General features: G+C 42.7%; 7 protein-coding genes across 9 annotated transcripts; 5 read left to right on the forward strand and 2 right to left on the reverse strand.

Annotated features, from left to right (window-relative positions):
* Positions 1–12565: 12565 nt before the first annotated feature.
* Positions 12566–21160, forward strand: gnl2 (guanine nucleotide binding protein-like 2 (nucleolar)). The gene is made up of 16 exons (XM_053432144.1): positions 12566–12776; positions 14155–14239; positions 14365–14459; positions 14819–14958; positions 16307–16491; positions 16603–16669; positions 16752–16910; positions 17014–17127; positions 17798–17926; positions 18695–18799; positions 18903–19061; positions 19208–19315; positions 19417–19907; positions 20100–20170; positions 20401–20480; positions 20630–21160. Exons 1-16 carry the CDS (start codon positions 12713–12715, stop codon positions 20771–20773), a joined length of 2196 nt encoding a protein of 731 aa, XP_053288119.1. The 5' UTR covers positions 12566–12712; the 3' UTR covers positions 20774–21160.
* On the forward strand, positions 21154–25075 carry LOC128449221 (nucleolar GTP-binding protein 2). The gene is made up of 8 exons (XM_053432286.1): positions 21154–21174; positions 22016–22120; positions 22224–22382; positions 22529–22636; positions 22738–23228; positions 23421–23491; positions 23722–23801; positions 23951–25075. The coding sequence occupies exons 1-8, from the start codon at positions 21154–21156 to the stop codon at positions 24092–24094; spliced, it is 1179 nt and encodes a 392-aa protein (XP_053288261.1). The 3' UTR covers positions 24095–25075.
* On the reverse strand, positions 24504–26562 carry dnali1 (dynein, axonemal, light intermediate chain 1). Its single transcript, XM_053432287.1, has 6 exons — positions 26296–26562; positions 25644–25774; positions 25404–25573; positions 25077–25255; positions 24648–24812; positions 24504–24539 (listed from the first exon to the last, which is right to left on the reverse strand). The coding sequence occupies exons 1-6, from the start codon at positions 26374–26376 to the stop codon at positions 24504–24506; spliced, it is 762 nt and encodes a 253-aa protein (XP_053288262.1). The 5' UTR covers positions 26377–26562.
* Positions 26563–27695: 1133 nt separating this feature from the next.
* LOC128449854 (axonemal dynein light intermediate polypeptide 1) lies at positions 27696–29972 on the reverse strand. Its single transcript, XM_053433189.1, has 7 exons — positions 29892–29972; positions 29180–29182; positions 28946–29076; positions 28701–28870; positions 28380–28558; positions 27961–28125; positions 27696–27849 (listed from the first exon to the last, which is right to left on the reverse strand). The coding sequence occupies exons 1-7, from the start codon at positions 29970–29972 to the stop codon at positions 27817–27819; spliced, it is 762 nt and encodes a 253-aa protein (XP_053289164.1). The 3' UTR covers positions 27696–27816.
* Positions 29973–31986: 2014 nt separating this feature from the next.
* Positions 31987–35155, forward strand: snip1 (Smad nuclear interacting protein). The gene is made up of 4 exons (XM_053433190.1): positions 31987–32287; positions 32503–32605; positions 33546–34123; positions 34273–35155. Exons 1-4 carry the CDS (start codon positions 32124–32126, stop codon positions 34532–34534), a joined length of 1107 nt encoding a protein of 368 aa, XP_053289165.1. The 5' UTR covers positions 31987–32123; the 3' UTR covers positions 34535–35155.
* Positions 35156–36877: 1722 nt separating this feature from the next.
* On the forward strand, positions 36878–54502 carry si:ch211-1i11.3 (mitogen-activated protein kinase kinase kinase 5). Of its 3 annotated transcripts, XM_053433113.1 has the most exons (29): positions 36880–37350; positions 37454–37593; positions 38135–38322; positions 38469–38637; positions 38866–38972; positions 39133–39303; positions 39474–39586; positions 40143–40302; positions 40513–40663; positions 40907–41011; positions 41301–41350; positions 42280–42375; positions 42853–42937; positions 43256–43389; positions 44422–44549; positions 45010–45146; positions 45247–45352; positions 45446–45603; positions 45997–46195; positions 46373–46541; positions 46847–47012; positions 47570–47755; positions 47846–47951; positions 48371–48614; positions 48803–48915; positions 50176–50273; positions 50369–50445; positions 50960–51081; positions 53958–54502. In XM_053433113.1, exons 1-28 carry the CDS (start codon positions 37002–37004, stop codon positions 51054–51056), a joined length of 4002 nt encoding a protein of 1333 aa, XP_053289088.1. In that variant the 5' UTR covers positions 36880–37001; the 3' UTR covers positions 51057–51081; positions 53958–54502. The 3 variants fall into 3 exon arrangements, with proteins under 3 accessions (XP_053289085.1, XP_053289088.1, XP_053289087.1); XM_053433110.1 differs by lacking the exon at positions 50960–51081 and having other exon boundaries at positions 36878–37350; XM_053433112.1 differs by lacking the exon at positions 53958–54502 and having other exon boundaries at positions 50960–51515.
* A 25-nt stretch (positions 54503–54527) lies between these two features.
* Positions 54528–56057, forward strand: LOC128449806 (eukaryotic translation initiation factor 4 gamma 1). Its single transcript, XM_053433114.1, has 2 exons — positions 54528–55220; positions 55386–56057. The coding sequence occupies exons 1-2, from the start codon at positions 55005–55007 to the stop codon at positions 55890–55892; spliced, it is 723 nt and encodes a 240-aa protein (XP_053289089.1). The 5' UTR covers positions 54528–55004; the 3' UTR covers positions 55893–56057.
* The last annotated feature ends 4891 nt before the right edge of the window (positions 56058–60948 follow it).

Consider the following 60948-nt stretch of genomic DNA (forward strand, 5'->3'; position numbering starts at 1 on the left):
GGACATAAACGAAATCCCAGACTTGCACACAGAAGAACAACAAATAGGACACTGAGCTTGGTCTCTCGCAAAATGCATCCCAGCTGTCTCAAATGGAACCAGTATTCTGCTGCTAAAGACAACATTTAATATCCTGTAATGTGGGTTTGATAGACTGCGAAAGCATTCTTACATGTCACATGTGCAGACCCTTGACCCGGTGCTTCCTTTAGCATACATGTGTGCTGATGTTATCTGTTGGGTGGTCAGCACGGGTCAGTGAATTCCACTTCTTGCTCTGGTCACTAGAATCTCCTCTCTGGACAAAACCGTTCGGGACAGCTGTGAAATTGGAGTGTTTTAATGAATCGTTGAAAGAGGACACCTCGTTATTGTTGAATTGAAAAAATTGAAATGTATGTGCTTGCTAGGGGTTAGGGGAAGTTGGGTACTGACTTTTTGTGATTCCATTCCTTCCAAAAAAAAAAAAATTGTATGATATTACACATAAAGAAAATCATATTTCTCCTTGTGATATTAAATGTTTTTTCTTTATCAAATGGTAATAAGGCCTGGTAGACGTAACCATAAAGTTTTAAATAATGTTGGGCATTGGATCAGCAGTATTTTTTTCTTATTTGAAACTATGGTTTAGGTTTTGATATAAAAATGTTGTAATAATAAATGCAGAAGATTACACCCAGAGAATGTGATTTTATTTTTTACAGAAGTTGTAACATCAAGGCTGCATTATAGAACAAAACCATAAAGGCGTGCAAGCAGTGGTGAGAAAGGAAACAATTTCCACAGATTCTCCAGTTCCACATTCCTGCAGTGCAAAGAGGTGTAGTTCACACATCCTATCTGCTCGCTCAATTTAAATATTGTTGCTGTGTTTTAAGTGCTTCTTAATTTTTCATGGCCCTTCCAGCTGATCCCTTCCAGATGTGATTCCAGTGGGAGGTGAGTGAGGACGCAGGGGCAAACACACTCTGCCCTTTACAGGCATTGGGTACAAAGCTCATCCTTTTCTAATATAATAACCAATTCTGCTCAAGAACATATTCAAACACACAAAAGGACCCATAAGCACAGAGGCGAGGGAATGGAACTCATGTCCAGTACTTTTTTCTTTTAACCTTAAGGAATCACAGATAAACAGAATGGATGGAAAAAGGAAATTGATTCCCACAGCGACCAACAGACCACAAACTCTGCTGCTGGGCCAATCACTGTCAGAACGAATGTAGACATGTCTTATCTTAATCCATCACAGAAAACCTCCAGGCAACTTGCTGCAATGTTCAAATCCCTTTTCCTTTAAATGGTCCTGGAACGAATGGATAGTGGGATGATCAGCTCAGAGTATTGAGGAGGTCCTGGCCACAAGCACATGGAAATATCCTCACTCACAACCACAGGTTTATTTCAATACAGCATGAAAATGGATTGATATGGTGCATTCTTAACCAGCAAAGAATTTGAGGTTTGGTCAAAAATAAGTTGCTCTTCTGTCAGAATGTATGAACGAGTCAAATAGATTAAAGAATACAAATGGACAACTTCCCATGATCCTTTTCTCAGTTTTCATGTTTGCATTCTTCCGGCTCAGCTGTGATGGAGTTTCTGGAAAACAAAGCGAAGGGAGTTTTCAAAAAAGAATATTTCTTGCAAATAACAAAAACAGTATTTACAAGAATATGGTACAGATATAAAATCTCTGAAAGCTGTTCTCATGTCCTGCCTGCACTGAAAATCAGATCAATGTTGAGTTTCATGAAATGCATGAGATGGTCTGTTGTATGTTAACAGTAATTTTGGGGCTTCAGTATCTCTGCACATCAGGAATTAGTCGGTCAAATATTCATTGAAAAGGTTTTGGCCAAATAACATGAGGATAATATGAGAAGAGAGACAGATAAAGAGGAAATGCTTAATGCAGAAACATTTAGCCAATAACCTAAGAGTGTAAAGGGATGTAAAGCCACTTTGTGAAGCTTAGAAATAACAATGTAGGAGAGTATATAATATTTATGTGACTTCTCTCCTTAAACATTTCGATCTGTGACCTGATATTCTCCAAGATGAATGATGCAGTAGATAAACAGCTTTAATTACCAGATACTGCCTATACATGTCTTCACAAAAGTTGTAGTTATATTTGCCTGCAAACATATTGTGTAACCACACAGAAGAAATGCAGTCAACGTGTCAATACTGCTTCCAGCATTAAGCGACTGGAGTGTTAAATAATCTCACATCCATCGACACCGAACTTAATGATGCACAAATAACGGACTGTTTTTGAAAGTAGGTGAGGCGTGAGAGAGCCCATAAATAGGCGACCAGGCCCAGGAACTGGAGGAGTTTCAATTTAACACAACCCCAGAACAACACAGAAGCAGGCTGAAGTGTCTCCGAATACAGAGCGAGAGGAAAGGCACATCGAACTTAGTTACACCAAAAAATCGGTGCAAAATTTACGAGACTCTGCACAGCAAGGAAGTCACAGGGTAATGCCAAGTCGGCTGTTCTTGCCCAGATAGAAAACACCATTAGATCGTTTGAGTCAATTCATCAAAAAAACTGGGGATTTAGGGCGAGTTTGTCTAAGTTACAGGCCTTATCATGAGACCAGAGAGTGTTGTGGTTGGCTTGGGATGCCTCAGCGCCAAGACCGCAGCCACTGGCAGGCCGCTCCTTTCTTGTCAGGTCAGGTCAAACCCAAACCTTCGGAGAGGAAGGGCAGGCCAGTAAAAGAACCAAGGTCAAAAGTGCTCTTGAGAAATATGGCACTAATGAGCAGGCCAACGCCATGGAAGCAGGTTTTTTTAGTTTTTACATCCTACAGACACATCAAACCCACTTGACAAAGGCCGAGTCAGGTAGTTAACGGACACCAATCTTTAAAGAGCAGAACCTAATTTCCTCTGCTCGGTCGACGCGGGGAGTAGAGTCAAGCACAAAGACGAGCGTGGAGAAGGGAGGAGGAGGGGGGCTGGAGGGCACAGGGGCTACATGGGAACTAATAATCCCCTCACAAAGGTCTGCACGTCTGGGTTCCGATCCGCACCACAGAAACTCTCTATGGTGTGGAACATTCCTTCAGACCCAGGTTTAGTTCCTCCTGGAGACAGACGCAGGTTGGCTCTTTATCCAAACACCCCTGTCGAAGCCAATATCTCAGGTCTCATGTGGCTCGTGGCAGGAGGCCGGCAGACTCACCGCTTATCATGTTCAGACCAATTTTAGACGACTATTGTGAGGAGTGACCAAGACAGTCAATTAATTCACCGGACGTTTTCGCAACATGTGTAAGGCGAGAATTAATCTGCGCCTGAGGACCGTCGCTGAAGGACAAATTTGTTAATCTGTCTCGGTGCCAACAAAGTTTTTTGAAACATTTTTATCCACAGTTTTAAATCATCCAAAACCTTGAAAAGCCAACACTCACAAAAGGTCGACCGTTTGGGACTCATTCAAGTGATACATTTTTAATTCATAAAAAAGGAAGACAACACCCCTTTAATAAGATGTGGGCAGTGCACCTCCCTGAGCTCCCGCCCTGGAGTGGGAGCCGGTATAACCGCACTTATTTTCAAATGCTGATCATAACTCATCTTTCCCAGGATTTGACCATTCTTCAATTTTGACGCCAGGGGTTTAGACTTTTGACGACTGTTGAACGGCGCTGGAAACTTTTGTAATCAGCATTTTGCACACATCTGCCTTTTAACTCCATACTCCAGGTTTGGGCATTGCTGTGGCTGGAGCCAACGTCTGAAATGCATTCGGCTCGGGACCACCGTGGTCCTCCACCACACTGATGTTCACTGCAGGTGATTCTGTTGGTGGAAAAGACCCCCACTGCAAAATTTCCTCTGTGGTAGGTGAGCTGCACTTCCTGTGACCTGGAAATGTCAACTCCTGCCTCACACATCCAAGCCCCTAAACCTCCTCTAAGCTCCTACCTCACTTTTTGGGGTTGGCTCAAAGTTGGCTCATAAAGTGTTATCATCATTTAGTAGAATCAAAATTCACTTCACTAAATGCACAGAACACATTGTCTTCTGATAGGCCTCAATGTCTCTGTGTCATTTAGACTTTATTTAGCCTTATGTTTGGTCTCCTATTTGTCATCCAGCCTTCGTCACATGCTCACAAATATATGTCTCAGCAGATAAGGAGGAGGTCAAAGACTGCTGTGTCTGTTTCAAGGTGCTGGGAAGGAATTAAATCATCTCCAATGATCGTTGTCACCTGATCAGCTAAAATAAAATCCTCCAGAGAAAAGCTCACTTAGGTGGGATCATAAAAAAAACATAGAATTATAGTGTGGGCTAAATGGATGGTCTTGTATTTTTCCATGAACAACAGGTTAGCACGAGGATGACATTGCTTTGGTAAACATGTCTCAGAGCTATGTAAAATGGTGCCATTGAAGTGTTGTTGCTTTCTCTTGTCTTGTCTGGATCCAGCACGTTAGCTACCGGAGACATAGGACGCTTTCGCCTTTAAAGGTAACATTTGAACCGCGGTGACATTGTTGAGTTTGCCAGGGACACTCTGTTGGGAAACAATCAGATCCAAGCAAGAAATATGGGACACAGATCATTAACGGCCTGAACCGATGGAAACAAACATCTCCATGTCTGTTGCCGTTGATTATCTTGAAGATGTCCGCTTGTGTCCAGTAACACAAACCTAATTTGCTATCTGCCACAGAGTCATGAACGAACGCAACGGAAACATAAACAAAGTCAGTTTATCTAGACTTTTTCCTGGATGCACCTTTTTTGATTAATTAGCTTTTAACTACTCGTTAGTGTCTTTGGTCTAAAAATTTAGATTACAATTGTCGTGTGTGCGTAGCAACAACCCAAGCAAGAAAACAATACGATGAATTAGACACGTTGCTTTGACAGTCGAGTATGGCCTTAATAAAACAAAAACTTTTCACAGTCATGTAAAAGCTATGTATACCAATGGCATGTGTACAAAATATGGCCCATATGCATGCAATATCCATTTGGGTGAAGTCATATTTTCAGACCACTGGAAACATTTTTTGAATTCAATTTCTGTCTATCTTTAATTCCAATCTGCAGCTCGTAGACAAAGACCTCGGCCACTTACTGCTCCCAGTCCCATCCTGGGATTCAGCACCAAATGTATCCTGTCTTTTCTCATGCACTGAGCACACATTCGGGTATGTTTGTCATTGGGTAGAAAAGAAGGGGTAATATGTCCGCCAAACCACACTACTGGCCCATAGATAGGAATTTAAGAGCTAAATGGTCCAACATTTTACTCTAGTTACGTCCCTCTGTGATTTGCAGTATTTCTCCCTGTTTCTTCACTCTCGCAGCATTTAATGCACTTGGGTGAAATAGCTGTGAGTGTGGAGTGCAGAGAAATTTAAAATGCAATTATTCTTGCAATCATCCTTTCTGAAGTGCAGTTATAAATGTCGCTAGCAGTTTAATGACTATGTACTGAAATGATCAATGCTTAAAATGTGAAAAAATTCGATCCAGAAAAGCTGACATTCTTACTAATATGAAGGGAAACATTTTTTGATGACTACATTAGATATTTGAGCTCCGGGACTTGAGTTTGATATATGGGTTCTCTGTACCAGGCCCTAACAAATTAATCCAGCTTCCATGGGGGTCCAGGAAGACCCACCAGGATGATGAGGCCAAAGAGGTCAATTGTTTAACGATGGCAATCTGCCCCATTCAGCCCCAGTCTACTTAGATTATGTTAGAGTACGGCCGTGGAGCAGTGAGGCCAAGCTTTCCATGCTGAGGTCTCAAGATGTGTCTTTGAACTGTATCCTCTTCACCCCAATCACACATCTTTATATGTTTGAATGTGACACTTAATGCTTAGAAAAATCTCATTGGAAGCGAAGGAGGTTCCTCGCTCAAAGAGCCAGTGTTCTCACGAAGATCAGGAGGGGCACAGCACTTTTGCTTCTTTTTTCCCAGAGCCTCTTATGCCTCTACAGGCCAAGTCCACTGCCAAGAGAAGTTCCAGGTGGTCTCCAGGCTTTCTTTGATCCCCACCAACCAGGGTCTCTTGGACAGATCAGTCAGTGTAATCACTTGTGTTTCAGAGCACGCAGGGGAAACAGTAGTGCTCCATTTCCTTTTCATGGCATGACCTCAGCAGTGGCAACCATAGTTTTGAAGTGACACAGACCTCTGTCCAAATAGGCTCCTCTGTTGTCCCTATCTAACTGAAAGGGCAGTAGATAAACATTGGAGACAAGCTGCCTCGGTGAGCCACAGAAAAACAAGCAGAGAGAGGAGAGAGGGTCGGTGGTGCCCACCTCCGGGGAACACTATTTCGATTCAAGTGGAGAAAATTGTTGGCAAGGAGCTCTGTGGCACACGGCCCACCTAAAACTTGCCATGCACTGCTTATTTGTAGCTGACCCTTTAAGTTTACATCACGGCCGTGGCCATCACAGTCCAGTTACTGACACTCAAAGTGCTGTCAACGTCCAATCCATATTCGCACGAACACCCTGTGCTGGCGAGGTTAGCCCGGTGCTGCGGACCAGATGCACAGGCATGATGCAAAGAAAGGCCTGGACTCCATGGCAGCTCATCTTTGGACTGTGGATCAAGAGGAGTGTGTTTGTCTTGGATGAGCTAGAGACGGACCTGCTGCCAGCTTCTTCTTTGAGCAAGTGCTCAGGCAGCAACCAAATGGGGTCGGTACACCAAGACGGGGGGGTGGGGGAGCAACCGTACATTTCATTTAGTTTCCACATCAGGTTTCTGAGACACTCTTAACACATATTTCTTAAGCAAATTGAATTGTTTTATTAAACAATTTGGGATTCTTGGAAAAAACGACATGATCGGTTCAGGTGCTGAGAAAGATAAGCTTCAACTTTTCTTTTAAGTGTGGCAGAGCCCTTCGTTGATGCTGTGTTGCATCTGTTTGGTCAGTCATGTGCTGTGGTTTACCATTATAGAGGCCCTTAACATTGTTCCATTAAAATCCCATTAAATCGTGGTTATTTAGACCTTTTAGGCCTATTTCCATGTAATAGTTCCCACATGTTTCTCGGGAGATATCAATCTTATCAGGCCAAAACACTAGCCGAAAGTGAAATAAATTGTTTCAGGTAACCAAACGACTTCTTGTAAAACCCCATATTTCCATAAACCACGTTCAGTTATTACCTTCACCTGGACGCCTGGCAGTGGGATGCATTCTTGCCTTCCCCCTCTGAAGTAACGTCAGAGGTGGTTCAGCGCTGTGTGTCAGTGATTACGCGGCTATTATGCCTGAACTTTCACCAAGTGAAAAAATGTTCGTGTTAGGATTTGTAAACTTATTTCTGCGTTCAGGTTCTCGGTGACGTCGGAATATAGTAAATATTTTGGCCTATGATTTATATTACACCCCGAGCTGAAGGTCACTGATTACACAAGTGGAAACCGACCTGTGAGCCAAGTTCAGCGAGTGTACAGTCTGTTCGAAGCACACTGAGAAATACATTTTAACCTTATTGTGGCTTATCTCTACCAAAAATGGTGGTTTACATGCCACAGATTAGCACTCATAAACACCATTCATTAGACGACACGGAGAACACCTCCCAAAGGCCCATGCCAACAGATTATGATATGATTGATGTGGTGTGAAACTTGTGGCCGCGACGAGCCGTGAACTAAGTAAGTGGAGGATTTCGGTTTTGTGAAAGTAAACACAGAGGATATTACGCATTAGTGAAACATACTCTGTTGAAAAACAAAGTATTCTATCACTTCACCTCCAGCTGGGTTTTTCCAACACTGGTTTTTTATTTGTATCATGATTAATGCTTCACACTTCTCATTATTCCTTCTCCTGCCCCTGTGTAATGTGAAATCTGTCCAATCCCCTTTGGAGAGTGTCAATAGTATCTCTATATATAAATGAGGTGTGAGTGCTATCTGGAGACAGGAGCTTCTACCTAGAGTGCTTTGCTCTCTTTGGTGCCTTGAGATGGAGGAGAGTGGCGTAATGGACAGAAGAGTCCAAATCTGTAATCAAGACCATAAATTCTATTCATTCTTTAATGTCATCACAACCTAAATATAGATACATCTATGGATATACATCAACTTAATAGTTCATGCTACATAGTGTTTGCCAAGAATTCACTTTTTCTTTCTAAAAACACCTAATCTGGTCAAATTGATTCAAAATGAAAAATCTATACTTTCAGATTAAGTTTAGTAATTTTCTTGGTCTCCAGAGGATTAATCCTGACTATGGGGATTCCGTTTTTTTATTTTAGAAAGAGGTCTTGATTGGGGATATTGGATGGATTGCCATGAAATTGTGTTTGCCCAACAGCTTTGAAACACTACAATGATGTCATTGTCGCAAGATTATGACGTACAACTACAATAGCAACGGGATGTGGAAAATCCCACTATACTTCAAATGTTTATTTTAAATTTAGTGTTATTAGGTTTAGGTAATAAACACGGTGAATGACCACCTTTAATGATGGTGTATATTGCTTGGCTGAATCGGTTGTAGACAATCTTTCGTGATGCATTGTGGGAAACAATGAGTGCACTACACAGCCAGTGCAGCTAGCATGACCGTGAACTGTCTTGTTTCCAGTTAAAATGGAGGTGAAATCAGGCTGTGATGTTTCTTTGCATTATCACATGTTTATTGCAGTAGTGCCCCCTTTTGCTAAATACAGAAGAACATGATGAAATGCCTCTTGACATTCTTTAGCACATCAGTACCCCTCCAGTAAAGCTATGAAATACTCTCAAGGGAAATGTTGGGTTTCCATTGCAGCCTCTCTCAACAGTGAAGCTAAAAGGAGGAGCAACTTTCAGGACTTTGTCGATTTTTCTCTTTTTGTTTAGTCCACCGGAGGCTGCGCTCCGTCATCTCGCTGCTGTTCCAGATTTGACTCAAAGCAGAGACTCGCCATGTGAGCCAGGCTGAAATATTATCCACAAATGCACACGTTCACATGACGGCTGTGGGGAGCTTCAGTGCACCAGCGCTAAGTGGTGAAGCAGCATCTGTCTCACTAACCCCATTTAGCATATTCCCATTTTACTGCGTGTTGTAGATTTAAACTTGAGTACCTTCACCCACATCTGGTGTTTCTCACTGCACGAAGAAGGGATGTGGGGTTGTGAAAAAGTTAAGGAACCTGCATATTATGGCCTTGCTGAGCAACGGCTAGGAAGTAAAAGCTTAATTGTCTTGTTTATGATGAAACTTTATACTTTGGGGTATTTTATGAAACACTTTTATGTGTTAGTGTTGTAAACTTATTAGAGTTTCAGTGTTTGCCATTAAATAAATCTTTAAACACAATGTTTGTTTCTTTGGATTTTATTCTCCTCCCCTAATTCTCCTAATACATGTTGAATTGTTTTACTCAAGTCTGTTACCCCTTGTCAAAAATACAATATGTCTCCTTTGATGCTTTCTATATCATCAATCACTTTGTAAGAATGTTTATATATTCTTCCTATTTTTTGCAAAAAAAAATTCAGCCAGCAAACATCTCATAATTTACTTCATTTTGGAATGAACATTTTTAGTCGAAAACATAAAATCTGTACAACACATGGGACCAAGGTATCAATCTGTGCAATGTTCTGTTATAATCTTATTAAACACACGTGTTCCTCGTGCTGACGTGCCACTCCTTATAACTCCTCAGCTGTCAGTCACAATCCAGACTGGGCTGATCTGCCTGAAAGATGGACGCGGTGACGTGAGTGGCTGGCGTTCATGGACAGAAATAAACAAGTTAAACCTGCCATGCTCCACGGCTAGAAGACCAAGAGAGGAGGGAAATCTTCACATCGTCTGTCAAGCTTTCTCACTCCAGCACCTTTATGGGAGGCCAGAGGACACGGAGCTCCGCTCTTTTCAACCTTTTCCCAGTTATACGAGTCTATAAAATGTAGTGCACAGCAGAATTGTGTGTTGTAATATAAACCTTCTCCTTAAATCTGCTATTTATTGTAGTTGTTTAATTGAGAGCTGCTTTATATGTCTTTTTTTATGTGGTTTTAATAAAAGAACAGAGTACCTCACTGCTAGTACACAAAGTTTGGTTCAGAATTGTCATATAATGTTATTCAAATCACTTTATTTTATTCTTCCTGGAAAGCACATCATTCACTTTTTCTTTTTGAATAGGCTGGAAACGAGTCCTGTCCTGTCAAGATTAATTGGGCAAAAATAAAACAATCCTCACATAACTCTGTCTCTCTCTCCAGCTGCTGAGGGCATCCATCATAGGCTGTGGTCGTTCTGTCATGGACGGTCGATGGGTGGTCAGTCCTTGTCCTGTTGCATTCCCACATGCAAATTCGGATTAATGCTTGCCCAATCGTTTCATTAATACGCACTCTCATGCAAATCGAGGTCACGTGAAGTGCAGCCAACCTGTTTGGTTTTTTAGCGGCTGTAAAATGCACAGCCGCTGATTACAGATGTGAAGACAGACCGAATAAACCTACGGTCATTGCATGGCAGAATGACAGAGACTATATACTGCAAACTTTGATTAGTCTCTCCTCTAATTGAAGAAGTTAACTGGTGGTGGGTTTTTTCTTTTTATGAGAGGAAGCTAAATTTCCTCAGGCCAAGAAAAAGTCAACTTCCTTTCAGTCTGAGAATAAGGACTTCATGCACTCGTGAACTTGTGTTGAACTTAAGGCGAAGGACGATTATTTAGAGACGTTCAAAAAAGTTCCATCAGTTAATTAAAGACACGGAGAGGCAACAGCTAGGCAGGAATGGCTTTATGTTTTAACTCTTATCACATAGGTGCTACATTTTGTGAAATATATTAATTGTTAGAATTAAAGATAAATAATGTCTGTCTTAAACTAGAAGTAAAACAGTTTGAGTGTCAATGACTTGAAATAAAAAGGAACACTATTTCTCTCCTGTCTTCATAAAAATGCTTCCTATGGAGGATTTGTAGATTATGAATGTAGATTTAAAAAATGAGGGAAGTTTAGATTGAACCTTCACAGCCTCAGATTATTTCTCGTGCTTGGATTTTCTTCGGCCTAAAAAAGGAGGAGAAACGTTACGTTCTGATTTTAGAAATTAATTTATCGCAGTGGATTGCTGATGCAGTCAGTTCCAATTTCATCTGTATGAAAATGAACAGAGAACATTCTTTGGTCTCCCTACTGTGTAAACTGAATACTGGAATGGCGCCTCTCCAGACCGGAGTCTCTACGAACTTGCCTATTGGCCCTGTGCCACACTTGTGTAACATACCATAGACTTTGTGAAGGCAGCATCATCACAACAGCACCACCTCTGCCTTTTCAATATGTTGTGGTGTCTAACAGGGCTGCAGAGGGTCTGCATTCATAAAGATCCCTGAGTGAAAAAACATGATTTCATGAGAGTGCTGTTTTGTTTTCTGTTTGCAAATGAGCTCCCGGTCATGCAGGCTGCAACTTTCAAAGTCCCTTTAAACTTATATATAGATCTACTACATTAACAGTGGAATTATACTAGTTTAATGTGAAATTATATTGTTCCTTTTGGATTTAATGAGCAGCAGCCACCACTGAGGACACTGAGGTCATGTCTCTGAAACTTTAAATTGGATAGGACAAATAAAATAAAACGAGTCCTGACAACTTTAAGTTTTCTGTAGTGACCACATTGTTTCCCCAAATTCCTGCCACATTGCTGTGGCTTCTGATTCTTTCCCCTTTTGTCATAAAAACACAATTATTCGACCACTTTTATTTTTGCAAAACACGCTTTATTTTCACTGCTGCTGCCTCCTGTGACCTTTATCACTCACTGCAGACTGCAGACAGTAGACTCTCAGGTACTGAAGGACTAAGCATGACAGATTATGGATTTTCGGCAGGACCTGTTCGCTTATGGCAGCTCCCTGACGGAAACTGTGTTGCACCCTCTTCTGGGATAAAACGAGAATAGCAATGCAACATTTTCACATAAAGTGAAGAGCTGTTACTGAGCTGCAGATTATGTTAGAATATGTTATGCAACTTCTTTCAAAAAGTCAGTAAACATTATTGTCAAATCAGCCATATGTACAGGACGGGATTGTAATGCTGTTTCTCTGTGAAACCCCCGGTGTAAACATATAAGTTGACTTAACATATAAGTATGCAAAAACAGAACATATAAGTATGTAAAAAGTAATGAAAACATAGTACACAGTACGACATAGTATGCTGTTATAAGCATAGGTTATAAGGCACGTGCTGGATAGAATGAGAGCTATTGAAATATGAATTGAGAGTGCAAAAATACATGGGAAGTATTGTAAAAATAAATAGCGTTTAAAGATAGCAGCAGTTGTAGTATAATAAATCAAATACTTGATTTACTGTCCTACTAATGAGAGTAATATTGAAGCCAATATATTCAATTCATTAAAATACATTATTTGTGGGAGAATGTTTTTTAACTATTTCTATTTACTTCCATTCGCCATAATGTCAATAGACACCTTTCACATCTATTACGTCACACTATCAGCCTGTCTGATTGGCTCTTGTGCTCTCTCTTCCCCCGGTGACGTCCTTCCTGTCTCGCCGTACAACACGTGTGCGCTGCACAGTTTCCAGCTAACGGCAACAACAGCAGCCGAACTCCATCTTCCACAAACCTCCCGAGGGTTTCTACTGTTTCCTAGCTTGTGCAGTGCTTCGCCGACACAGCCGCCAAGATGGTGAAGCCTCAGTTCAAGGGGCGAAGCTCCATCAACCCCGGGTCGTCCAGCAGCAACCCCGGTGAGCTAACCCCAGCTACACAGTTTGTTTACAGCTAATGCTAACGTGTGCTAGCCGCCTCACCCTGCGCAACGTACAACACACACGTGGATTATCCCCCCCTTCGTCCAACTAATATCTCTCTTGTTACACGTCGAAAGTGTCAAAATTATTCACACAACTCTGGGTGACTTAAGTTAACTTCAGCTAATGCTAAGCTAATGCTGTAGCCGCATCGCTAGGCCTTTAAATTTGACACCTAAGCGTTTAGGGGAAAGTGTGGATTGATATAAGGTCTTTATTTATTTAGTCTGGAAGCAGTTGCTGCTGTTAATTTGTCTTAAAGTGACTTTTAAAGCTGCTCTGATGTTAATTGTAAAACGAACTCCCTGAAGTGTCAGGTTCATGAAGCTGACACCTCGAGCTTCACGAAATCTCTAGTGTCACTGTGCAAGTACAATGACATAAAGTGTGGAACAAGCCTGTGGATGCGTAATAGACAATACTACCGACTTAAGACTGTTAAGTTAAAAACAATATAATTAACAGTAAAAGCCTAATATTAAAAACATAGGGAAACGTATGAAAAGATGTAGAAATGCAGTGAATTCAAAATAGAAAGACTAGAATAGCGATTAAGGGACTGTAATAGAATACAAAACTTTAATAGATCTTAAGGATAAATGTTCTGCTTTTATTAAAACAGTTTAAAACAGAAAATGTGATGAGTTTAAAGATGGATGGATACTTAACTGATCCTGGGGGAAATGTGGGCCTCCAGTATCACACAAACCAGTCAAAACTCAAGAGCATAAGAATAATAAAAGGTCAAGATGAGCCATGAATGAGTTCACTGCAGTGAGATGAAAGTCTAGACACCTGAACTACTACAAAGATGTCACTGTAGAGAAATGTCTGCTAATGGAGATATTGTCAATTCAATATTTTAAGTACAAGGTGATTGAAAGACACAAGTAACAGAGACGGAGTATTGAAGCCAAATATAAATACAGATTTAAAGATGAATAACTGAAGTTGTACAAAGTTGTGCATAGCCTGTGAAATGATGGTACCACAGATGTAAATGCATTTTTAACAAAGTGAAAACAGTACAAGAGTAAAACTTAAAATACAAGACTAGAGATATAAAAAATATAAAATCAAATAACGATCAACATAGGCAGTAATGGTGACCGCCTGGCAGCCTAGTGACAGGTAATCCAACAGTTTATAGGTACGCATACAATGTTGTTGTAATTTTTACCAGAGCTGATTTATTCAACTGTGCTAATATTAGCTTGGCGTTTCTAACAAAACTGGCATCATAACACATTCAACTAAATACAAGTTGTGTATTTTTAACAGATGAAACATTCAATTAACTGTGTGTGGTTTTCAGATCGGGTCAAAAGTGCTGTTGCGACCAACCTGAGGGACCGAGCCACGATCAAGCGTCTGAATATGTACAGACAGACACAGAGATGGTGAGTGAGGATGAAGATCTGAGTTTCTCCCTTGTGAGCTGCCGAATGACAGATTATTCTTAGTAGAATTGAAATGTAACAGTGGGCGCTGAGTTCACGCTGATTTTCTGATCCTCTGCTTCCAGTAATGACCGTGGAAAAGTCATCAGACCTCTGACGTACCAGTCCACAGTGGCTCCGGGGACTCAAGCCAGAGTTGAACCCAACATCAAATGGTTTAGTGAGTACATTTCTTTACTGTTGAATATGTCGTCTGTCTTAAAGCAGGGTTGCCTGTGGTAGTTGTCAGCAAATCATATTGTCTGGGACTGTGAATTTACCCCACTGCCCTTACAAACCTGGATTATGTTGACAATATCATAAAACATTTGAGGAGTATTGTGTTAATGTATTACATCCGCTATCTTCCATTAGGTCAATTTAGCAGGATAACATTGGCACCACTGTATTAATAAAGAGTTGAAAAGCTTGAGTGCCCTATAATAACTCATCAGTGAGAGTTGACGAATCAAGGAGTTATAAATATGATCGAAGATGTGATGTCTAAATGAATCGTGTCACACTTCTTCTTCTTTTCAGCAAATACCCGTGTGATCAAGCAGTCCTCTCTCCAGAAGTTCCAGGAGGAGATGGGAGCGATACAGAAGGATCCATATCGTGTGGTGATGAAACGAAGCAGACTCCCCATGTCTCTTTTGCACGACAGAGTCAAAGCCCATGTGAGTATAACGGATATAAACCTCTTTTAACTGTACTTTAAAGGAAGAATTATTTCTGTAGGGGTCTTCTGCGGTCTACCCTCCTTGGCTTATGCACTGTGATATGCCTCGGTGGTCTGAATTATATTTTACTATGAAAGCACAGGCATGTAAAACTATGGTGTTTTGGTTTGGCTTATATAAAGCAGGGAGGGTTGTGGCTCTGTTTCCTAAGTGAAATAAACACAAGACCTCACTTTTATCCTCATTCCGTTCTCATTCTGCTCCCCTGTGACCCTGAGTGGCCACTGTGCTTCACACCAGAGAGCTGTCATCACTCAGGCTTTATCATTTCCAGCCCAAAACCAGCATGTTTCTAAATATCATCCAGGTCTTCTCATCCTCTTCCTTCTTTTCTTTCATTCGCCGTTTCGAGCCGTGTCCATTCCACAAGGGTAGTGCGATGGTACAGTTATACGTTCCAATGGGAGATGACGGCATTGTGGGGAGGCGGTTCCCAGCAAATCAAAGTGGTGTGTTCCTATCAGGCTGAAAGCCCAAAGCAAAATTAATAAAGTGGATCATCTGAAATTGAATTTAAGAAAGAGGCACTTAACAGTTGGATCCTTTGTTTAGGTGTTTCCTGGGCGATGCAGTGGTCAATACTGTGATAACTGTCAGCCATTTACGATTCTTGTTTAGAGTCGAATTCAGACGTCTGACTGTTGAGTGACCAGATGAATAAGGTTGTGGTTCAGGATTCCCTTGTCAAGGATCTTGGCAGATTTTCAAGGCAACCCGAAGCTTTTAACATCATTGTTTTTGACAAGGCTGTAAGCTGCCCCGCGCTCCACATGGCAGTGGTGCAGTAGACGTATGGCTTGAGTTTCAAGATCACTGGAACATTTGATCAGCATAGACACGGACTTGGCTGTTTCGTTGGCTCACATGGAGTGCAGTGATGAATTTGGTAGGAATTGGACACACGATCTGTTCAATATTAATACACTTTTGAATAAATGGATGACGGGTGCTTTTTAGCATGGATCTGCGTACTGAGAGGAGATTCGCTTCACTTTGAATAAAGAGGTGAAGAGATCTTTGTGCAGCTGCAGCATCAGCGCTACTTCAGACCGTCTTTACTCGTCTCGGCTCAACTACGTCAGGTCATTTTTACAGTTTCAAAAATAAAACTACACCCAGCATCACCACAGGCTAACCAGGCGGGTTAAGAACAAGCACTACGCTAGTTAATTTGAATGCACATCCAAAGAAACTACCTAAAGTAAAGAGCTTGCGCTTTTGATGGACTTAAGCAATAATCACCACTGTAACACTCATCTCATATCTTCTCTCTTTATATCTGCAGAACTCCAAGGTGCACATTCTCGACACAGAAGATTTCAAGACCACGTTTGGACCCAAGGCTCAGAGGAAAAGGCCCAGTCTCATGGTGGGGGACGTGAAAGACCTCATCGAGAAGGCTGAGGCCTCGGCCCTGAGCTACAACGCAGAGAAGGACAGAGACCTGGTGGTCGAGGACACAGGAGTCCGGTGAGTCTCTCAGTTTAGTCACTACATCTAATTGGTCAGGAGCAAATGTGCCAAATTTCCATATTTAAAGGTCTGAATTTATTGTTTGCTTGTTTTCTCTTTTGACATCAGGGACGAAGCACGTGAGGAAATCTTCAAGAAGGGTCAGTCCAAGAGGATCTGGGGAGAACTTTACAAGGTTTGTTTTCCATTTTAATTTGGAGTAGGTACACTAAAGAGTTATGAGACATCCTGCATTCCTGACTGTTTTATTGTAACAGGTGATCGACTCGTCTGACGTTATCATCCAAGTGCTCGATGCCCGTGATCCCATGGGAACACGCTCCAAAAGTATAGAGTCATACATGAAGAAGGAGAAACAGTGGAAACATCTGATCTTTGTACTAAACAAGTGTGATCTCATCCCCACCTGGGTCACGGTAAGAAATTATGAAATGTTGTTTGACTAGAGACATGTCAGTGTTTTTATAGCATTAAATTACATTAAATATATTTTTTCTCCTCCCCTCGACCTTGAAACAGAGACGGTGGGTTGCTCTTTTGTCCCAGGAGCACCCCACTCTGGCGTTCCATGCCAGTCTCACCAACTCCTTTGGTAAAGGTTCTCTCATCCAGCTGCTCAGGCAGTTTAGCAAGGTAAACACATGCTGGAATTAAAAATGTCAACAATGTATTTCATTTGTCAACATCTGCAACAGAGCCATTTTCTTAAGTTTTAAGGTTTCGGCCCTGGACACCTCTTGTATTTCTGAGGGTGTTTTCGAATATTATTTATTTATTATTATAAATAAATTATATTATATATATATAATATTATATATATATAATATTATTATTTACTAAAAAGAAACTGCTGTTAAAAACTATTTTCTAATCATATAATACACAATACTAACCAGATCTAATATTAGATTTACTGTTATTAAAGTTTGGTTTGAACCCACATGAACTAATAATGTGACATAGACACTGTGGAATGAAGCTTGTTCATGAAAGTACAGGACTGAGCAAATCTAAAAGGTCAAGAAATCAAAAGGGAATTACAAACAGGAAATGTTTATCATGGGGCTAAATATACCTTTTTATATAAAAGATTGTAGATTTTCATGATTCCTGTTCACATAAATCCTTTTGCTTTGTTTTGAGCCAACTAATTTGTTGTTCTGGAGCGATGACGAGTCCACCTGCTTTATTGCAAATAGCAACAGAGACTCATCCAAACTTACCTCCTTGAACCGATGACAGAGTAAGACTGTTGTTTAGGAAACACAACACTCTTGACTTTTATTTGTTTGATCTCCTACAGCTCCACACGGACAAGAAGCAGATAAGTGTGGGTTTCATTGGTTACCCTAATGTGGGAAAGAGCTCGGTCATCAACACACTGCGCTCCAAGAAGGTCTGCAACGTGGCACCGCTCGCTGGAGAAACCAAGGTAACGTCCATGTTTCATATAAATATTGCTGCTTGACATGATCAACGTGATTGTGTGTTAGATCTCTGGGACGACAAAAGAGACCTTTTAATTCAATGGTAGGGTAACGTGAGGTGAAAAGACGCAGGTTCCTTTTCTCAGTAATTGCTAATAGCTGCAACAACAGACTCCGTGTTCTTAACTATATAACAAACCGGGACAAGAGAAAGAACAACAACAGCTTTTATACTTAATTTCCTTTCTGGGGCTGCTTATCCTGTTTGGAAAAGAACACGAGTCTAAAACCCCAAGTGTCCAAAGAAGGGTCAAGGGGAAAGAAAGAGGGGGAATATATATATTTTTCACCCTTGCAAAATTTGTGAGCTTGGACCACAAACGGGGGAGAATAATTTCCACACCTACCCAGTGGATCTGTGGCCAGTTCACCTTTATTTCCCACCTCGTCTTTTGATTATCCCCAAACACGTGAGGCTGTTTACTGATGGCCAAACACGCTCAGGATCTGCAGCCCTGTGGTGACTCTCCTTTATTTATTTTTGAGTATATGTGAATTGTTGCTCTGAAATCCTGCTAGCAGATGAACCAGTCATTGAAGGGAGTTTTCTAATATGAAAAGAAGAAGTCGTTCTTATGATCCCATCCGGACTTGATTTAGCAGGTTTTTTCCATCACAAAAGATTCTCAGCTCACTCATCATATTTACTCATTTGAAAATAATCTTTTTTGAGAAGAACTTTCTCACTCAACAATTCTCTTTTTCCATGGTAGGTGTGGCAGTACATCACTTTGATGAGGCGCATCTTCCTCATCGACTGCCCCGGTGTGGTCTACCCTTCAGACGATAGCGAAACCGATATTGTCTTGAAAGGAGTGGTAAGTCATGGTTTTAACATTTATGCGACTCAGTCCATCACTAAAAGTTTTCTGTTTCATATTGTAAATTGGACATTTTTCTCCCTGCCCTTACCTAACTTAGGTCCAAGTGGAGAAGATCAAGAACCCAGAGGAGCACATTGAGGGCGTACTGGAGCGGGCCAAGCCAGAATACATTCAGAAAACCTACCGCATCCCGGTCTGGGAGAATGCTGTAGACTTTCTTGAGAAGCTGGCATGTCGTATGGGGAAACTTCTCAAGGTCTGAAAGATTCTTTCATTGTCCTGTGCCGGACCTTACCCTAACTATAGCTGTACTTTAAGGCGTAGTTATTTCAGTGAATGAATTTGTTGCAAGCTTTCAGTTGAAAAGTACATCACACGCATTGTCTCTCTGGATTTGTGCAGGGTGGTGAACCAGATATCCAAACAGTCTCCAAAATGGTGTTGAACGATTGGCAGAGAGGACGTATCCCCTTCTTTGTGAAACCCCCCGGAGTTGAGGGGGATTACGAGGTATTGTTTTACTGAATTTAACTTTTTTGTTTGTTTGTTTTTCCAACACCAGCTTATAACTTATGTGTCAACTTGTATTTTGTTGTGGTTATTTTTCTAAGGCACGGTTGCTAGCGGAAGGAGCCTCACAGGCAGCTGAGGCTGTGCAGGAGGAACAACCAGCAAATCCAGATGCCACGGCGGAGGAAAAGGAGAAACACCAGCAGAGGCAGAAGGAGCAGGTCCAGAAGATTCTCTCCAATGTGCGACAGAACTTTGGCAAGATCAACGTGGCACCCGAGTTCACAGAGGAAGACTTGGTTCCCGTCGAGATACCTGAGATGGAAATGTCGGACTTCTCTGGCTCTGAGGACGATGAAAATTGTGGTGAAGAAGAAGAAGAAGAGGAGGGAGAAGAGGAGGGAGAAGAGGACACAACCGCAGTTGAGCAACCTGATGGAGAAATCAAGGACTCTGATGCAACAACCGCTCAGACTGGCGAAGCAAGCGACAGCAAGAATTCACGCGAGGTCATCCGTGAGCTGGATGAGAAGATCGCCAAATACAAGCAGTTCCTGGACCGCGCCAAAACCAAGCGCTTCTCTGCCATCCGGTGAGTCAGCTCTCACCATAACCGCCTCTGCTCTCATGCCATTCGTTTAAAGTGTTCTGTGCTAACCAATGTGATCTCCCCAGTGTTGAAAATTCGTGAAATAAGTTGTTAAGATGCACTGAGCTTAATTTAGTAGTTGTTCATTATAGCAGATCCCAACAGGAGTAAACCGTTTTTTTCTTCTTTGGACAGGATACCCAAGGCAATGTCTGACAAAGCACTCGTAGACATCAAGGCGAAAACAGCAGCAGATCAGATTAAAGGTAATAAGCATGGCATGACTTTGTGGGGTGTTTAACAAAATAAAAGATTTTTTATTTGGAAGGATTAACAGATGTGGTTAAAGATGCAAGCTGTGTCACTGGTGTGATTATGTACTTTCACATGTTTGACACAAAAATAACTTTCTGTCAAACTTTATCTGTATGGTTTGTGTCAGGTTGACCTTAAGAGCTAAATCTGAAACTGACGTGACATCTTTGTTTGATTTCAGCGAGAGTCCATTTAGGCAAGAAGAGGAGAGCTGAGGAAGAAGAGGAGCCGGCCCAGGCGCACAGACTGAGCTCTAAACAGGTACGTAGTGTTTCTGCTGTCACACAGTAGATCAGTTTGATGAGTGTTTGCTCCTCTTACTAACGTAACAGGAATGAAGATAAAAGCTCAGGTGTTTTGTGGCCGAATATTTAATCAAATGTTTGCTCCTTCTTTGTCTACGTCCACAGAGAAGAGCGATGGATCGTGCAGGGAGGATTAAGAGAGTTGGCGTTCGCTATTACGAAACGCACAATGTGAAAAACAAGAACAAGAACAGAAAGGCCCCAGCAGCAGCCACTGAGGGCCAGAAGACCAAACGATCAAAGCACTAAGGATGGAGTTATATAACACAACATGTGTAATAGATCTTTATTTCATTTGGCCAAATAAGGCCAAGCTTTGATTGAAAAAGTACAGTTGATAAAAGGTGGAATTCTAACTTGAGTGTTTAAGGGTCTTTATGAAGTGGCCATGTGATGCCTTATTCAGACTGTCACTCAGGACAATGAAGTCATTTTTGCCTTTTGGACTTTCTTTTTCCCTCGACCCCTCTGTGTTTGAATGACATTTCATTTGTCATTTGCAGGTGTAATGCTCTCTTGACGCTAAGGAAGAGATATCTACAGTGATAGTTTGAACTGTAATTGTCATAAAGAAAAAGAAAATATTTGCTAATTACACTCGTTTGAGTTTTCATAATACAAATGGGGAAATGGTAACTCAGGGTTATTTGGTTTTCAGTTATTTCTTCGATGTGATGATCCCTTCCAGCTGGGCCTGAAAAGAAAGACAAATAGCTTGATATGAAGCTTAACAAGGGCTACACAGCTACCAGTGATGCTTGAGAAAACACATTTACTTTTATATGTGACGATGAGACCTCACCTTGAGTTGCTGATTGGTTCTCTTTAGGAACTGAATCTCCTCTGTGTGCTTCTTTTCTGCCACCTGTCGCTTTTCAGTCTCTCTCTGTTCTATCACGTCACATTTAGCTTTCTCTTCGTTCAGTTGCCTCTTCAGGTCGTGAATCTCATTCTCCAGATCAGCAGTCTAGATTCAAACATACAATGAGACACTTGTGAGTAAGTTACAGAAGCCAGATCAATTCTGTAAAATGTGCTGCCACCGTCCTTATTTTGAGGTCTCTTAAAGGGAAACAGCGCTCCCTGCTGGACCCCTGACAAAAGTTATTTTATTCACATCATTAGATTACATGTCTATATTATCTTTTAAAATGCTAAATTTCAGATTTTGGGGTCATGGCTCCTCTGTATTTGTAATTCATAATAAATAAAATAAACTCAGGATCTGCAGCCCTGTGGTGACTCTCCTTTATTTATTTTTGAGTATATGTGAATTGTTGCTCTGAAATCCTGCTAGCAGATGAACCAGTCATTGAAGGGAGTTTTCTAATATGAAAAGAAGAAGTCGTTCTTATGATCCCATCCGGACTTGATTTAGCAGGTTTTTTCCATCACAAAAGATTCTCAGCTCACTCATCATATTTACTCATTTGAAAATAATCTTTTTTGAGAAGAACTTTCTCACTCAACAATTCTCTTTTTCCATGGTAGGTGTGGCAGTACATCACTTTGATGAGGCGCATCTTCCTCATCGACTGCCCCGGTGTGGTCTACCCTTCAGACGATAGCGAAACCGATATTGTCTTGAAAGGAGTGGTAAGTCATGGTTTTAACATTTATGCGACTCAGTCCATCACTAAAAGTTTTCTGTTTCATATTGTAAATTGGACATTTTTCTCCCTGCCCTTACCTAACTTAGGTCCAAGTGGAGAAGATCAAGAACCCAGAGGAGCACATTGAGGGCGTACTGGAGCGGGCCAAGCCAGAATACATTCAGAAAACCTACCGCATCCCGGTCTGGGAGAATGCTGTAGACTTTCTTGAGAAGCTGGCATGTCGTATGGGGAAACTTCTCAAGGTCTGAAAGATTCTTTCATTGTCCTGTGCCGGACCTTACCCTAACTATAGCTGTACTTTAAGGCGTAGTTATTTCAGTGAATGAATTTGTTGCAAGCTTTCAGTTGAAAAGTACATCACACGCATTGTCTCTCTGGATTTGTGCAGGGTGGTGAACCAGATATCCAAACAGTCTCCAAAATGGTGTTGAACGATTGGCAGAGAGGACGTATCCCCTTCTTTGTGAAACCCCCCGGAGTTGAGGGGGATTACGAGGTATTGTTTTACTGAATTTAACTTTTTTGTTTGTTTGTTTTTCCAACACCAGCTTATAACTTATGTGTCAACTTGTATTTTGTTGTGGTTATTTTTCTAAGGCACGGTTGCTAGCGGAAGGAGCCTCACAGGCAGCTGAGGCTGTGCAGGAGGAACAACCAGCAAATCCAGATGCCACGGCGGAGGAAAAGGAGAAACACCAGCAGAGGCAGAAGGAGCAGGTCCAGAAGATTCTCTCCAATGTGCGACAGAACTTTGGCAAGATCAACGTGGCACCCGAGTTCACAGAGGAAGACTTGGTTCCCGTCGAGATACCTGAGATGGAAATGTCGGACTTCTCTGGCTCTGAGGACGATGAAAATTGTGGTGAAGAAGAAGAAGAAGAGGAGGGAGAAGAGGAGGGAGAAGAGGACACAACCGCAGTTGAGCAACCTGATGGAGAAATCAAGGACTCTGATGCAACAACCGCTCAGACTGGCGAAGCAAGCGACAGCAAGAATTCACGCGAGGTCATCCGTGAGCTGGATGAGAAGATCGCCAAATACAAGCAGTTCCTGGACCGCGCCAAAACCAAGCGCTTCTCTGCCATCCGGTGAGTCAGCTCTCACCATAACCGCCTCTGCTCTCATGCCATTCGTTTAAAGTGTTCTGTGCTAACCAATGTGATCTCCCCAGTGTTGAAAATTCGTGAAATAAGTTGTTAAGATGCACTGAGCTTAATTTAGTAGTTGTTCATTATAGCAGATCCCAACAGGAGTAAACCGTTTTTTTCTTCTTTGGACAGGATACCCAAGGCAATGTCTGACAAAGCACTCGTAGACATCAAGGCGAAAACAGCAGCAGATCAGATTAAAGGTAATAAGCATGGCATGACTTTGTGGGGTGTTTAACAAAATAAAAGATTTTTTATTTGGAAGGATTAACAGATGTGGTTAAAGATGCAAGCTGTGTCACTGGTGTGATTATGTACTTTCACATGTTTGACACAAAAATAACTTTCTGTCAAACTTTATCTGTATGGTTTGTGTCAGGTTGACCTTAAGAGCTAAATCTGAAACTGACGTGACATCTTTGTTTGATTTCAGCGAGAGTCCATTTAGGCAAGAAGAGGAGAGCTGAGGAAGAAGAGGAGCCGGCCCAGGCGCACAGACTGAGCTCTAAACAGGTACGTAGTGTTTCTGCTGTCACACAGTAGATCAGTTTGATGAGTGTTTGCTCCTCTTACTAACGTAACAGGAATGAAGATAAAAGCTCAGGTGTTTTGTGGCCGAATATTTAATCAAATGTTTGCTCCTTCTTTGTCTACGTCCACAGAGAAGAGCGATGGATCGTGCAGGGAGGATTAAGAGAGTTGGCGTTCGCTATTACGAAACGCACAATGTGAAAAACAAGAACAAGAACAGAAAGGCCCCAGCAGCAGCCACTGAGGGCCAGAAGACCAAACGATCAAAGCACTAAGGATGGAGTTATATAACACAACATGTGTAATAGATCTTTATTTCATTTGGCCAAATAAGGCCAAGCTTTGATTGAAAAAGTACAGTTGATAAAAGGTGGAATTCTAACTTGAGTGTTTAAGGGTCTTTATGAAGTGGCCATGTGATGCCTTATTCAGACTGTCACTCAGGACAATGAAGTCATTTTTGCCTTTTGGACTTTCTTTTTCCCTCGACCCCTCTGTGTTTGAATGACATTTCATTTGTCATTTGCAGGTGTAATGCTCTCTTGACGCTAAGGAAGAGATATCTACAGTGATAGTTTGAACTGTAATTGTCATAAAGAAAAAGAAAATATTTGCTAATTACACTCGTTTGAGTTTTCATAATACAAATGGGGAAATGGTAACTCAGGGTTATTTGGTTTTCAGTTATTTCTTCGATGTGATGATCCCTTCCAGCTGGGCCTGAAAAGAAAGACAAATAGCTTGATATGAAGCTTAACAAGGGCTACACAGCTACCAGTGATGCTTGAGAAAACACATTTACTTTTATATGTGACGATGAGACCTCACCTTGAGTTGCTGATTGGTTCTCTTTAGGAACTGAATCTCCTCTGTGTGCTTCTTTTCTGCCACCTGTCGCTTTTCAGTCTCTCTCTGTTCTATCACGTCACATTTAGCTTTCTCTTCGTTCAGTTGCCTCTTCAGGTCGTGAATCTCATTCTCCAGATCAGCAGTCTAGATTCAAACATACAATGAGACACTTGTGAGTAAGTTACAGAAGCCAGATCAATTCTGTAAAATGTGCTGCCACCGTCCTTATTTTGAGGTCTCTTAAAGGGAAACAGCGCTCCCTGCTGGACCCCTGACAAAAGTTATTTTATTCACATCATTAGATTACATGTCTATATTATCTTTTAAAATGCTAAATTTCAGATTTTGGGGTCATGGCTCCTCTGTATTTGTAATTCATAATAAATAAAATAAACTCAATGCCCTCACACGTTTCTCCATGTCAGCTTTGCCCTGCTCAGCCTGCAGTGCTTTCCTCATGCCGAACCCGACGCTGCTCTCATACAGGGTCTGGTGAGCAGCAATCGTCATTTTAATCTCATCTCGAACCCTCAACAGCAGCAGGCCCCTCTCGGCACAATTGATGGTCACCTGTCGGATGAGCTCATCTGTGAAAACACAAAATCAGGATAAGTGGATGTTGCTGAAGAGGAAAAATGTGACATAAGGTATGGATCTAGTCCCAAGAGTCTAAAAACGTAGCCATAGTTCACTAAGCTATGTATCTTCCACCATTGTAAAGTGCATTGTGTTTACCAAAGCACTGGGTGTAGAGCTCCCTGCGAACGGGACAGATGCCCGTCTCTCTGGCCTGCCTCTGCTGCAGGTTTGTGTCCAGCAGTTCCTCGAGGCGTACAACATCTGTTCTTGTACAAGGAGTGCTGGACACTTGCTGCAGCCATTGTTGGTTCTCTACCATCCATTTTCTGCAAAAAGACATGTTGATAAATACAACATTGGGTTAACCCCTCTGAGCGATGATGGAGATAAATGTACCTTGGTGGGAAGATGGTGTCCAGAGTGGCCTCATTTTCTTTCCCGGTGGCGTCAGTATCGTTGGATTTAGGTGGAGGTGGAACAGGGCAGGAGTCAATGGGCTGCTGAGGGCACGCTCTTAAAGGGCGCGCCTGTGGTGGAAAGTATGAAGTGTTACATGTGGTATATTGCTATCATATATCTAATCCTTATACATTTATTATATTTTAGCTAAATACATGGTGTAAATTATCTCGTTTCAAGTTGAATTTGAATGTCAGGGTTTTCAGACACTTGGATGACACCACAGGAGCAGTATGGAGGCATTTTATGTTTCTTTTTCCAGTTGTTTTATATTTGAAGAAGTTTACTCCATTTGTATTGGATTTGTCTTCAACATTATTTAACTTGTGAGACTTCAAAAGTGTTATGTGGCCTCAAACACTTCACCCACCCCGGAATCAGCATTGTGCTGAGTAGATGATGAGATACTTTTCTTTTTGGGGGGTGAACTATCCCTTTAAAATAAAGTTAAGTTATTCTCTCTCAACTACATTTCACATATAAACAATCTCAACAAATAAACAGGTTTAACCCTTTAACCTTTTCTCTTTATTCCCCACTTCCCGTTGTTCAGTGAGAGAAGTTAGTTTAAACAACTATGACAACTGACCTTAGGTGATTTCCTGTCTGTGGTCTTGCTGATCAACACCGGGTTGTTGTATTTCAGGAGAGAGTCTGTCGGTGGGATCATCGTCTCCTGCTGTGATGACGGTAACAATACAGAATCTGGATCTTTAAGGTCTGTGCTGCAGATGTGTCGGTGCTGTCGGTTGCGAACCGTCAGAACTTAGCACTGTTTGTGTTGTCGTGGCAACAGCGCGAGCGGCGTAGTGAACTTCCGGTGGAATCACAGATCAGGATGTTATTACGCGGGCTGCGATCGGCACTGTGCGGGACCGAGCACCCGCGAACTCCGAACCACGCCCACTGATCACGCATTAGCCATCAAGGGTCAGTCCATGAGGTGAAAAAATGTCATTAAAGTTCTAAAACATGTCTTACTTCCTGTTGCCACTAGGTGGCGCTATTAGTATCACTACATACTGACTAATAGATCTGTTCAGGTCGGGGCTCTGATGAAGCGGGAGCAATTTGGAGCTGATTGGACAATGAACTGTGGAGTGAAAAAATAAAACGTGTTTAAGGACGAATCAATAGGTGGCGCTATGACCCTGAGTTAATATTGTCATATGGAGTTGCGTCAAGCCGAGACACTGATCATGTGACACAATTGTGGGGCTGATTGGACAATGTACAGCAGAGTTATGACATCTTCTTGTCAAGCAGCAGCTGAGATGAAAGGTAATCAGCTATCATGACTTTGTATGGTGTTTAACAACAGGAATGATTTAAGAAGGATTATCAGATATGGTTAATGATACGTTCATGCTGTGTCAATCGTGTGATTATGTACTTTCCCATTTTTGACACAAGTATATTTGTCTTTTGAAATATTTATCTGTACCTGTACTAATGAAATGTTTGGTTCGGGTCGGATTGACCTGGAGAATTAATCTGAAGCTGACGTAACAGGTACGTGGTGTTTCTGCTGTCAGACAGTAGATCAGTTTGATGAATATATGTTCCTCTTACCAACGTAACAGGAATGAAGATAAAAGCTCAGGTGTTTTGTGGCCGAATATTTAATCAATTGTTTGCTCCTTCTTTGTCTACGTCTACAGAGAAGAGCGATGGATCGTGCAGGGAGGATTAAGAGAGTTGGCGTTCGCTATTACGAAACGCACAATGTGAAAAACAAGAACAAGAACAGAAAGGCCCCAGCAGCAGCCACAGAGGGCCAGAGGACCAAGATATCAAAGCACTAAGGATGGAGTTATATAACACAACATGTGTATTAGATCTTTATTTCATTTGGCCAAATAAGGCCAAGCTTTGATTGAAAAAGTACAGTTGATAAAAGGTGGAATTCTAACTTGAGTGTTTAAGGGTCTTTATGAAGTGGCCACGCGATGCCTTATTCAGACTGTCACTCAGGACAATGACGTCATGTTCAACCCCTCCGTGTTTGAATGACATTTCATTCATCATTTACAGGTGTAATGCTCTCTTGATGTTCAAGTTTTCATCAGACAAATGGGGAAATGGTAACTCAGGGTTTTTCATTTTGCAGTCATTTCTTCGGTGTGATCCCTTCCAGCTGGTTCTGAAAAGAAAGACCAATGGTTTGAATATTAAGACAGGCAACACAGCTTCAACAAGGCAGCTGATGTTTGGGAAAACACCTTTCCTTTTATATGTGATGATGAAACCTCACCTTGAGTTGCTGATTGGTTCTCTTTAGGAACTGAATCTCCTCTGTAAACTTCTTCTCTTCCACCTGACGCTTTTCAGCTTCTCTCTGTTCTATCACGTCACATTTAGCTTTCTCTTCGTTCAGTTCCCTATTCAGGTCTTGAATCTCATTCTTCAGATCAGCGGTCTAGATTCAAACATACAACGAGACACTCGTGAGCAAGTTACAGACACAAAATGTGCTGCCACCGTCCTTATTTTAGGGTCTCTTAAAGAGAAATGGCACTCTCTACTGGACTCCTAGCAGCAAACTGTAATCATATTCCCATATCTTTAGATTACATGTCTAAATTCATTTTGAAATCCAAATATCAGATATCGGGGCTTTTGTTCCTCAGTATTTGTAATTCATAAAAAATCTAATAAACTCAATGCCCTCACGCTTTTCTCCGTGTCAGCTTTGCCCTGCTCGGCCTGCAGTGCTTTCCTCATGCCGAACCCGATGCTGCTCTCGTACAGGGTCTCATGGACAGCAAAGGACATATTAATCTCATCTCGAACCCGCAACAGCAGCAGACCCCTCTCAGCACAATTGATGGTCACCTGTCGGATGATCTCATCTGTGGAATAATAGAGATACAGGATGTAAATAAGTGTTTGTGTTGCTGTGTAGGAATAAATGTGACCAACAAGGATCTAGTGCCAAGAGTCTAAAAACCTAGCCATAGTATCTTCCACCATTGTAAAGTGCATTGTGTTTACCAAAGCACTGGGTGTAGAGCTCCCTGCGAACAGGACAGATGCCCGTGTCTCTGGCCTGCCTCCTCTGTAGGTTTGTGTCCAGCAGTTCCTCGAGGCGCACCACATCTGTTCTTGTACAAGGAGTGCTGGACACTTGCTGCAGCCATTGTTGTTTCCCTACCATCCATTCTCTGTAAAGAAGCAGATGTTGAGATAAATACCACAGTGGGTTTAACCCCTCTGAGCGATGATGGTGATAAATGTACCTTGGTGGAAAGATGGTGTCCAAAGTGGCCTCATTTCCCTTCCAGGTGTCCTCAGTAGAGGAGAATCTAGGTGCTGGTGGAACAGGGCCGGAGTCACTGGACTGCTGAGGGCCCGCTCTTGAAGGGCGCGCCTGGGGTGGAAAGTATGAAGTGTTACATGTTTCAATCACTTAACTTAGCCTTATAAACTGTTCCTGCTTCACACCTCACTCATACACTCAAACTCAGCCAGACCTGCTCCACAAACAAGCTTCACCATGTTTAAGACCAGACAGAACAGTGTTAACGTGATCTTGTCAATGCTTCGCCACAGACGGGAAAAATTAACAGCTACAATTTCAGTGCTTGCACTATTTGCACCCAATAATTGTTTTTTTTTAATAGCTGTCATTGTCTTTGTGTAAGCACACCGAGTTTTTAGCCTAAATGTCCCTGTTAACCTCGTCCAGAACCGCGTTCTCGGGTAGATAACAGAGGACATTTAAGCTAAAAGCACGTTTTTAATGATCTCGTTTCGAGTTGAATTTGAATGTCGGGGCTTACGGACACTTGGATGACACCATAGGGGCAGTATGGAGGCATATTATTGATTTTTTTCTGTTGTTTTTATACATTTGAAGAAGTGGTCCCACTTTACTTCAATTGTATTGGATTTGTCTGCAACACTATTTACCCCTGAGATTCAAAAAGTGTTGAGTGTCCTCAAACACTTCACCAACTCTTCCATTGGCGTAGTGCTGAGTAGATAATGAGAGCATTTTCTTTTTTGGGTGAACTATCCCTTTAATATAAAGTTTCCCCCTTTTCTTCTTTTTTCCTTACTACATTTCACATATGAACACAATCAACAAATACTAAATACGAAACAGTTTTAACACTTTCTCTTTGTTCCCCCCTTCCTGTTGTTCAGAGAGAGAAGTTAGTCTAAACAACTATGACAACTGACCTTAGGTGATTTCTCTTCTGTGGTCCTGCTGATCAGAACCGGGGTGCTGTATTTCAGGAGAGAGTCTGTTGGTGGGATCATCGTGTTCTGCTGTGATGACGGAAAAATAAAATCAGGATCTTTATGGTTTATGGTGCAGATCAGCCCTTAGCGCTTTTTGCATCAGGGCAAAAAGAGCAACTGGCCTAGCAACTTCCGGTGTAATCACACATTAGGATGTTATTACTCGGGCTACGAGCAGAACTGTGTGGGCCCGAGCACTTGTGAACTTTGAACCTGATTGGAGGGCGGAAAGGGACCGGGCCAACCGGCTCCATTTTTCTTGTGTATTGTGCTCTTAAAGAAGGATAAACGCTTCCCTCCCTCTGTCCATCAAGCAACTCCGAACCATGCCCACTGATCACGCTTTACAACCATGCCATCAAGTGTAGACCACACTGTGAACATTTGATTATAAATCCATTAAAGTTGTACAACGAGGCTTACTTCCTGTTGCCAGTAGGTGGTGCTATGTCTATCCCTACATACTGACTAGTTCAGGTTAGGGTTAGTCCAATTGGTGCGCCATCTACACAGGAAGTGAAGTGTTTATCCTTCCCATGGTGCACAAAACGCATGCAACGCTCTTTGTCCATACATACCTAGCTGTGTATCAACCCTATCTTTCTAGTACACACTAATGCTTTAGTTTTTTACACTGAGAACTTGAAACCCCATGAATATAACCATTTTCCACCACATCATTTGCCTCTTGAATTTCCTCCCATTATTTGATGAATATTTCTTCCTCATTTCCTAAAGGCTCCATCATTAGCAAAGAGGGTCTCTCCCCTCACCCAACATCATCTTGAACTTGAGAGAACACATCAATAATCATAATGGAAAACAACATTGGACTAATGATTGAGGAGTACCATTTTACACCATATACCTTCCCGATAAAGCTGTCCCAATTCTTACTCGAATAAACGTATTAAATTACAGTCTCTGTTACAATTATAGACATGTACTGTGTCTTCTTATTCTTCTTCATTCCCTGTTTTCCTTTATGATGATGATATCAAAGACCGTTAAGGTGTCTATGATATTGCAGCCAATCCGAGTCTACATAAACAAATAAAGTGACAAAAAAGGTGTTAATGGATGAACGGATTGATGGATGAAAGGCAATGCCTTTGACCTTGTCTTGTAGATTAGAAGACACACCGACAGATCCAACAAATTCCGACATTATCAGAAATCTGGAGGAGAAGGCAAATAAGCAGATCAAGCTCTGCACTTGGAGATCATTAAAATCAGCAAATGTTTAGAAATTCTTCAAGGATGTGTTTAAAGACCTGCAGAGAAATTTGGCTCTGAGAGGGATGTTCTGGAGGCCCTAGTCCATGGCTGTTATCGTTATATAGATTGAAGAAAGACGCAAAAATAAAAATGCAAGAGATTTGACATTGAAGACAACGTGCCTAAAATATTATATATAATGTTTTGGTCAAACCCGTTTTTCCTCTAATAACAGCACAATAAACATGGCTTATTTCTAAATAAACTGGTCTCTATTCCAAATGTAATAACCTTAGTGGGAGAAAATTTGGTGCCTTGCCTCTAAATATCTAATAGTAATATCAACTGATTCATAATTATAACGCTTTTCTAGAGGAAAATAAAAAAGGATATTAATATATTCAAGTCTTCTCTGGTTCCAGAAAATATCTTGTCGTGTCCCACTCCTCTGCCCAGTTATTGCTGCCCCAATATATTGCGTCTGAACTCTCCCTCTCTTATGAAGAAATGTATGTTTGGCTTTACTACCTCCAAAACAAATCATTATTAATAATATATAAATTCAATACTAAAATCCCAAAACAAGAGGACTTTGAAAACACTGTATTCATGTTCCCTCTATAATAAAGATAGTTAAGTTGAATTCTGTGGTCACGTGTTGAAGTTCTGTCAATGAGATTCACAAAAATAATAATTATGATTATTCAGTTATGGAAGTGTTTTCGTTTCTGGCCGACGAAGATTTTTTCGCACAACACCGGAACCAATGTCACCAGTGTGCAGCGTTTACGTCGGGATAAATATGCGGCGGACCACCGGAACCGGAAAAGCGTGATCTGATTACGACAGTCGAAGTTTGCGCTGGTTACGTTTGGACTTTTCCTTTGTCTCGTGTTTACTTTTGCGGGGTCGAACATGTGCGTTTAGTCGCATCGGCGGTCGAACTGATACATGTTTAAAAAGATGGCCAAAGAAAAGCGACACCGGAGAAGAGATTCGCCGGAGCGAGAGAGCAAAGTCAAGATAAAGGAGGAGAAAGTGAGCCCCGCTAGGCCACAGACATCCCGACGCTCCCGGTCCAGATCCTCCAGTCCCCAGAGGAGGAGAACCAGCAGGTTGGTACAGCAGTAACATCCCATCGTGTCGCTATTAACGTGTAATTGTGTAATTTAACCCCGCCAACCATCGCCATTAAAGCGCTAGCATGGTTTGATTGTTAGCATTTTACGTCACATGTACAAACCCGGCTGGTCGCGTGGAACGGAAACAGTGCTATGTGTTTGAGGACCGGTGTTTTATTCTCGACTCCGTGTCCGTGTTGTGCGTGCAGGTCCCCGGGCAAGACGAGGGAGCGCTCCCCGAAAAGAGGCAGCGGATCCCCGAGGAACCGGAGGAGTCCCCCGCGCGCTGGAGCTGATGTCAAAATAAAGCGGGTGATTTAGGTTTTTTTTCAGATAACTGACGAACAGCGTTGATGAAAAGATGCTTCAGGGTATTTAACACCTTCACAGACATATTGAATTATCGAGAACTGGCACCTTCATCTGCTGCTGGTGTGTAATTTGTGCTAATGCATCCATTAGACACTGTGTTACACTGGGTACTTGGTTTCTACGCTCAAGCCAGGGGTTTGTTGTGTATTAGGAATGGTCAGCACCATAAGTTGACAGTAAGGAACTGTAAAACAACCAGAAAACACTTTCAAATATAGTCAAATTTGATCTGAATCCAACTCGCTCAGCTTGTTGTTATGTGCAAAGACAATATTTGTTGTTGTTGTGTTGTGACGGGAACTGTCGGGGCTGTAATGATATGTCAAATCCACTGTTCGGTTCATACCTCGGTTTAATATCTTAGAGACAGGGGTCTTAGTTGGTGTTTAAGAAAAAGCAGCTGACACTACAACATTTGGATTCAGTGCGTGCGTTTTCCTCCCACTGGCTCAATGTCCAGAGTTCAATTCGTACAAAAACAAACAAAAGTTCCTCTTTGACCTCCGCAATAATTTCTCTGAAGAAACCAGTCCCTTCCCTGTTGGTGCTGATTATGCGGTGTTGTGATTGGAGTGTGACACATGCGCACACACGCAACAGGTGGCAGCGTGTGGGAGTAGGAAGGGAGATGTGTCGCAGATCTCTCACCAAAAGAGACAAATAACAGAACCCTTTGGTGAATTTAGTCGAGGTTCTTCACCAATTAAATAACAAATGTTATTTTATTACACATAACATTAGAGTAAAGAGTAAACCTCAACATTTATAATAGAAAGGCTAGAATACAGTAATATGCTCAAGCGCAATGTCAGTAATTTTTTGTTACTTGTTTTTTGAATGATTAATAATCTCTTCTGTCTTCTTTCCTAATGTTTCTCAGGAGCGGGATGAGCATCGGGCTGCTGATGGCGGTGCTGGTGGAGGTGCTTGTGGTGGTGGTGCCGGTGGTCGGAGGAGACGAAACGACCAGCCCGAAGAGGGGCGGAGCCGGTGGGAATCGGACAGACCGCGGGAGAGAGAGCGCGGCGGAGACAGACACCGAGACCGAGAAGCGCTCTCCTCTCAACAAGCCGAGCGACAGCAGCACAACGAGCGGCGCAGGGAAAACCACCAGCGGCGCGGGGAAAACCAGGAGCAAGATTTCGGGGTTCCTGACGGAGGGGGTGACGGTGCAGATGCTCCTCCTGTCGATAAGGAGAAGCCCGACTTTGGGCTGTCGGGGGCGCTCACCGAAGATACCAACACATTCCGAGGGGTGGTGATCAAGTACAACGAGCCAGCCGAGGCTCGAATTCCCAAGCGCAGGTGGCGACTTTACCCGTTCAAGAATGACGAGCCCCTCCCGGTCATGTACGTTCACAGACAGAGTGCCTATTTGTTGGGGCGGCAGAGAAAAATTGCTGATATCCCCATTGACCATCCATCGTGCTCCAAGCAACATGCGGTGTTCCAGTATAGGTAAGAATAACAATCACCAGCTGAGGTGTTTTCATTTGTTCTTTATTTACTATATAATTTAGACCAATACATTCAAACTTTAGTATTTTTTTTAACAGTGTTTTACTTGATTATGAGTAAACATGTCTAATATGTATGTCTTTCCTCAGACTGGTGCCGTTTACACGTGCAGATGGGACCTCTGGCCGCAGGGTGAGGCCTTACGTCATTGACCTTGGTTCCGGCAACGGCACCTACCTGAACAACCAGCGTATCGAATCCCAGCGCTATTATGAGCTCAAAGAAAAGGACGTTCTCAAGTTCGGCTTTAGCAGCCGCGAATACGTCCTCCTGCACGAGACCTCAGACACGAGCGAGGTGGACGTCAAGCAGGACGAGGAAGACGAGGAAGACGAGGGCCTCGACGAGTGAATCGCTCCCGTGGGCTCTGTTGCCTCGGTTCATTCAGGTTAGACAGCATCGTCACCAGTGATCAACAAAGAGCTGTTTCTGTAGGGAGTGGAACAATGAATTAAACTGTGGGACTTAGCTAGAACAATGGAACAAGGCTGGTTTGTGTATTCTGTAATTTACCGAACTCTTGTTTAAACCTGCCACAACTGTCTCGAAGAAGACTTATACTCTCAGGTTGTTTGTGCAATGTCTGTGTGATGCATGACCGATCTCTCATCTGACAGTGCCCATCATTTACGAAGTGCTCAGTGCCAGATAACGATATCTTGCTAGACACAATAGTTAAATTTATATTTTTGGATCTCAGCACTGAGTACAAAGTATACCAGAAGTCTAATCTCTCGTCTGTATATGATCAAGTGGAATGTGAACTTTACATTCATGTTAAATAAGCGCCGCTTATTGCCAGAGAAAACATACAACTTTTAGTCATATTGCCTTTTTGCTTTTGTAGTGCAGGGACAATAGTTGATGTTGTGTGTATTTAATGACTCCCCTTTTATTTTTGTCTGTTCAGAGGCCCACAGCATTCATAGTAAGATTTTCATTTTTCTACTGTAAATAAAAAAAGAAAAAGTCCATTGTCTTGGTTTTAATGTAGACACCTCTTCAAATCTGTCTTTTTTTCTATTGAGCTTTGTTTTTCGATACATTTTTTAAAACGATGTTATGTGATAATAAGATTATGAAGAGTAATCATTATGGAAATGTATTACTAATAGAAAGACCCGCTTTGAGAACTGCTTTACGTTATAAAGCTTAGATGAACTGTAATGTTTTACTTTTAAATTCGGACAAAACTAGACTGTTGAGTTGCTGGCAGGATTTCTCAAAAACAACGGGTTTCCACAGAAGAACTTGGTGATGGATGGGGCGTGGGTAAAAAATAAAAAACTATACAAATTATAGGCCTTTTTGTCTAAAATATTGAATCTCAATGTTGGTAAAGGAAGGAGAGTGTGGCGAGTTGACCGAGAGCAGAGGCCCAGTATAACCACCTGAGGGAGACTGGGAGAAACCCTGGGTCGCTTCCTCAAGCATTTATTTAGTTACTTCTGCTGCCCGGTGGTGTGAACTCGCAAATTATTTTATTAAGTTTACTGACACTTGTATTTAAATTTGATTTGGATTAAGATTTGACCTTTAGCCTTGTATTCCTGTTCGACATACTGTACATTCAGACTCCACCAACCAAATATAAAACCAGGGCTGAACAACAACATTGTTTTAGCTTTAGAATCAGGGAAGGTTGGAAAACGTATGAATTGTACCTAGTAAAATAAAAATAGAATTGTGTGTGTATAGCACCTTAAATTGTTGTGTTATTTAATAAAATTGTAAATATGTCCTGGGGGACATTAAAGAGGTTGAGAGTCTTGAACAAATAAGTAAGAAGGGTTGGGTGACCGTGATGATAAGAGACAGCAACTGTAACCATCCAACTTTATAACAAAACATCCTGGTCTTAATTGTGGTCTGATATAAATCACTTTTTATTATTTAATAACCCATACCCATGGATGGCCACACCTCCTCCTGTTGGCGCCTCCCTGTGGAGAGGAGTGTGTCCCAGAAGGTCCCAGATCCTCTCTTTGCTTCCTCATCACAGATCTTCTATTGATTTGTTTGGGAAAGATGGCTCACTACTGTGGTGAAAAGCTGAACTGAAATATTAGGAGAGATCCTCGATGGTTCCAAGTTGGCCACTTTTTCATAATGTCACTTATAACTTGCTCATATTGAACATGTATATTTATTAATCCTTGATAGGTGACACAGATAATTCATCTCACTCTTGTTCATGGTGACCAACCTGTCTGCATTTCAAGTTTCAGGAGATTTTACGTTAGTATTTATGAGACAATTAAAGGCAAAGTTGGCTACTTTCTCAGGTCACTCACAAACTGCTCCTATTGAATATTGTTTTCTAAATCCTTCGCCGGTATATACATATTTAACAAGCAGAAACAATTATATAAGAATAAATTAAATAATACATCATATATAAATATTTTCTCCACTTGTTACTTTATTTACTTATATTGTGAGACTGTTTCTGTGGAGTTGGAGATAAAAAATAATTTGGTTTGATTAGGTGACATTTAATGAGCCACCATTATTACTATTTTATTAGATTTAAATGTTGTTGGTATTGTTTCATTCAGTAATGTACGGTGGCAGCAGCAGGGGTCATGTGAGAGCCGAGGCGTTTGGTTTCAGTCTATAACCGGCGCTCGGGCGGGCGGGTGGAGCAGGAACAGCCGAGGGGGGCGGGTCGAGCGGAGAGAGGAGCAGCAGGAATGTGGCAGGAGGTGAAAGCCGAGGCGGAGACACACCTGGGAACTTTCAGAAACACGCAACCCAGACGAGCGAGCCCCGACCCGGGCAGGAGCTGAGTCCGAGCCGCGGAGACAAGAAGAAGAAGATGTTCACCACGGAGCGCAGGAGGATGAGCCGGCGCATGAGTCTGCACGAGGTGAAGAGGAAGGACCCGGTGCGTGTGTCCGCCGGGAGCTTCTGGCAGGACTCCCTGGCGATGGAACTGAGCTCCAGCGGCCCCGGGAAGCAGCTCGTGTCCCCGCGGAGCCGCACCAGGGAGGTGTCCGTGGCCTACATCGTGAACGAGGACGCGTCGGTGCCGCAGACGGAGGAGAACTTGTCCCTGAAGAGTCTGAAGGAAGCGTGCGCGGACGCACACGCCGCCTTCAAGACCATCCCGTTCGAGCGGATCTCTCTGGGGACCACCGACATCCTGGATAGTTTCTACAACGCAGGCAAGTGCAGGCACGCGGACACACGCACGCCGCGGGCAGACAGCTTCTCTGCGCCAAATTACGCAAACTTTACTCAAAACTTACTGACGTTTTTACTCCACAGACGTAGCGGTGGTGGAGATGAGCGACTCCTTCTGTCAGCCCTCCCTCTTCTATCACCTGGGAGTGAGGGAAAGTTTCAGCATGACCAACAACATCATTCTGTACTGTTACAAACAGGACAGTGACCTGCAGGCCCTCAAGGTAACAACACAAACATCTACTGTCTGTTCTATTCTATCCTATCCTATCCTATTCTATTCTATTCTATTCTACAAACAACACAGTGACCTGCAGACCCTCAAGGTAACAACACACCCATCTACTGTCTGTTCTGTTCTATTCTGTTTTATTCTACAAACAAGACCTGCAGGCTCTCAAGGTAACTTCACATCAACCTGTTCTATCCTATTCTGTTCTATTTTATTCGTTTCTATCCTATTATGCTCTATTCTAATCTCTTTTATTCTATTTTGTTCTGTTCCATTTTGTCCTATTCTTTTCTATATTATTCTCTTCTATTCTGTTCTTTTCTGTTCTATTCTATTCTATCCTTTCCTTTCCTGTTTATATGATGAAGATGAAGAAGATATTATATCAATGATAAACGCCAAAGATAATTTGAAATCAGTTGTATGTGTGTAAGATATGAACTGAAATAGTATTAAAAGCAAAACAACTGCCCGCTGATGTGTGTGTGTGTGTGAGTTTGTCCCTGTGTGACGTGTGTGTTGTCGTCCTCCAGGAGCAGTGTGGAAGTTACACCTTCATCCCGTACGTAGTGTCCCCTCAGGGTAAAGTGTTCGCCTGCGACACCACGATAATGACCGGCATCAAGGAGCTGATCCAGCCGAGCTTCCAGCTGGAGCCTCTCCTCAAGCCGCTGGTGGAGAGGCTGGTGCATCTGCTGAGCAACGTTCACACTCAGTCCAGGTCAGGCGCTCGCAGCACGGCTCCGTTCACCGACATGTGCTTTGCCAAAAACATCATCCTCTCAGATTACACACGCACCTGCACACACCGGAACTGGCTGCTTGAGTCTGATGCTAAATGACCTTTCTGCTCTTGACTCTTGACAGCGAGTACTTCAAGGAGTCGATCCGGCACGAGATCCGAATGGCCCGGGAGCGGCTCAGCGGCCAGGCCCTGAGCGACGAGCTGAGCAACATCCAGAAACGCCTGGACAGCGTGGAGCTGCTCACCCCCGACATAGTTATGAACCTGATATTGTCCTACAGGGACATCCAGGTGTGTGTGTGTGTGCATCTGTGTCGGAGATAAATGCAGGAAGTAATTATTCTTTATTGTGGAATTATAGTTGTATATTAACAATGATACGAAATCGAGGTAAAAGCCTGTATAGATGTAACACCACTGAGGTTTCAAAGGATCTCTTGTAATAGATTTGAGTATTGCATGCCATCAAATGTGAGCCTGGTTAATAATGCATGGTAATTCCACACCGTCTCATTGCAGGACTACGATGCCATAATAAATCTGGTGGAGACTCTGAAGCACCTGCCCATGTGTTTGGTATCCAGACATCAGAATATCCAGTTTCACTACATATTTGCTCTCAACAGGTAACGTGGCTCCTATTGTTCTATAAGTAAACGGCTGGAATCTCTCCTTCTGCCTTTTTAAAGTATTTTTATAACCATCACCCTGAAGTCTTTATTCAGCCTTTTTGAAGTATCATGGGCTTTTCGTCAGCTGATACCATCCCATTTGATCCCATGTCAGGAGGAACCACCCTGGAGATCGCAGCAAAGCTCTGGAAAACATTCTGCCCATGGTGGAGTCGGGGGGGAAGGTGGCATCAGATGTCTACTGCCTGTGTGGACGCATCTACAAAGACACGTTCATGAGCTCCGCGTTCACCGATCAGAGCAGCAGGGACCAGGCGTGCTATTGGTACGACCCCTTTGTGTGTTATTTGTACCTAATGAGAACTTAAGGTATTTAACATCTGCCTGGTGTTATTATATTTGCAGCACGTTTACGTTGCATTATTATCTGTGCCCCCTATGTCTTGGTGCAGTGGTATATTCCTCATAGTGTTTATCTTTGTGTTGTTTCCTCAGGTATGGACGAGCTTTCGAGACCGAGCCCACTCTGCACTCGGGCATTAACAACGTGGTCCTCCTGATGGCAGCCGGCCACGAGTTTGACACTTCTATAGAGCTGCGTAAATTAGGTGAGAGACAAAATGGGTCACAAATGTGCATCACATGATCTACAAGGGAAATAACTATGATTTTCAAATGCATACAATGATTTAAAAGAAAAATAATCAAAGTGTACACAAATTGTTTGGTATTTGTGTATGTGTGTGTGTACTTGCATGCGCATTTGTGAGCACCAAGAGTTATAATATGTTTGTTCATATTTGCAAATGTTATTTTTCACTTTCAGATCATGTGATGTGCATTTGCATATTTTGAGGCAATTTCTTTTCCGTATTTCTGAGACAATTGAATACAAACACAAATCTTTGAGCATGTGGACACAATACAACTTCATGGTCTCTAGTTTTACTGTGTCATGAAACATACTATTGATGTGTTATAGAATATGTGATACACAGATTATCCTTATATATGCTACACTTTTTCGTTTTCCAACTGAATGAGCTTGTAGCTGCATCATGTGTTTTCCTATGTTCATCCATTAATTCGTGTTTGTAAAATGATTTGTGCTGATTCATTTGGTTCATATGTTGATTTGTGCCGCGCCCATGCGTTGCTGTCTAGGAGTGACGTTGAGCTCCCTGCTTGGCCGGAAGGGGAGCCTGGAGATGATGAGGGACTACTGGGATGTCGGCTTCTACCTCGGAGCCAACATCTTAGTTAACGAACACAGGAAAGTCATCGAGGCCTCGGAGAAGCTCTACCGGCTTAAGGCTCCGATATGGTGAGGCCTAACCACCAGATCTCGATTAGCACTTATCAGGATGTTTCATCGTCATCATCCGGTTTCAGTCACCAGAGCATGTGTGTTTCATTTTGACTGCTTTGATTAAAAAGTTTAAAAAAGACAACCCTGTGGATTAGAAATATTCCTCCGGCCTTATTTTCATATTCATCTAATGTGGATTAATGAGAGTTGTGTGTTCCTCTTGAGGTACGTGGGATCTATTATGGAGACGTACATCTTGTACCGTCAGTTTGCCAAGCCGCCGGAGGTGAAGGCTCCTAAGCAGGATACCGTGGACTTCTGGATGGAGCTGCTGCTGCAGACCTGTAAACCCACGGTCTCCACAGGCCGCTGCCCGGTAAGACCACATTTAATAGATAACAAAAAACTGACAACTCTCTGTAAGCTTGTATCTGGTCAACGCACACACACACACACCGAAGCCGGAGTGCCCAGATAAAAAGAAAAACACACACAGGGAGAACATTCAAACTCCACACAGAGAGACCCCGGCTGAAACCAGATCTCCAACCTTCTCGCCATGTTGCCCCGTTCTAAATGATTTGAAATAGATTTTATGTTGTGAACTGCTGGTTTCCAGGTGCTGATTCTGGAGCCCAGTAAAGTCCTACAACCGGCTATCGTGTGCGTGAGTGAGGACGATGAAAGTCGCACTGTCCAGTTGAAACACGTCACAGCCTTAAAGGTATGTAGACCCTCTGTCTCCACCAAGCCTCCCTCTTGACTGATGTGTGACCTGCAGTACACTCTCAGTGGACAAGGACGAAGGACATTTTCTTACATGAATTTATGATCCGGTGAATGTTTAATCCAGGACGGGTGTAGGTGTGTTGCCTTGAGCGTGAAACACATTTATGATCCTCCTTCCTCCCGGGGAAGTTTATTTGCTTTCTCTTTTCTTGCACCTCTGTGCATACATGCAAAACCTGCTCCTTTCCTTCTTTGTTCTTACGTCGTCTTTTTGATTTCCACAGAAAGGCTTACACCAGTGGACTTTCCCGGCCTCTGCAATCCGCGGAGTGAGGTAAAGTGCAGTGAAGCATCTGCTCTCAGTTCTGGGTGTGTCCCGGCCGACGGCAGCGCCAGAGGACCCAAAACACAGGGGTTGTCTGGGAAACCTTGGCTGTCGGTGGGATTTTTGTTCTGTCAATATGATTTCCAGGCTGCTGTTTGCATGCAGCTTTTTGTTCATCCACTTTGTACTTTGGACTCGTATGCAGATTGGCCACAAGGGCAGTTTCTCAGCATTACCCCCAAAACACTTTATCTGCATTTACTGATTGAATCAATTACTTCCCACCGTTTGTTGACCTAAAGCTGATACTGAAATTCAAACAGGAGCTATTGCTTCCCTGCAGCAGGAAACGGGTTGATAGCAGAGGCTTTCAATCGGTGCATGCATCCTTTTTAGTAGAAGGTTAATTCGAGCTAACCATCCCCAGCTCCAACATGTAGTTGTATTTTGAGACTATTTTTGGAGACCCTGTGACAAAATTATTTTTCTCCCGTTTCTTAAAATCGTCATCTTATCACATGAAATACCAGCAGTGAGGATTTATGTGTGTTTGTGCGCGCTCCCAGACTTTGATGCCGAGGAGGCTGAACAGATGACGCTCAGGGAAATAGAGCTAAAAGGCCCAAATACAAAGGTCGGCCTCAGAGGCGCCAGGTCCTCGAGGTCCTCAGGGGCATGTGCTCTGAAGAGGGGGGGGGGGGGGGCAGGCAGGCATTCTGTTAGAGGAGGGTCCTTGTTTACTTGTTTTGTCGTGCTTGTGCTGTAACGTCAGTAATGAGTGATCATGAGGAATCACCAAAACATTTATCAGTCAAACAGTTAATATGGGGAAAAATATGAATGTGTTGCGCTGCATGTGGTTGTGAGTGGTTCAACTGGATTTGTTATGAGTCCTGTCATCTTAGAATAATTAAAATTGTGTGTTCTTCCCTCTTAAGTGCTTCAAAGATTGATGAGCGGAGCTGCTTCCTGTACGTCCACTACAACTCCGACGACTTCCAGCTCTGCTTCCCCTCCGAGCTTCACTGCGAAGGGTGAGCGACTAATGAAGGTTCAAAGATACAGCAGGGCAGAGTGAGTGTGCTTGTGTGTGTGTGTGTGTGCGTGAGAGGCAGTGACATATTTACTGGCCCACTGACTGTGCAGATAAAGACCTGCAGCCTGGAACCTGCAACAGATCATTACAGGGTAATAGGTGATCAAGCTTTGCAGACTGTCTTTGCACTGAATTCTCCGGACACGATCCTGCTGTAATCACACATTCAGGCTCATTAGGATATTCATTCGCGGGCAGGCAGAGAAACGTTCCTGGAAATGGATTCCTCTATGGATTTTATGACAAAAATAAATTCTAAACACTGGATTTTACGTGTAAAGGCTACAGCTGCGTCTTATGTAATTGTTGTTCTCTTTAGTTTATTTACTTATACTCCCTGAAACACATTTCAACCACACGATTCCCAGAGAGCACATGTTCATCCACGTCACTGTCTTCTTTCCCACTGTTCCAGTTTCTGCGAGCTGGTGAACTCTCTGCTCCAGCAGGCTGAGGACTCGGCTCAGGACATGAATCGTCAGACTGAAGGAATACTCGAGGTCTGTTTGTCGGCCCTTCACTCCTCTGACGCAGGGTGCGCTCTGTTTGAGGACTCGCTTCAACAAGCAGAAAAAAAAAGGATTATTTACTTCTGGAGAAAATGTTAATTCTCCGAAACTGAGACATTCCTTCTGATGATGATCATAATTTGGCCCCGTCGACTGTTTTTGTTAGTCAAATTGATAAACTAACCAAAATATAACTGTTGTTTTTATTCTTAAAATACGGGACTAAAATGAAACATCTGTTCTCGTAACATTTCCTCTCTTACACTACTTGTGCATTCTCATTCATACCGACCTCCTCTCATCCCACAGTACATCTATGAGACCAATGAGAACGGGGACAAGGTGGTTCTGGGTAGAGGGACGTACGGTGTGGTCTACGCCGGGAGGGACCTGAGCAATCAAGTACGCATCGCCATCAAAGAGATCCCCGAGAAGGACAGCACGTACGAGACAAACCTCTTTCAGTCTGAGTCGTGTCTCACTGGGAGACACTGAGCTCCAGTGTTTCTCACGTTAATGTGTTTTTTTCCATAATGCCATAATGGGACAGGATTTGGCAGGCGCCACGCTCACTGGCACGCTCTGGATCCCCGCTGCTCTTTAGGAAACTTTTGGGGGGGAGGTGGATGCGTGTTTAGTTTTCATTCTTTGCACATCACTCCACAATCTGCACAAAGAGCTCAGGCCTGTGCTGCAGTCAGTGGCACATGGGAATGATTCAGTGGAAGGGAAATGTGATCTTTAAATGATCTTCAGATGCACTTGAGCCAAAGCTCTCTGTGTCCAAGCTGCAGCAGAGTGTTTGTTTCTATCGCTCCTCTGATGTGGTAATCATCAGGCTGAGCGGAAAGTCGTGAAGATCCCGAAAAACAGAGGGGGGGGCTTTCAGTGTGGCGCAACAGCAGCTGTCATGTGACATCGTGCACTGGCTGGTTAGGGTTGTTCAGGGGAAGAGTGCTGAATGTATTTTTAAATGGTCAAGTCCTCTCAGCATCAATTTCTGAATGGACATTTTAAAAAGAGCATCATTAACAGCAATAACTGCACGTATCAGCAATGTAGTATTAATTTGGTCTGGGTTAGAAATGGTTTATATTACACGGAGTGCTGGGCAATATGGCTAAAAATGATATCAAATGAAAAAATCACATATCAGTCTATATTAATAATTATAATATCAAGATAAATGTAAAATTACAATTTCTCTTAAGTTTAAACACAGTTTTTTTGCTCCTGAGATAAGGCTGTAGTTTTAAACTCTTACATGTTATTCCTCCTTTCTGTGCTCACACAATGAACGATGACTATAATATTGCTGTAATTATTATAATTGTTGATATTGTCTTACTGCCCAAGCCTAACACGTTGTTATACCCTGCAATTACAGTTGTCACTTTCACTTACATTTCCAAATGAGGTGTTTAAGCAAAGAAGAAAGCCTCCGGTCAAACCTGTCTTTGTTGCCCGTGTTCCAGGTACTCGCAGCCCCTGCATGAGGAGATCGCTCTGCACAAGAGGCTCAAACACAGGAACATCGTGCAGTACCTGGGCTCCGTGAGTCAGGACGGTTTCATCAAGATCTTCATGGAGGAAGTTCCAGGAGGTAGTGATCCCAGCAGTTCAACAAACCTGTTTGACCGCCTTGAAATATTTAATGAAAGATCGCACCTCGCTGGAGGAAACATAAAACGTTACCCAACTCTAAAAACAAATGAATTTGCCCTCTGTCCTCGGTGATGTGTTGAGATATTCAAATGCATGTGTGATTATGCAATGTCTACTGGAAACCGGTTTAGGGAAGTTGTTGGTTCCAGTGAAATCCTGCCCATGGGAGCCAGGGACAGTGACCACATGTTTGTCTGACATCACCGGGTGTAGCTAAGAGTTGAGAAATACACCCAATTTACCACAAAAACAAAAATGAACATCGTCTAGTGTCTTTTATATTTTGTTTTCTCCTCAGCCCCTTTGAACGTGCAGGAAAAACTTATTTATCACAATATTCTATTAAATGCTATTCTATAAATGAACCAGCATTTTCTATTTCCCATTATTGCTCGTAGGCAGTTTGTCATCTCTGCTGCGCTCCAAATGGGGGCCTCTGAAAGACAACGAGGCCACCATCATATTCTACACCAAGCAGATCCTGGAGGGGCTCAAGTATCTCCACGACAATCAGATCGTCCACAGAGACATCAAGGTGAGCTGAACACCCAGAGACACTGAGAGGAACACGTCACATGAGAGGTTTTAATTTTGCATAATAGAACTTGATGTGAGATTATGAATCTGTGCTGCAGGGGGACAATGTATTAATCAACACGTACAGTGGAGTATTGAAGATCTCTGACTTTGGAACCTCCAAACGTTTAGCAGGGATCAACCCCTGTACTGAGACATTTGCTGGTGAGACGCTGCTTATATATAAAGATATGTTTTTATTTCTGAAGTGATTTACAGTCGCTGCATTCTCGTCATTTTTTCGTGATTTCTCACCAGGAACTCTTCAGTATATGGCCCCAGAGATTATAGACCAGGGGCCTCGGGGTTATGGGAAGCCGGCTGACATCTGGTCCCTCGGCTGCACAATTATAGAAATGGCGACAGGCAAACCCCCCTTTCATGAGCTGGGAAGTCCCCAGGCGGCCATGTTCAAGGTGAAGAAGGGAAAGTTGTTCTGTCAGATAGTTTGAAATGTGAAAGATGTGAATGTTTCTGTGGTTGTTAGAGGGACTTTAATGGATTTGGACGGAGATACAGATAATTGGACTCAATCTTTAGATGGACTGAAAAGTTTTTCACAGACATTCATGATGCCCAGATGATGCATGCTAGAGTTGTGTGTGTGTGTGTTGTGTTGTCTGTTTGTGCATGTTAGCGTGGTGATATAAGCATTTAGCACATAATATTGCTGTAGTCTTTATTTAATGAAAGTTATAACTTCCACCTTTTTGTCTTCTAAAATGAAAGTTAAATGGACATATGAACTATTTCCTTTACAGATCAATGATGATAAACTCTGCAAGTAACCTTTACACATTCCTGTCTAGGTTGGCATGTTTAAGATCCACCCCAAGGTTCCTGAGTGCATGTCGGACGAGGCCAAAGCTTTCATCATGAACAGTTTCGATCCAAACCCGGACGACAGAGCGACGGCCACAGAGCTGCTGGCGAACGCCTTCCTCAGGTCGTCCCCCAGGAAGAAGGCCAGGGCTCCGCAGGAAGCCGAACCCAAAGAATCCCTTTCTAGTAATGAGACCTCACTGCACTTTAAACTCACACACTGCTCTTCTGTTACACATTTTGTCAGTTGATCTTATTTTCACATCGCTTTCAAACCTTTATTATTGCACATATTTTGTGTGATATTATCAGAGATTTTGATCAGAGATACAAAGCCACTAATAACCGTCTTGTGTTTTGCAGCTGACTATCAGCGCAGCCTCTCTGTGCCCATCTCCATCCTGGTGGAGGACACTGATTCATACTCAGGTTCCATCGACCTGTCCTGTTCCCTGGACCTCCGGACAAGCCTGTACACCCTCAGAACACGTGAAGCCTCCGAGAGCCCCCCCAGCACCAGCAGCTTCCTGCCGTGAGTTTGAATATTATCTCTGCGTCTGGCAGAATCAAACAGGATCTTACATACGTGGCAAACCACAGTGAGGCTTCAGTCAGGGTCTCTGTTGAGGCTACTTCCTTTTGGTGTTACATCACAGTATCTACTGCCAAAATAAACCATAACTTGCCTGTGAAATGCATAGATGTGATGTATTAATTTTAATATCTTGCTGCTGTCTTCATGTGTTTTTATTTCTAAGCATTTCCACCACTTGTTTTTCTTGCATCTCTGTTGTTGACGTGGTGTGCTTTACCTCTCTGTTGCCACCTGCTGTCCAGAATACCAGAGGACTCGACATTAGACATGTGCAGTCCTGCATCAACAGAGGAGAATATGGGTCTGTTCATGCTGAGGAAGGACAGCGAGAGAAGAGCAACTCTGCACCGGGTTCTCACCGACGACATCGGTCACGTCATCGCTCACATACAGGAGTCAGTGCCTCAGGTGGGTGGGGGTCGGGGTTTATAAAGTCACAACAGAACATTGTGTTGAAATCTGTTAACTGTAAGTTCTTTATCAGACAGATTATTGATTCATCATTAAGTTTTGGTTAGTTATTATATTTCACAGACGCTGTTTATCAGAGTCAACAAAGTCTGAGCTAATTGACAAAAGACGTGTTTCCTCAAACGAGCTCTGAATATTTGGATCCCGTCTTTGGAAAGTTGTTGCTCAAGATGCTCAGACATGTTGTTGCTCCGTTCAAACAATATTAGGACCTGTGTGTGTTTGAGCAACCGCACGGCACGACTATCTGCAGTGACTGGAAAGTTAATATTAAAGTTGGCATGCAAAGTTAATAACAAGACAATAACCTAGAGCCTGCAGGTATTTTCCCCTCTTTTTACTTTGGCATTGGTCTTAAAAACACTTTGCTCCAGAACAAACAGTACACTTGTTTTCGTTTCCTGTCTATGACTATTTCCAGTATGAGAACAATAAAAAAAAAAAATGTGTTACTATTTCTGTTTATCTATGAGTTCATTTTTTTCTGTCCAAAGGTTGGGAAGGGGTCATCGCTCTCTGCAGACCACATCACCAAGCTCATTGGTTGCCTGCGAGACAACATCCACTCCCCGGACAGGAAGCAGCTGACCGGTGGTTTGCTGGATGTCCGGGCCGCCCTGCTCGCAGCCACAGTACCTCTGAACAGCCTGCAGGCGGTGCTGTTCAGCTTCCAAGATGCAGTGAGTCAGCTCGCAGACTTTTTCTTCTGGTGATTATTCAGATGTCTTTGTCTTATCGGGGTTGAATTAAACCAACCGCTGTGCACGCAGGTGAAGAAGGTTCTGAAGCAGCAGCAGGTGAAACCTCACTGGATGTTTGCTCTGGACAATCTCCTGAGGCAGGCGGTACAGGACGCCATCTGTGTGCTGCTACCAGGTAGAGCTCCATCTTTTTCTACACGAGTGCAAGAATATGGGTTTTTAATTCTAAGAGAGTGACAAGCAGATACTCGAGGTGATAAGCACGTCAATATCATCCAGTTGTGTTTGTGTCTTCCTCTCCACGTGGCACCAGTTGGAACACTAAACTGACAGAGTAACTGACTACATTTGGGTGTTGTAAGGTCACAGTGGCCTCACAAAACATGTGTTCGGCCTCTTGGACATTTCATCTCGAGTCTGCCTTTCGGGAATTTCTTCAAATGTTGGATTGACTGCACTGGTCGTGGAAGGAAAACATCTGTTCAGCAGGAATTGTCGGTTTTCATGTATTTATTTAGTTGTTTATTCCTGTGAGTGATTTTTTCCCCTTGTCATTGTTGCTTCTGTTCATCTGCCCCCATCTCTTCCTCTCAGAGCTGAAAATCCATCTGCAGTCCTCGTTTGAGAATGACTGCACCGCTGAGGAGCTGAGTTCTGACCCCGACACTCCTGTGCTTCTCGTGCCTGACCAGCTGGAGGCGCCAGCATACCTGGAGGAAACCGAAGAGATAAACGACATCACGCCCACCGCCGACCGCTTCTCTCCCACAGACCTGGTCCTCAGAACCAACTGTCCCCTCAGCGAGAAACTCAGAGAGCTGCGACTCGAGACCCAAAGGTGACACTCAGCTTCTCTTTTTTATCACGATGCCGGGCTACGTCTGTTTCCGATGGTTTTAATATGTGTCCAACAATAATCATCAGTTGAAGTCATAGCTATAAAAAGGCTTTTCATGGCCACGCAATCAGACATCGATGTTTAAATGAGATGTTTCTGCTGAGTGACGATGGCTGTCTGTGTTTCAGACTGCTGAGTCAGCTGAGTGAGAAGGAGAGGGAGTACCAGGATCTGCTCAGGAGCTCAGTCCACAGGAAACAGGAACAGATAGATGCACTGAGGAAAGAGGCCATCACGGACGGTAATGTTTTCCGTTTTACCACACAGACACTATGGTCTAAGCACCAGATGAGGTCGATAATGTTTTCTCCCATGAACTCTGGACATTTTCAGGTGAATCACTGTCAGCAGTTGGTCTTTCTCACGTGTAGCAGACAGCAGGAGATCCCCCTGTGTCAGATGCATTCTTACCTTTGGTTTAGCCGAGTGGTGGCACCAGGGGAGAGCGTGAAAGAGACAGGAAAGACACGTAATCATCACTTGACTTGACTCACTGCTCGCTGTGAATTCTACACACTAATAGAATCAGTAGAGCACACACCTCGGCCAACTGTCTCCATATGAAACCACAATTAACTCCTGTTAACTCCAGTCCTCTAAACATGAATGATTGTTTTCATCAAGATTCATTAATTATTCCCTTGGAAATTGGTGAAGATGTAAAAAATCTTGCAATCCACTTACTAATTCCACAAACATCTTTCTTTCTGTACGTAACTGTTCATCGTAGAGCAGAGGTAATTAGGAGACATTTTCAAGGGGAAAACCAAAAGAAACTGTAACATCGGAACATACCCTCTAAATATTGTATTTATGTAATAAAATAGACTGGGAAAAATCCAAATCTTTCCTTTTTAAATAGTTGTTATGTGGACTTTTCAAAGAATCTGTCTAAACCTCCAAATCCAGGACAATGAGCAGGTTCAACATTCAAGGAAATGTACATGATCTGGGTCTAGTGTCACCATTAGGCACCTTGATTTAGAACCAGTAACTCTTTGTTTTGCCCCTGCTGGTAATCTGTGATAAATAACATAAACCACCTTCAAATGGAGGATAATGAGAACACTTTGAAAATCTGCTTAGTTTTTAGCCATTTCCTAAGAGTTAGTCAGAACTAGTCTGATGATCAGCCACACAAGCAGCAGCATGATTACACCGAGGCGACCAAGCCCTTCGTGGGCTCATCAGTACGCTGAGTGATGCCTCATTACTGTTTCTGAACACTTGCACCAGAGGATGCCAACCACACCTCAGCTTCAGGCTCTGGATATCTGCTCGACTGGTTCCTGGCAGAGGCGTAAACCATCGCATCATCGGCTAATGTGCTCAAACTTGACTCGTCAGTTCGGATAATGATTTTAGAGTCTGGCCGTGGAAACACAATGAGGGTTTCTGTCTGTGTGTAACACTGATACCTTGACATATTTAATGTCTCTAACTTGCACCAAGTGTCAGAACAGGAAGCCTGAGGTTGTGTTTTAATGTCTTTACTTTACAGGAGTTGAATCGGCTTCACAGAAAACACACAATCCAGAGATGAAGGCGTTGGTGCATTGGCTCAAGTCTGTCCCTGTAGATCAAGATACCATTGATAAGGTAAACTCTGCATTCCTTGTTCTACTTCCTGCTGAGGCTGGTATTACTCATCCACCCTCCGTTAATCCACACCTGCATGATCCTGTTTTCTCTAGGTGCTCTCCCAGGAGTTCACCTTGGACGGTCTCCTCCACATGGCCTCCAGGGACGATTTGATGTATTGTGGAATAAGGTGAGTCTCCTCCACCCGTCAGGCTCACAGAGATGTTAGAAGGGAAGTGGCTCAGAGGTGGTGGGGGTGAGGACAGAACAGTGTCTAAGGTCAAGTTGATCTTGGAGGTGATTCCTGTGGACACTATGAGATATAACATAAGGTTATTGTGTCATATACCTCTGGCTTTGCCCGTCTCTGCTTTAACATTCGGGCAGTGGCAGACTTATGATTTTTCTAGATCAGGGGCATTAAAGGGGCCACAATTTATTCAGGGGGGGGGGGGGCAATTACATGTCCAACATCCATGCACAGTGCCTGATTCAAGTGCACAATGAAATCATTGCTTGTTTACCGTTAGCTCTATAGCTTCAAGCAAAGCAGATTGTCATGTTTATTATGCTGCTTCACAATATCACCAAACTAGGTCTTTTGTCAGTGTTGTAATCGAGAAACCCCCTAGAGGCTGAAGTTATGTGTTTTATGTTTAATTCTATTTAAAGTTATTTTCCTCTGTGCCATGTTGCCTGTTCAGAGGCGGCATGCTTTGTCGACTCTGGGCCACCATCACACTTCGCAGAAAGACCGAGCTCAGCAAACACAGTGAGGACAGCGAGGACACTCTCCTCTAATGGACGCTGATGTTGTACATCAAAGGTCAGACTTATTGACAGGCCGGTCCTGTGCTGTTATCTGGAGGAAGAGAAGCAGCGGTGAACACAGCTGATGTACAGCCGAATCGTTTCTGGACCTCGTGAATGTTTATTTTTCTAAACATACTGATCGCTCCTTCCGGTTTTTGTGCATGTACAATTATCTGGACCCAGAAACTTGCTAGCATTTCTTTTTAACATTTTCTCAGGGCTTTGGCAAGTGGGAAAAGAAGTTATACCTTCATAAATAAGCTGTGTTGTAGCGTATTGCTTTATTTGCAAAGAAGCTCAACATTATTTTAAAGATGCCTTCTCATGAGGCTGTTTTACAGAAAACTTAGCCGGACCTAAGTTTTTAAGGGTATTCTGTATTTAAACCTGTTGTTTTTACCATGAATCCTGTTTAAATCTCCTCAAATAATAAACAGGAACATCGAATCCATCTGACTGGCTTCTTATCTGCATGCAGCTGTTTGTTTGCAACAAGGAGTGGGGGCGGGGGGGGGGGGGGGGGGGGGGGGGGTTGTGACGTAGCGGCTGGAAGAAGTAATGAATTGGTGGACAGTCTTTAAATTCCACACGTGTTTCCTCATCTGTTTTCACTGTGTTGACATCGCCTAGGAACAGTGTGTTTGTGTGCGCGCGAGTGTGTGGTTGTGTGTGAGTGTGTGAGTGTCTGTGTGTGAGTGTCTGTGAGTGAGTGTGTGCGAGTGTGTGCGTGTGTGTGTGTGTGTGTGTGCGTGCGAGTGTGTGCGTGTTTTCTCTTGTAGCAACTCCTCTGAGTCGATCTAATGCTTTAATGAGGACTTGTTTTTCCTGATGACTCATTTTGTCAGGTCTTCACTTCTTTCAGGTTCAAAGGTTCAAAGTTATTAATGCAATGAAATTGTTATTTTCCGTCTACCTGGATGTATTGAAATGTGAGGAGAATTAAAGAAAACATAGATATGAATGCACATTTGTATCCACTTATCAACATCACATACATACTGAAGTAGACAGTCCTGTGGTTAAAGGGATTTTGCAAATCAGATATTCTGGAATTATCGGTGTAATTCAAAATCTCTTGTAAGTGTAAGAGTTAAGTTATCAGTCAGTACCTGATTTATTTTCCTCAGTATCTCTCGCTGTGTTTTCTCAGGAGTCGTGTGTCGGATCAGGATGTTTCATGATCACGATGAACTGCACAAACACTAGTTAACTGCCACTTGCATGTCGGCACCAGTGCTCTGTTAATAGAGAAATGGCTTCATTGAGAGACGGGGCGTTGTGGCACTCACTCTTATGAGTAATGCTTTAGTCACTATCTGGTTTTCAGCTATTGGCTGTAACTGTAATGACTAATGAAGTGTTCATATCCCTCTGACATGGCCTCGTGTGACCAGACAATTGGAGCGTGATGATGTATGACTAACAAATATGATATTCAATGAGGATGCTCTACAATTTTCATTTTATTAAATTGTCAAGCAATGATTGAATTAGTCTACAACATGCTGCGGCCCACAAACAACAGCAACCCCCCCCCCCTCTACCCGGTTTATGACTTCCATTATTCATCAGCATCACAAAGTCCCAAAAAACTCTGCCAATCATTTTTATCCCCCTGCAGCCAAACGACTGATCAGGCCTCTCACAGTGAAGATGGCAGCATTTTATTTATTTCCTCTAGAATCTGAACCAACAAGAAGGAGGTAGTCCGATAAATCAAGCTGGGAATCTTCCTCGTGTGTCCTTGGAGGGTGTCAAAAAGAAAATGAACTCACGTCATCAACCAAATTGAATTAGGCGTCATCCCGTCCTCTTGTTCCACTCTGCTGCTTCACTATTATTGTGATAAATATATATATACATATATAAGGTTTTCTTGACATTTGACAAATAGTTATTTGAGTATCTACATCTTTTAAATGATACAGAAAACAGTCCTCTTATATATATTATAATAATATAATGTTATAAATGACTAAGTGTAATATTGTACGCGGGTAAATTAAAACATATTTACATTTCTCTCTGTTTCTTTAATGTAAACTCACATAAAGCAGCTGTCGTCGTGTTTGACAAACTGATTCTAACGTGCTCCGTTTACAATGAGTCCCATTGTCTTAGATCAGTGGTTCCCAAACTTTTTACAGTCTCGTACCCCTTCAGACATTCAATCTCCAGCTAAGTACCCCCCCCCCCCCCCCCCCCCCCCCTACGCACGTATACAGCCTATAACACTTGAAACTTTGAAATTGTCAGGGATTTCAGGACTTATAATAATCGTAGATGACAAAATAATGTCATCTACGAAATTCTTAAGGATCAATTAATCGATTGTCGATTAATTATGCCCATCCCTAGTTTTGACTAACGGTCACTAACCTACCTGTAACTATTTTTGGCAGTGTAATTATTTTTGCTGAATATGGGTATTTTTGGCAATGCGAGTTGGCTATTCAGACTATTTAATATTGCGCGATTATTTATAGCTCAGTTTGAAAATGTAATGGGCTTTTTCACTTTGAAAACGCAGATAAAATGTTCTCCCCACGTACCCCCTGAACCACTTCGCGTACCCCTTGGGGTACATGTACCCCAGTTTGGGAACCGAGGATCTAGATTAACTAGATTTATCCCTGCCTTTCAATAGGGTTTTTAAAAGGACATTTTACCGATTTCCTAGGGAACAATCCTATTTAGGGGTAAGATTTCAAGCATAATCATTTGTTTGAAATGAGTCAAAAAGAAAATGTATTCAATGTTTACAAGAACTATGATCTGGTCCCATCTGTGCAATAAATGATTATATGTAAATTAAAGGCATTTACAGATGCAAGTGTCCATTTTCTAACAAATGTTGCTATTAACAGAAAGTGTTTTCTTCATTTGCAGTGCGTTCAGCTCTCTCGGCCAACGTAACCATGTAATCCCACCCCGGAGCGGCCGGAGGCGGTGTGGAGCATCAGACAACACCGTGGTAGTCTCGCACTAAAACGGAAGCAAGAAGTCCCTCAAACGTGTATCCAACATGTCCGATCTCAGTGTTGTTACTTGCTGAGACGCTACGAGCCGAGATCTTTTTATTTCACTGCCCGCACATTAAAGTTGTCCAGCGACGGTTGAAGGAGCGTTAAAGCCTCAAAATGCCTGAGAGGAAGAAGAAGCTGACGAAGAAGAGGAGACACCCGTTCAATAAAGACACGGAGGCGGACTCTGACTGTACATCGTGCCCACTGACTTCAAACAGCGCTGCAAACGTTTTGCCTGCCATATTAGTGCTAGTGATTTCCCTCGAAGGACACATTTCCACGTGGTGGTTTGACCAAATTAAAACTGTTGTTGTAAAAACTCTTGAAAGCGACACATTTACCAATATGAAACAGGCATTATCGTTCCTTATTAGCATGAATGCTACTAGCCCCCCTATACCCCAACCCCCCCCCCCCCCCCCCAGATCTAAATTGATGTAGATAAATAGATGTACTTTATTTTTGTAACACACAGTTTCAGAAGCATCATCGGGGATTTTTCACTCAAACCGTTAAGTTTGAATTTAATGTTTATCTAAATTAAACTTGTACATTTAAAAAAAAAAATAGGCATTTTCTGAATTTTTTTGAACGTTATCACTCAGGCTTTGTTCCTTTGATGAATGTCACTGAAGGTCACCAAAGCAGCAGCCATATACCTTTGAAGTCTGTCCCTACATAAGCGTCAGTTTTCAGTCAGTTTTCAGTCAGTTCTCTTCGGAATACTTGGCTCGTTGCACCTGAACTCTGTTCTTGCTCCTGAACTCTGTTCCTGCTCCTGAACTCTGTTCTTGCTCCTGAACTCTGTTCCTGCTCCTGAACTCTGTTCTTGCTCCTGAACTCTGTTCTTGCTCCTGAACTCGTTTCTTTGGATTTGCCTTGAAGAGAACTACGATTGATTTGAATCAACATGATCCCAACACACGTGGGGTTTCTCGGCGCTGCCTCCTACGAGTCCGTCAGCTGCGTCACTGCAAACTTTCAAGCCTTCGTGACGGATCTGAGTCACGAGGACTTGGACGTTGAGGAGAACCTGCAGGAAATGGTTGAGCTCATTTTCAAGAGGGCCGTGAAGAAACCAGACTCTGCTGCAGTCTTCGCGGAGCTGTGTCAACACCTCTCAGAAGTAAATGATGCATCTATGACTGGAAGCTACTTTATCCTGTTTCTTACTTAGTTGGACACCTTGTATTTGTATGCAGGTTGTAACCTTAATTTAACACACTGATCACTATGTATGTATGTGAGTTACATTAGTGTTAATATTCCTTTATGGTTTTCTCCTCTTCAGGTGGAGTTCCAGTCCTTGTCCGACTGGTCAGTCAGCGTCTCCTTCAGGTCTCTGCTGGTTAAACACTGCCAGGCAGAGTTCATGAAGAACTTGGACAAGGAGGGCATTCATCAAGAGAGTTGGTCCTGCCTGAAGCCAGTCCAGGACGTGAGGGTCACCGACCGGCTGAGGGAAGAGCAACAGAACGCCAAACCTTCCGGTCGGTTCCTTAACATGCTGAGGTTTATTGGGGAGCTGTTCCTCTCCAAGGTGCTGGCAGAGAAATCCATGCACTGCTGCATCAGGAGGCTGTTGCAGAAAGGAGACGGGCCGTCTCTTGAGGGCCTCTGTCAGCTCCTCCAGATGATCCAGCAGGACCTGGAGGTGGTGATGGAAAAGGAAGTGATGGACACCTACTATAACCAGCTGGACCATATCGCAGAGAAAGGGAAGAGGGCACCAAGGCTCTCCCTTTTGTTGAGGGAAACAGTGGATGCCAGGAAGATGGCATACTCCACCCCCCACTAAGTTTTTAATGAAAACTCATGTGGGAAATACAACTTATACACTTATACAACTTATACAGTGATATTTGTAAATGGACAGAAACCCCCCACTGCAACCCCTCCTCCTACTCTGTATAATTTGCACTGGGTGACATCATGTCTGTACTCTGTTTGTGGTTTGTACTATGTTGTCGACTAATGAATAAAATGTTTTAAATTTAATTTGGGTGTTTTTATGTCTTGCATGCAGCTGCCCTCACATTTCAATTAAAACACATGTGGGAAATACAACTTATACATTTCCCTTTTTCCCAATAATCAATGAAAAGCACAGATGCCTGGAGAGTTTCTGGGACAACATTTGACAAAAGTACTTATTCTGAACTGAACATCAAATCCAAATGAGAATTCAGTAAAAAAAACATAACTGATGTCATATTTTATCTTCTAACAGCTGGTTGTGTACCACTAGTTTCACTTCAAGCTGTGAGGATATTCAATATAAGCCTCTGGAGAGTGATATTTATGAATGGACAAAAAGCTTGGCTTTATTATATCATCAGCAAGAGCATGATATTATTTGACAAGGACAGACAAACTGCAGCTTTGTGTTGAATAACACTATTTTCAACCAATCCTTTAGACATTTCAGTGCATGTGTAATAAATACGGCATCAGAGGTCAAACTCCTAAAATTGGCTCAGTATCGTCTGCTGAAACTCAGAGACTCTGTCTGTGAGCTTATGTTTGTGCACTGGACTAAAAATGTGTTTCTTTTGGGAGACAAACTCACAGCATATTTCAGGATTCCAGTAGCTTAAGTGTGACAGTTGTTGCATGGATGGGTTGGCCTGGCCTGCCAAAACGTCCTATGCACTCACTACATGAAAAGTTATGCAACAGGCAGTACTGCACTGATTGTCTTCCTTGGCCCCATGAGCTTCTTCGAGTTATGTAAATATATAGTCAACACAACATAGACATTAAAATTAAGGCATATTACAACAGTGCTTTAAGGATTTATTTCTCTTATTTGTACACGTATAAAGAATATATTCATCGCTTCATGAGTTCCCAGATAATAGGATAGACAGACAAATAACTGAGATTATTCCTGAAAAATGAGCAACTGAGAATTTGAAATTGTAGGACAGTCTGACACTGGGTCCGCACAATCCTGTCAGTGTCGGCTTTACTTAAGAGCATGCGATTCTGCTGTCTTCTTGCCATATCATGCACCAAAGAATGAGGCTGTGAATGAATGAATAAATAAAAGAATAAATCATAAATATTAAGAAGTTGGGGAGACCAATTCAAATGAATGGAGGTTAATCTTTAGAGATACACAGATAGAAGCCTCAAACTCATGTCTTATTAGAGATAATTGAATGTAATGTACGTGCAATCCCCTTGAGTTTTCTAATAAGCTTTGTAACAATAGCATTAGGATTGTCCGGCTAATGGGAAGCAGCCTGTTTGGCCCTGATCAGACGCTGGGATGCACAGAGTGAACGTGGAGGAGAAAACCTGTTCACAACAGAGAGAAGCTCAAAGTCAAGGTTACAGTGTTCTCTTATCGTTCACCCTGACAATGGAGCTGATGTCCAGAAACCTGCATCGACCTCCTTGTCCTCATTGTAATAGATTTTGGATTTCTTTATCACATTCTTTAGTTTTGCAAATATTTTAAGTGTGAATGTGGGCTATAAGGAAAATATATCTCTATTGTCATAAATTTTCCTCTGTTCTTCCTTTGATAATGAACTCTCCCTCTCTGCTCTGCGTGGAGGTGGAGCTAAGCCAGCGATGGGCAAACAATGAGCACTGCTGTCAGCAGGATTTTGTTGGGGTCTTGGGGGGGGGGGGGGGTTGTGGGTGCCACACTGGGAGGCCCAGGACCTCATGGGATTAGTGAGCTCACCCTCTTCCTTGCCAGCTCCCATGGGACAGGTCTTCCCCGGCTGTCCTGGACTGAACTCACGTGCAAAGGGGAAGAAAAATAAGACAATCCCCTGTAGGTGCTGATTTAAAAATAGAGCAGTGGTGTTGCAGCTCAGACTTTCTCCTGCACTCTGCAGATTAAACCCCGTCACCGGGCGTGAGTGCACCATCGCTTTGAGTGCTGGTTAGAAACCAATTCATCATTTGTTTTACGAGATCAAATTAACTCTTACTACTTACGCACACATTCACTACATGCATGCACAGATCCAGTCGCACAGCTTTACAGTGGAGTGTGAAACGTGATCACGTGACACGTTAGGAGAACATTTTGTGCATTGCTGCCACTCCCTCGGGTGTCGAAGCATTTTACTGTGTTGATATTTTCACCCGTGTATAAATAGAATGATTTATCGCACACATGCTTCAGACATATCTGTATATTGTTAGATTCAGTGGTTGCCATTCCCTGATTTTATCGTCTGCCCTTCTGCCTATGATGCAGCGTTTTTTCAAGTTTTAGTTTATTCTCATAAAGATAATTCATGGATATTGATCAGGCATGTTAAGGGGACTGATATTTATGAGTGTGTGCAATTTGGTGCAGATCCAAACACATGTAATCAATAAATGAATGTGTATTCTCACAAGGGGACTCTTGGGCCTTAGTGGAGGGATGTGCTCTCTGCTTACAACTTATGTTCAGGGAATATTTTACAATTGTCTATTGCTGCTGCAGGATGTATCCTCTGGAGGTTTGGTTTTGGAACCTATTAACTGAACGTCAGTATCGTCAAATTATCTCCTCAGTTCCACGTTCTGAGAAAGCATCGCCCACAACAACAGACATGACACTGACACATAAAGGATTCACATCTACAATGGTTACAGCAGTATTCCCTCACCAGTTCTGGGGGGGGGCGGGTTAAGGAATTAATCCTGGCCGTAATCCAGGGAGTTGAATTAAAAGATTAATTTTATATGTGTGTGTGTGTGTGAGTGTGTGTGTGTGTGCATGATTGCATACTTACACATGTGTAAGAGCCTTTGTGTTTACATGTGTGTCGCAAATCTTCCCTGTGGCTCGACCTGTTTACCTCTGTTGTGTTGGTGTCACTCTCTCATTCGTTCTGAGCGACCCTCAATCACTGATTTCAATCACAGTGTAGTGACCTTAAGACCTTTAGCATCGATGAGATCTTTCAAAAAGTGACAAAGGACATGAATTAACTTGTTGTTATAGATAGAAATGTCTTTATTGTTGTGCATGAAATAACCCTTTGGGAAATTATGCTGTGAAATATATCTTCACAACCATTGAATGGATTATTGAAATATTTTGACATGTTAATTTTGTATCGTAACAATCTGAAGGTCATTATTTTAACATCCGTCAACAAGAGGTTTGCGGTATGAGAGTTTGCAATTTAAACATGCAATAAGACACTCAGCATTATCTGCACCAAGCATCTTCTTGTCATCATTGTCATTGTGGATGTCTTTGCACGATGACACAACATTTAGCTGCTTCATTACATCTGTGCACTTCCTCTAGTTAGTCTTGTGTGTTTTCTGCTTCTTTTATCGTCTCTTTTTCCTTGATAAAGTTCTTCTGAGAAGGAAAATGGCCACATTAGGTTAACGTGCCCGTTTGAACCTTGTGTGATGACTGAGCGACATGTTGCTGCTTGCGTTGTCTTGATTGGTCAGTTTAACCTCACGGAAGCTCAGGCTGTTGTGAAGGTTTCCCTCCTTACAAATGGAACCAGGGGTCAAAGGAAAGCACTCCCGCCCTCTCATTCACGGCACTGCTAACCCCCCCTTGCCCCTCTCTCTCTCTCTCTCTCTCTCTCTCTCTCTCTCTCTCTCTCTCTCTCTCTCTCTGTCATTGTGGGTTGTCATGGAAATGAAAGCACAAGGAGCGGGGGGGTTCTATTATTGAAGCAGTTGTGGGATCGGTAGTGGGCTGGAAGTTGGGTATGGTGTAATGGAGCGATTCATGCACTCACAAACAGGGAGTGCGGTGGAGCAGAATGTCGGTGGAGGGGCTTGGGGTGGAAGAGAGAGAGAGGGAGGGAGGGAGAGAGGGAGGGAGGGAGATGAGGAAACAGAGAATAGATAGGGGCCCCGGGGGGCGAGCGGAGAGAGGAGCCAACTCCACGTGTTTTGGCCCTGCTTCTGACTGATGGCACGTTTTGAGGCCGTTACGTCATGGTCTGCCAGGCTCCGGGCTGTTTGAGACATACTGCTGCGGAATCACATTCCACGTGGAAGAAGTGCAATGAGCCAATGGTGATACCACCTGTTGGCGAGGAGGCCGGGAAGAACCTTCGAGGAGGAGCCGTGCATGAGGTGTTTATTAGCAGCGGCGGCCTGTGTTAGCTGCCGTCTTTATTGTGCATCCATGTGGGGAACGGTCTGAAGTGATAGAAGTTAAAAATAGACCTGACAATTCCATGAATAAAGACTGATGCTGTTGTTTATTGGTCGACCTCAGACCCTAATGTTACGTCCACCAATGAGATTACGTTTTATGGTGTTAGTTAGCAGGATTATTGAAAAACTACAAAACGGATCATCACAGAACTTGGAGGAAGGAAGTGAGCGAGGGAATAGCTCCTGAATTTTGGTGCGGATCCGGATCAGTGGACGAATACAGGATTTTTTTATTCACTGGCTTTAACATTTTGAGATTGGGCCTTTCTCAAAAGGAAATGCATAGAAAATTCCGACATATTGGTTTATTTGTCAGTGAGAGTGTGTAATTTAATGCAGATCCAAATTGTAATCTGGATCTAGCCTATTTGAAAGTGGTTGAGAAGCTGAAAGTTGTCAAGATTCTTTCAGCTGTTATATGGAAAAAAAATATGGAAAAATCCACCCAATCTTAAATAGTTGATGTAGACTCTAGTTTCTTGTTTTAACTTCGCTGGATACTTCGGTCACTCGTCACTAGAGTTGTGATGGAGTCCGTGAAAGTGATTTTATAATGTTTCCTGTGTTTGGTGGTCAACCTTTCTGCAAATGTATTTCAACATCTGCAGAAGAACTCACAATAAGTGCATTTGAGCACCGAGGCAAAGAAACATCAGTGTCACATATTTTGTAAAGCTGAGATTCAGGCCGTCTCATCTTGT

This window comes from Pleuronectes platessa, chromosome 10, assembly GCF_947347685.1.
Source record: "Pleuronectes platessa chromosome 10, fPlePla1.1, whole genome shotgun sequence".
NCBI lineage: Eukaryota > Metazoa > Chordata > Actinopteri > Pleuronectiformes > Pleuronectidae > Pleuronectes > Pleuronectes platessa.

Excerpts from the sequence above, each read along its gene's own strand:
- gnl2 (XM_053432144.1), top strand. The coding sequence starts at position 12,713 with ATGGTGAAGCCTCAGTTCAAGGGGCGAAGCTCCATCAACCCCGGGTCG. Across the intron at positions 18,800-18,902 it reads ATATTGTCTTGAAAGGAGTG|GTCCAAGTGGAGAAGATCAA; the intron begins GTAAGTCATGGT and ends TACCTAACTTAG. Across the intron at positions 20,481-20,629 it reads ACAGACTGAGCTCTAAACAG|AGAAGAGCGATGGATCGTGC; the intron begins GTACGTAGTGTT and ends CTACGTCCACAG.
- LOC128449806 (XM_053433114.1), top strand. The coding sequence starts at position 55,005 with ATGATCCCAACACACGTGGGGTTTCTCGGCGCTGCCTCCTACGAGTCC. Across the intron at positions 55,221-55,385 it reads TGTGTCAACACCTCTCAGAA|GTGGAGTTCCAGTCCTTGTC; the intron begins GTAAATGATGCA and ends TCTCCTCTTCAG.
- dnali1 (XM_053432287.1), bottom strand. The coding sequence starts at position 26,376 with ATGATCCCACCGACAGACTCTCTCCTGAAATACAACAACCCGGTGTTG. Across the intron at positions 25,775-26,295 it reads CAGACAGGAAATCACCTAAG|GCGCGCCCTTTAAGAGCGTG; the intron begins GTCAGTTGTCAT and ends TTTCCACCACAG. Across the intron at positions 25,574-25,643 it reads GACACCATCTTCCCACCAAG|AAAATGGATGGTAGAGAACC; the intron begins GTACATTTATCT and ends GTCTTTTTGCAG.
- LOC128449854 (XM_053433189.1), bottom strand. The coding sequence starts at position 29,972 with ATGATCCCACCAACAGACTCTCTCCTGAAATACAGCACCCCGGTTCTG. Across the intron at positions 28,559-28,700 it reads GCTCTACACCCAGTGCTTTG|ATGAGATCATCCGACAGGTG; the intron begins GTAAACACAATG and ends ATTATTCCACAG. Across the intron at positions 28,126-28,379 it reads AAGCTGACACGGAGAAAAGC|ACCGCTGATCTGAAGAATGA; the intron begins GTGAGGGCATTG and ends GTTTGAATCTAG.
- snip1 (XM_053433190.1), top strand. The coding sequence starts at position 32,124 with ATGTTTAAAAAGATGGCCAAAGAAAAGCGACACCGGAGAAGAGATTCG. Across the intron at positions 32,288-32,502 it reads CAGAGGAGGAGAACCAGCAG|GTCCCCGGGCAAGACGAGGG; the intron begins GTTGGTACAGCA and ends TTGTGCGTGCAG. Across the intron at positions 32,606-33,545 it reads CTGATGTCAAAATAAAGCGG|GAGCGGGATGAGCATCGGGC; the intron begins GTGATTTAGGTT and ends AATGTTTCTCAG.
- LOC128449221 (XM_053432286.1), top strand. The coding sequence starts at position 21,154 with ATGGTAACTCAGGGTTATTTG. Across the intron at positions 22,383-22,528 it reads GTATGGGGAAACTTCTCAAG|GGTGGTGAACCAGATATCCA; the intron begins GTCTGAAAGATT and ends GGATTTGTGCAG. Across the intron at positions 23,492-23,721 it reads AGCAGCAGATCAGATTAAAG|CGAGAGTCCATTTAGGCAAG; the intron begins GTAATAAGCATG and ends GTTTGATTTCAG.
- si:ch211-1i11.3 (XM_053433110.1), top strand. The coding sequence starts at position 37,002 with ATGTTCACCACGGAGCGCAGGAGGATGAGCCGGCGCATGAGTCTGCAC. Across the intron at positions 38,638-38,865 it reads TGTCCTACAGGGACATCCAG|GACTACGATGCCATAATAAA; the intron begins GTGTGTGTGTGT and ends GTCTCATTGCAG. Across the intron at positions 45,147-45,246 it reads TCGTCCACAGAGACATCAAG|GGGGACAATGTATTAATCAA; the intron begins GTGAGCTGAACA and ends TCTGTGCTGCAG.